At 50.6% G+C, this 62330-nt stretch overlaps 6 protein-coding genes, 1 long non-coding RNA gene and 1 pseudogene across 8 annotated transcripts; 5 read left to right on the forward strand and 3 right to left on the reverse strand.

Moving 5' to 3' along the window:
• Positions 1-8289: 8289 nt before the first annotated feature.
• On the forward strand, positions 8290-12583 carry LOC120680800 (copper chaperone for superoxide dismutase, chloroplastic). The gene is made up of 6 exons (XM_039962345.1): positions 8290-8694; positions 8794-8817; positions 10056-10128; positions 10214-10348; positions 10827-11047; positions 12206-12583. The coding sequence occupies exons 1-6, from the start codon at positions 8458-8460 to the stop codon at positions 12440-12442; spliced, it is 927 nt and encodes a 308-aa protein (XP_039818279.1). The 5' UTR covers positions 8290-8457; the 3' UTR covers positions 12443-12583.
• LOC120680799 (subtilisin-like protease SBT1.3) lies at positions 12446-15339 on the reverse strand. The gene has a single exon (XM_039962344.1). The coding sequence runs from the start codon at positions 15070-15072 to the stop codon at positions 12739-12741; it is 2334 nt and encodes a 777-aa protein (XP_039818278.1). The 5' UTR covers positions 15073-15339; the 3' UTR covers positions 12446-12738.
• A 10105-nt stretch (positions 15340-25444) lies between these two features.
• LOC120681278 lies at positions 25445-27277 on the forward strand (annotated as a pseudogene).
• A 7850-nt stretch (positions 27278-35127) lies between these two features.
• Positions 35128-38102, forward strand: LOC120682835 (cytochrome P450 704C1-like). 2 transcript variants are annotated; one of them, XM_039964865.1, is made up of 4 exons: positions 35128-36032; positions 36112-36450; positions 37379-37585; positions 37714-38102. In XM_039964865.1, exons 1-4 carry the CDS (start codon positions 35229-35231, stop codon positions 37894-37896), a joined length of 1533 nt encoding a protein of 510 aa, XP_039820799.1. In that variant the 5' UTR covers positions 35128-35228; the 3' UTR covers positions 37897-38102. The 2 variants fall into 2 exon arrangements, with proteins under 2 accessions (XP_039820799.1, XP_039820800.1); XM_039964866.1 differs by having other exon boundaries at positions 35132-36032; positions 36115-36450.
• An 8802-nt stretch (positions 38103-46904) lies between these two features.
• Positions 46905-49086, forward strand: LOC120682055 (cytochrome P450 704C1-like). The gene is made up of 4 exons (XM_039963802.1): positions 46905-47817; positions 47903-48241; positions 48343-48546; positions 48688-49086. Exons 1-4 carry the CDS (start codon positions 47017-47019, stop codon positions 48871-48873), a joined length of 1530 nt encoding a protein of 509 aa, XP_039819736.1. The 5' UTR covers positions 46905-47016; the 3' UTR covers positions 48874-49086.
• LOC120682054 (xyloglucan galactosyltransferase XLT2-like) lies at positions 48980-51379 on the reverse strand. Its single transcript, XM_039963801.1, has 2 exons — positions 49859-51379; positions 48980-49731 (listed from the first exon to the last, which is right to left on the reverse strand). The coding sequence occupies exons 1-2, from the start codon at positions 51327-51329 to the stop codon at positions 49583-49585; spliced, it is 1620 nt and encodes a 539-aa protein (XP_039819735.1). The 5' UTR covers positions 51330-51379; the 3' UTR covers positions 48980-49582.
• A 2051-nt stretch (positions 51380-53430) lies between these two features.
• LOC120683989 (xyloglucan galactosyltransferase XLT2-like) lies at positions 53431-55119 on the forward strand. The gene has a single exon (XM_039966074.1). The coding sequence runs from the start codon at positions 53511-53513 to the stop codon at positions 54948-54950; it is 1440 nt and encodes a 479-aa protein (XP_039822008.1). The 5' UTR covers positions 53431-53510; the 3' UTR covers positions 54951-55119.
• A 4002-nt stretch (positions 55120-59121) lies between these two features.
• LOC120680529 lies at positions 59122-60294 on the reverse strand. The gene is made up of 4 exons (XR_005677704.1): positions 60278-60294; positions 59570-59722; positions 59422-59464; positions 59122-59330 (listed from the first exon to the last, which is right to left on the reverse strand). It is a non-coding gene; the product is annotated as an uncharacterized LOC120680529 (long non-coding RNA).
• Positions 60295-62330: the final 2036 nt, after the last annotated feature.

Below are 62330 nucleotides of genomic sequence, written 5' to 3' on the forward strand. Positions count from 1 at the left end.
ATCACCGGGGTGTTCGACCCTAGAGGGAGAGGGGGTGAATAGGGTCGCTAATTCGCTTTCTAACCTAGGGCTCAAACTACTTGCATAAGATAAATCTAACACGTCCTACACATGCTAATTATGACTAAGATTTATCTATACTACTCTCTACTTACCCCAAAAGACTTGCAACCTATAGCCAATCCTAATCAAACTAACTAGGAAAGTGAAGGCACGCAAGATAGAGTAAATGCGGAAACGTAATACGGTAAGTAAAGAGGTAAGGGCAAGAGGGATGCAAACCATAGTCACAGGATTCGGGGTCGATGCCTCCTCCCTCGACCCGGGAACGCCGTTCCGATTCGAGGGTCGGGGTCGAAGAAGGTCAGTGTCCCATTTAAGGTTGGATCGTGTCCCGGTTTGAAAGGGGTCGCAGCCCCATTGCTAGCAGATTTAATTGGGATAAGGAGGTTACAGACAATGGATTGGTGTGGTTTTTGTTAGACAATGAGCTGAGTACGTGTAGCATGGTCTAAATGTACTCTTTTATACGTTTTTTATATGCTTGTGCAGATTAGTTTTTTTATTAGTAGCAAATATATAGTTTTTGTCTTTATCGACCCGAAGATATCGACCCCGATGAATCAGGATTGCGTTCCACATAATAATTTATCGTTCCATAGATGTATACCCCCTTCGTACCACAATTTTATAAAGTGACGACCCTCGACTCTCGACCTCGTTCCTCGATCCGGTCGACCCAGGAACTTTGTGACTATGATGCAAACTCCTGAGTAGACACGGTCATGTAACGTGGTTCGGCTCAAACGCCTACGTCCACGGGACACCGAGGCTCCTCCGATCACCGTCTTGCACTAGGCCATCAAGGCGCACCGGCAAGCAAAGGCAAGTGCCCACAAGACACCGAGTCTCGTGCACTGCCACCGTCTCTCTCGGTCACCCGGCCAAAATCCACTACGGAGCTTCTCCACCAAGGAGGGGGGTCTCCTCTTCCCCCGTACAAAGTGGCGGCACAGCTCCACACCAAGTCGGAGGGTCGTCGACGGGAATGCTTTGCTTGCCTCGGCAAGACTTTTCTTAAGCTAGCTCTCTCAAGAACTAAGCCTATACAAGTGCACAAAGCACTCTCTCAAAGCTTCTCACAAACTAGATATGACACTAAGCTTTGCTTGGATGGTTGGAGATGATGATTTGCTTGGGCAACACTTCCTTCAACCTTTTTGCCATCCAACCATATGCAGCAACCGGCCTTGGAGGGTATATATAGCCCACACACCCCAAAAGAGCCGTTGGGAAAGGCTGACAGAATTCCTGAACGCCGGTTGATCCGACGCTCCAGTTTTGTCATCACCGGTTCAACCGATGAATGCATTTTCCCAGCTACTAGCCGTTATTGCTCCAACGGCTACTTGATCAATTGTACCGACGCTCTTGAAATCATCGTCGGTTTAACCGGTGAGTGCAAGCTCAGAAACCCCCGAAAAATGGAGTCTCTGGACAACTGCACCGATGCTCAATTTGAGCATCGCCGGTCTAACCGGTGCTGAACCCTAGCCTTAGCTTCTGGATCCGTTGCACCGATGATACATCTTTTCCCATCGTCGGTTCATCCGGTGCACTCTGTTGACTTGGTCTCTACTGAGCCCATTGCACCGGTGAGTGTAATTTACCTCACGTTGGTTTAACCGGTGAGTGCAAATTACCTCTGTCTTGGTCCTTTCGACCTAATTTCTTCGGGGTTTTGTATCTTTTCATCCCTTGGACCTATAAGCCTGATAATGATCATCTTAACACATATATTAGTCCAAGTTTTGTGTGTGTCATCAATCACCAAAATATTTGGAGCGAAAATGACCTCTCATGCCATATTTCAATATAATGTTTTGGCGATTGATGACACACACAACACTTGGACTAATATGATTGTTGAGATGACCATTCTCAGGCTTTTAGGTTCAAGTGATGACCAAAGGATTCGAAGATTGAAGAAACCGTGAAGAAACCAAGTCAAAACAATGAAGACAGAGATATTTTAGTATCACCGGTTGAACCGATGCTAAGAAATTTGCATACGTCGGTGCATTGACTTGGAGCGCGTCTGGGAGTTTTCGTAACACCGGTTGAACCGACGCCAGGAAAGTTGAATACGTCGGTGCAATGAACTCAGCAGCTGAGGCAAAATCTATACACCGGTTAAACCGACGCTAGATATTGGTGAATGTCGGTGCAGTTGTCCAGAGAGTTAGTTTTTCAGCAACTACACTCATCGGTTAAACCGACACTGCATCGGTTGATTACGTCGGTCGATTGAGGTAGCCGTTGAAGTATAACGGCTAGTTGGAAAATGCACTCACCGGTTAAACCGGTGATGACAAAAACGGGAGCATCGGTTTAACCGGTGATAGCGCTTTTTGTCAGCCTTTTTCCAACGGCTAGTTTGGGGTGTGTGGTCTATATATATACCACCCCACGGCTCATTTGAGAGTGCTAGAGACCAAGGAAGTATACAAGAGACAAAGATCATCTCCAACCACCTTAGAGCTTTATTGTACATCATATAGACTTAAGCACACTTGTGAGAGTGCTTAGTGCTTGTAATAGGGATTAGTTCTTGCGAGAGCTCCCTTGAGAGAAGTCTTGCTACGGCAAGCAATCCTTGTGATCCGTTGTGTGACCCTCCGACTTGGTGTGGAGTGGCAACGACACTTTGTGCGGGGGAAGAGGAGACCCCCTCCTTGGTGGAGAAGCTCCGTAGTGGATTTCGGCTGGGTGACCGAGAGAGACGGTGGCGGTGCACGAGACTCGGTGTCTTGTGGGCACTTGCCTTTGCTTGCCGGCATCGCCTTGGTGGCGTAGTGCAAGACGGTGATCGGAAGAGCCTAAGTGTCCCGTGGACGTAGGCGTTTGTGCCGAACCACGTTACATGACCGTGTCTACTCGGGAGTTTGCATCCCTCTTGCACTTACCTCTTTACTTACCATATTACGTTTCCGCATTTACTTTATCTTGCGTGCCTTTACTTTCCTAGTTAGTTTATTTAGGATTGGCTATAGGTTGCAAGTATTTTGGGGTAAGTAGAGAGTAGCAAAGATAAACCTTAGTCATAACTAGCTTGTATAGGACGTGTTAGGTTTATCTTATGCAAGTAGTTTGAGCCTTAGGTTAAAAAGCGATTAGCGACCCTATTCACCCCCTCCCCCTCTAGGGTCGGACACCCCGGTGATCCTTACAACATTATATTGAAATATGGCATGAGAGGCCATTTTCGCTACAGTTACCTTCCCTTCATTCAGAGGATCCAAAGACTATATGACCGAGGAAACCGCGAAACAAATGACATGGCACAAAAAAAGGTGTTCGATACAACCCAGATAAGATGGTGCATCCCTCCGACGGTGAGTCATGGACTCATTTTGATGAGATTCATCATGAGAAAGCTAAAGAAGCTCGTAATGTACGTATTGCGCTGGCAACCGATGGGTTCAATCCTTATGGTATGATGGCCGCATCGTACTCATGTTGGCCCGTCTTCGTTATTCCCTTGAATCTCCCCCCCCCCCCCGGCGTTCTCTTTCAACGACAAACCATATTTGTGTCGTTGATTATTCTTGAGCACCCAGGAAATAAAATGAGTGTTTACATGGAGCCTCTAATCGATGAGTTGATTAAAGCATGGGAGGAGGGGGTGTGGACGTACGACCGAGCGACAAAGACAAACTTCAGAATGTATGTGTGGTACCACTACTTCCTGCATGACCTCCCAGCGTATGGCATTTTCTGCGGATGGTGTACTCATGGAAAGTTCACATGCCCAACATGCAAGGCAACTCTGCAGTTCATTTGGTTGAGAAAGGGGGGCAAGTATTCATCGTTTGACAAACATCGACAATTCCTTCCTGCTGACCATCCATTTAGAAGAGACATTAAGAACTTCACGAAAGGTGTCGTAGTTACACAATCTGCACCGCAGATGCTGACGGGTGCCGTGCTTCATGCTCAGATAGATGCTCTCCAGGTCATTGATGCATGTGGTTTTGTGGGATATGGCGAAGAACATTCTTGGACTCAGATCTCTGGCTTGTGGAGGCTTCCCTATATTAATGATCTCCTCCTTCCACACAATATTGATGCCATGCACACTGAAAAGAATTGGGGCGAGCCTCTTTTTGGAACTGTCATGGACATCCCTGATAAGACGAAGGACAACGTCAAGGCTTGTGATATTATCTTGTGACATTATCTTAGCTTGTGACATTATCTTGTTGACATATTTTATGTATTGGACTATATATATGTGATAGACTCGTTCTATGTGATGTATTGTCTATCGGACTTGTGATATATGTGATGGACTCGTTATTTGTATCGATGTTATTCTCGTATTTGTCAATTATATATTTGTTGTTATAACTGCTTGTAATGTCCCTGCATTTATATATATTTTTGTTGTATTTATATCGAAAAATAGAGAAAAAATAAATAAAAAAATTTGGCAACTTTGCCGAGTGCTTATGCAAAAATACTCGACAAAGTGGCCTTCACATGTCAGCAGAACAGCCACTTTGCCGAGTGCTAAAGTCCTGGCACTCGGCAAAGATTTGAAAGTTTGCCGAGTGCCAGGACCCAGCACTCGGCCCACGTGGCGGGACCCTGGGCGGCCGCTTTGCCGAGTGCCAGGTGCCGACACTCGGCAAAGTTAGTACTTTGATGAGTGCCTGCCGTTAGGCACTCGACAAATAGCCCGTCCAGGGTCGCGCCACGTGGCTCCTATGCCGAGGGCCAAGGCTCTCGGCAAAGTCTTTGTCGTGTGCCCGAAATCCGACACTCGGCAAAGACCCCTTTGCCGTGAGAGGCTTTGCCGAGTGGCGTTTGCCGAGTGTTACACTCGGCAAAGCGTTTGCCGAGTGCAAACTGGCCTTTGCCGAGTGTAACCGGCACTCGGCAAAGCCAGTGAATCCGGTAGTGGCTTGTCAATTTAGCATGAATTGAGTATCAAAATTGTACATTCTTGTTGTTACAGTTTTACCTGAACTTGTAACCAGATTGCTCGCTGAAGGAGATGATGCGCCAAGGGAATGAGTTCCTTTTATTTTCAGAGTGACTGAACTGGATTATGTGTAGCTTTGCCATTCAAGTGTCATAACCAACAATGCCGCAATAATCGTGTGATCGTGTCCTGATAATAACCAAAGATAGGAACCACAACGCTAAAATACTATTAAGTGAGATTTGGATAAGGGAGATTTGCAAGTGGCAGTCCACGACCATATCATACCTAAGCTATGGAATTTGAGGCCATCAATCCGCAACATTGAAAACGTCTCGTCAAAGAGGTGCAGCACTAGTAGATATTAATGCCCTATCACTTGAGATGCATCATGCCAGAAACTTGCACTCATATTGCCGCTCCAAGTTAACCCACACGAATTCGCTGTGAAGAATGCAGCAAATTAAATTTACAAACACTTCCCTGAGAAGATCGAATTAGTTGCAGTTGCAGGGCGCCAGTACACAAGCAGAGAACACCATTACTCGATCAGGGGACCCTCCTACGGTCCTACCTAGCCACGCACAGTAGGCGAGGACCGACGAGGCCACGAGGGTGATGTAGGAGGACTGGAGGAGACGTTGGGGAGGCACGGCGTTGGATCGGCGGAGGAGGACGGTGGGGGTGGGGCGGACTGCTGTAGCCTTTAGGCCTTAGCTGCGGTTGCAATCATGGAGGAGGTGTCGTCACAGTAACAGGGGAAGGCAGCTGGGCTGGGCGGGGCGGCGAAGGGACGTGGCGTCGGCGAGGTCGCCGGACTAGACCCAGAGGCGCTTCGCGGCTTCTCAATCTTGCTGAAGCCTATGTATGGTCATGCAGTGGCCATGCAGCCCGAGCCCGTTAGCCCAGCCCAAGACCTGTTTTTTGTCCGGCCCAAGCATGGCCCAGCCTGGTGACCTACAGGCAAGGGCTGACACGGCCCAAGGGTGCAGGCCGTGCCTGGGCCGCACCCAGGCCCGGTCTCAACGGCCGGCCCGGTAGCAGCCCAATGCCCCAACGGCTCTCCCCCGCCATGGGCCTAGCCCACGAAACTCCCCCATATAAAATGCCGAACCCGCCTCCATCGGCGAAATCTATTCATCGCGCGCGCGAAATTCGGACGCCGCATCGCAGAAGCGCTCCCCCTCCCCTGTTCATCTTCTACCTCGCGACAGGGGAGGGGGCGCTGCCCCAACGAGCAAGGGGGGAGGGGCGGAAATGGGTGGTAGGTGGGCGGAGCGACCGCCGGCGAGGTCGCCGGCGGCCGGGGTGGTGGCGGGAGGAGGCGGAGCTTATGGATCCGGGTTGCTGGGGGAGGCGGCGGAGGCGGTTCGGCCGGCGGAGGGCGCGGCCCCCGGTGGGCGGTGCCGGCGGCGGGGGCGAGAAGAGGCGGCGCGGCGGCGGCTGGACGGCGCGACGACGAGCTCGGTTGGCGTTGGCGGCGGTGGAGGGTGGCGGGGGCGGCGCCGGAGCCCGGGAGGTGGGGGAGCAAGGGCGGGGTGGCGGCCGACTCCGCTTCTGCGATGCGATGCGCACTCCTCGCATATGCGGGGAATAGATCCCCCCTCCATCTCCCCCCGTCTCCCAACCCTAACCCTAAAATCCCCCACCCTACCGGCCTACCTCGCCCCGGCACCGCGTCCTCTCGTCCCTCGGCCTGAGATCCAGCCCACCCGGCACGCGCGGTGCCCCCTCCCTCCTCCTCATCCTCCCGCACTGCCATGAACGGCGCTAGTCGCCGCCGCCGCCGCTGCCTGGACCCTCGGGAGTGCCTCCTCCTCGGCCCCGCGGGAGCCACGACCAGCGAGCCCTCAGAGTCTATCGGCGACACGCGCCCTGGCGAGAGGATCCTGCACGGGTGTACGAGGCTCGCAAGCTTGGACGACGGCAAGCTGCGGAACAACGGCGCCAGCAGGGACTTGGGCACCAGCTTCTAAGCGGCGGATGCTGGGAGCGCGCGGTGTCAGGCCTCACGCGCCGCTCGCCTCCAACTCTAGATGGGCTGTGGGCTGGCCTACCGTGCTTTACGGACCGGCACGGCACGAAGGCCAGGCACGAAGCACACAGCGACACAGCCCGTGAGGTCCGACAGCCCATGGCGGCCCGACCACATCCGAGCCGTGCCAGCCCGACATCGTGCCGGGCTGGGCTTGCCCGTTGGACATCTATACTGAAGCGCCTGAAGCAAAATCAACTTTCCCTTTTTTGGATGCCACCCATTCTCCATCCAACGGCTGCCTCAATTTTGCTTATTCAATACAAAACTAATTGGTCCAGCTTCAGTTCCCGGGCCATATAAGACCCAGCCGGCAAAAAAATAGCTGAATTCACCATTATTACATTATTATTCCTATATGTCAAAGCTTATCATTTAAGGGGAAAATAACCCTTTTTTCATTTGCTCTATTGCATGGGTGGAAGAGCAAAAATAAGATTTTGAAAAACGAAAGATGTTGAAAAGAAAATTGACTTCTGAAACTCTTTTTTTTGTATAATGAAAAAAGTTACGATTTCTTCTCATTCCCGTTCTGCAGTAATAAGAGTATGAAATTGTAAATAGCAGAAAAACAAAATTCCTTGCACGATCTAAGTCCAAGGAGAAATTATTTTCTTATTTTGGAGCATGAAACTGTTTAAAATGTTAAAGTGAAATGACTGTTTAATTCTGCACTAATATATGTTTCTCAACTTATTCCTGTTTATAGTCTTCTCTACTGAGTTGAGCTTGTTCCCTCCCAAGTTTTATATATATAAAAAGTTCCCCTCCCAAGCTGGGCTCTTATTTGGGCTAAACTATCATCGCAACGTTGTGCATGAAAAAGTGTGAGAGATTTAGCAGCAGTCGTTGGATGGAGAATGAATAGCATCCGAAAAAGTCACCTGTGATTTTGCTTCAGCAAATTAAGTTAGAGAATCCACGCCGGACACCGAGATCCTCGATTCAGAGCTTGTAACAGTATTAGTAATCGCTTTTAAAGAAACAGTATAAAAGTATAATCCAAAGCGCAGCTGCAGAGTTGCTACAGTAAGAGCGAGCGATCTTGGGTAGGCCTAACGGACCATCTGGGCCACGCCAGCGCGATTTAGGTGGTGCGCGGTCCTGCGTATCTTTGGGCCGACACAAGCTTTGGACCAATGCGAACAAATAGGCCTTCTACTGGGCCGTGGCTGGATAAGCTCTGTCGCCGGTCGATGATGATGTTTCTCGAGGCCGCTCGAGAGAGCAAACAACCGCAATCTGGCAACCTGCGTTTCTCTGAAATCCTGAAACGAAATGAAATCTGGCAGCCAAGTTCAAGTTCAGAACGAAAACCAGCAGCGTTCACTAGTCAACCAACCCGGATTCCCATCCAACCAACCAACCCGCGGGAAGCAGAAGACACCGGAAAGAGGCTACAAAAAGCAAGGGGCGCAGCGCAGCGCAGCGCAGGATGGTGGGCTTCCTCAGGGCCTTCGCCGCCGCCACCGCCGCCGTGCCCGCAGCAGCAGCCGCAGCCTACGCCCTGTCCTCCTCGGGCCCCTCCACCTCCAAGCTCCGCTTCCCTCTGCCTGCCTCCTTCCTCTCCGCCTCCGCCTCCGCCTCCGCCTCCTCGACCTCCGGACGCGCGCCCAACGCCGTGCCTCCGATGGCCACCGCGGCCACGGCCGATCTCTCGGCGCCCGATAAGGTTTGGTCCCTTCCTCGCGTCCTCGCCAGTAATTTTCTCGCCTCCCCTGAGCTATGCGGCTTATCTGACCTTGTTGGTTCTGGCGTGTTGCGGTTGCAGGAGTCGGCGCTTCCGGAGCTCACGGTAGGTGCACCCTGACTTTACTAGGCGGCCCTTTAGTTTTGACCTCCGATGGTACTTGGGCAGGGAGGTGTTCGCGAGAACCCAAATTAGTTTTTCATGATTAGGTACTGGATTGAGTTGGTGCATGAGAAGTGGGCAATTGAATACAGGAATTCTCAATCTAGGTTTAAATAGCTTGCCTCTTGGTCGAGTGGTATGGTGATATACTGATATGTTCAGTTGTCTGATTGATGTAGGTGGCTGACTAGATTGTCCTTCTCACTGTAGTTTGTGGGTATTTTGCACTTTTTTTGGGACTGAGTCATGTTTGTTTTCGTGCCGCATCAAGATATTTGATGCATTGCCGCAGTAATACATCTATCCTTCATTTCATTTTGCTAGAACATACCTTTAAGGGGATAACTAAACCCAGCATATATGGAACCAATGGGAGGATTGGGAGGAACCATAGTCTCATCTTCAGAAACATCCAGATTGTTCCTTAGAGAGGGACAGCCAGTTCTAGTATGAAGTATATTTAGGACAATTAGACCGGATGAGTAGTTTTAGTTTTACACAACTTGGATAGAGGGATACGAAATTTGAGTATGAAGGTCAGATAGTAGCCAGCATAATTCATCCAAATGCTTGTATTTTGCTTGGACATGTGATAAACTATCAAGATGGCACTAGATACCAGTCCTAAGTTGCTTGAGATGCTCTGTCATATTCACAAAGCCATAACTTAGCATCAATCACTAAAAGACACTGTAATTTCCTCCTAGCAACCTAAGCTCTCGCGTGGAAGGGTGATGTAATCATAATATTAGATTAGTTACTCAGGGACTAGGTTCTGTAGTCCTGAAGCCTACCCCCAAAGTGTGTTTGTTCCATTCTGAAAAGACAAACCTAGGTTCTTGACATGGGGGTGCTTCATGAAGTCCATGAGTTAGACCTTTTTCCGGAGTGGATTTTTAGCCTTATCTTAAGTAATCTCGAGTTCTGGTGTACAGTATATTTAACTTGAATGCAATCTAGAAAGACAAGGCTGCAACATTCTGTCTTTATTTTTCTTTTTATGAATTAGGCAATCTGTAGTCTTTTTGGCTCAACAGAGTATAGTGGCTTTTGTTTCTTCGCATGATATTTTAAAACAAACATTAAGTTGTGGTTCACCCTAAGCATTTTCTCGAGATATTTTTAAATTTCTCAATGAAAAGATATATATATAATAATCTTGTGCCTTATATGATCTGAAGACGGAATTCATGGTGGACATGAAATGTGAGGGCTGCGTTACAGCTGCGAAAAACAAGCTGCAAACTCTTGAAGGTGAGTGAATGAAACTTTGAACATACTCTCTCTTTCAAGTTTCAACCATTTCTGTTTGGTTTATGAAGATCGCCTTTTGCTGCAGGAATAAAAAACATTGAAGTGGACTTGCCTAACCAAGTTGTCAGAGTTCTTGGGTCTCTTCCAGTGAAGACAATGTTAGATGCCCTGCATCAAACAGGCCGAGATGCACGTCTGATTGGACAGGGGAACCCAAATGGTTTGTGCTAGTTTATATATTCAGCATGTCTTTTTATCAAAATTATTTCATATTAGCTTGGATATTTGCTGGTATTTGTCCTCAAATCATGTGATATTAAATTAGATGTTCATTATGGTAAATGTAGAGATCGCTGGTGGGTGAATCATGATACTGCCATACTGGCTACTTCTTCAACATGTAGAATTTTGTAGCAGTGGGTTTTAATTGTCTCTTGTGCATGTGTCCTCTCTTTCATATTACGAGATGCATGAAAATTGTGAATACCTTTAAGATGCTACTCTAGTCTTTATGTCTTTGATGATGAAATGCTTCTAAGCCACACCAGGTCTTATTGAGCTTATTTAATTGTTTGATGGAGCACATTTAAATTGGCACATACTTTGAAGACTATCTTCGGATTGCTTGCTTGTTATTTTGCTAATATGCTTCATAGTTTTGTATAATGAGGACTAATTCTGTGCCCCTAACATTGCAGACTTCTTGGTTTCCGCTGCTGTAGCTGAGTTTAAAGGGCCGGCTGTATTTGGTGTTGTTCGTCTGGCCCAAGTCAACATGGAGTTGGCTAGAGTTGAAGCCACCTTTAGTGGTTTATCACCTGGTAAACATGGATGGTCGATAAATGAGTTTGGGGATTTGACAAGAGGAGCAGAAAGCACTGGCAAAGTATATAATCCACCAGATTATGAAGCTGATAAGGTAATATTCCAACACTTGAAACCATCAACGCAGTCATAAAATGATTTACAAATGGTAACATATTGGTGATTGGAAAGGCAAAGGAATTCTCTTATGTAATGGGATAATTTAGCTTCATATAATCATTTTATCTTTTATCATGGTTAACACTACAAAGGCAAGCAACTTCAGAGCGGATGGCTTATCTTTTAGATTTCTTTATACTTTGCCTTACTTGTTCTTCCAGAGTTGCATCCATTGCATGTAATTGCCTATCACAGTTGTCATAGTGACCTTCTACTTTATGCCTGTATCTCGGACAAGTTCTCTTATGTCTGTTTCATTTAAGTCCCTTGTGACCTTCTATAGACATTGGACATTGTTGCATAGATACAAAAGCAAAATTCTGCCCAATTAAATAGGTTAGCTTGCTTATGGTTTGAAGCATATACTTATGGAGACTTCAACATACCCGCGCACTTATGACCATGACCCCATGAGCCATGATATTTTTATGTGGTCACTCTTTATGAAACACCAACCATAGTGATTTGCTGCTGCTAGATTTGTTATTCATGTTCCCTCTGCAGTTCCCCCCTGATCTACCGATCTACTCTACTACAAAGCATTCATTGTGTCTTCAATACACGACCAAATGCACCAAACCAAATAGTTCCTGCAAATATGAGCAAGACACTGGCCTGGCCTTTTTTTTCTCTCTCTCTTTGCTGCATCACATGTGTTGTCCGAAGATAGCAGATTTGGAATGGAGCAACTGTAGGTCACCTCACCGGTGGACCGTCTTTTATTGCTTGCATCTGTTACACTAGATTTGCATAGCATAAATTTTACACAGGGAACATCTTTATGAAAGATAAGCAGTGTCTGCCAACTGAAGGATGGGTATGTTCTGTAGAGGTTTCAAAAAAATAATGCTGAATTTCGCTGAGTGATCAGTCTTTCAAAACGGTAGGAACTGGGGTGGCCGTTTCATTTTCTGTTAGTTTCAACAGTGAAAACATGTCCGTATGAACCCTGATCAAAACGTGATATTCAAGTGTGCTGCTGCTTTACGGAGAAAAACAATTATTTGAAGGAACATGGTTTCAAAGATGAAAGCATTATCCTTTCCTTTCAAATCGAAATGAGAACCTCTGATTTTATGCTTTCGTGACACAGGCTCTTGGTGACCTGGGAACACTAGAAGCTGGAGACAACGGGGAAGCCCATTTCTCAGGATCAAAAGAGAAATTGAGAGTTGTTGACTTGATTGGCCGCTCGGTTGCGTTGTATGCAACTGAGGACAGATCAGACCCTGGCATTGCAGCAGGCGTGATTGCACGAAGTGCCGGTGTAGGAGAGAACTACAAGAAGCTCTGCACCTGTGATGGTGTCACCATCTGGGAATCAAGTTAAATCTGCTGCCAGCGAATTTTCCATAATGTTTGCTCGCATATGTTGTTGTACACACATTAATTTAGAAAAAATTAAACCAGCAACTGAACATCTGGAATAAGCAGAATACAACATCGAGGAATAAAGCCTGTTTTCCCTGGAGCTTGACAGTGTTTGCGTCGGTTAGTGGATTCTGGCATTCTGCTACACAAACACAATCGATATGTCTTGGACTCTTGGTTACCCTGGCCGCGGAGCCGCGGAGGTTCCTTCTCCATTGCTTGACTAGCGGCGCATGCACAGTAGACAAAGCAAGCTCACATTGGTGGCAGCCATGTGAGAACGAGGGGGCTTCGGACGATGTGGATGCCGTCGCTCCAGGACAGCGCTCCGAACTCCGGTGTCTTCTGCGCAGCCTTGGTTGTCATCGTCACCTTGTAGGTCAGCTGCTGGTTCGAGCTTGTGAAGTGCAGGGTGCTCGGTTCGACGACAATGTCGGCGCCTTTGAACTCAGAGACCTTCACATGGTATGTCGAAGACGGAGGGCCGACGTTCGTCACGGTGCGGCGAACCGTCAGCGCTGCAGATGGCTGCTCGGCGAAGACGGCGGAGATGGCCGGGTAGTTCAGGTCACCCGGCGAGCTGAAGGTGTGCTTGCATGTCTTGCTCGAGTTCTTGGTGAAGGCCCTGAGCTGCATCGGCGTTAGGTTCTCCACGCAGAGGAACTCCAGGTAGTCGTCCTGGCCGATGTCGTAGACCAGGCCAGGGTTGAGAGCGCGCAGCGGGTGTATGTGCCCGGCACCGTGATCGAACGGCGTGGACGCCTTGCCGGTGGCCGCGTCCTTGAGCGACCGGTAAGTGTTGTCGTGAACGTAGGCGGTGGTCATCAGCGCGGACTTGATCTTCGCGGGGCTCCAGTCCGGGTGGCTGGCCTTGATCAGCGCGGCCACGCCGGCGACGTGAGGGCACGACATGGACGTCCCCGAGAGGATGTTGAACCCGACGCGGCGGCGGTCGGTGGACAAGCTCGACGGGCTGGCGTCGCCGCTCCATGCCGCCAAGATGTTCACGCCGGGCGCGATGACATCCGGCTTGAGGATCTCCAGGGTCAGGAAGTTCGGTCCCCGGGAGGAGAACGCGGCGACCACCGGCGATGGGCGGATCCCGAGCTTGGTTCCGTCGAAGCTGAGCGTCGCGGTTGGTTTCGGGGCTGTTTTGCTGTACTTCTTGGCGGCGATGCCTTCGGACTCCCCAACGGCAACTGCAGGCAGCAGGTGGCTGTCGGCGACAAGCTCCTCGCCGTTCGCCGGAGTGTTGGCGAGAATCATGCCCATGCCGCCGGCGTTCTTGACAACCTGACCCTTCTGCACCCGTGGACTAATGCCGCGGTCGCAAATCACAATCTTTCCAACGACTTCTTGCGGCTGCAGAGTCCCATCCAGGCACAGAGACCTGGGGTCCGGGATGCTCGAGTTGCCGCCCATGTACACCAACGGGTATTGCTCCTGGGAAGAGAGATTTCGCCGTCCTTTGTAGAGCGAAACGCCGGTGATGTTCGCGCCATTGCCGAGCGTCACCGTGGCCGGGAAGTCTCGGTCCATGGTGCTCGCGCCCACCGTGGTTATCCACGGCGACAGGTTGGTGAGGCTTATGGGGTCCGGGCCGGCGTTGCCGCCCGAGCAGGCGACGAACACGCCCATCTGCATGGCGGCGAACGACGCGATGGCCAGGCTGTCGTGGTAGTAGGGGGAGGAGCCGCCGCCGAGCGAGATGGAGAGCACGTCGACGCCGTCCGCCACGGCGCGGTCGACGGCCGCCAGGATGTCGGAGCTGAAGCAGCCGCCCGCCCAGCACACCTTGTACGCCGCGACGCGTGCGCGGGGCGCCATGCCCCGGGCGACGCCGCGGGCGTAGCCGAAGAGGTTGGCGTCCGGCACGGGCGCGCCCGCGGCGGTGGCCGCGGTGTGGGTGCCGTGGCCGTCCTGGTCCCGCGGGGACTTGAGCTCGGTGGTCTCGTTGATGGGCCCCGACGAGGCCTCGTAGCCGTTGTAGAAGATGCGCGCGCCGATGACCTTGCGGTTGCAGTTGGCCGTGGTGAAGCCGCGCCCCGTCTGGCACAGGCCCTTCCACTTGGCCGGCACGGGGCCGAGGCCCTTGTCGCTGAAGCTGGGGCTCTCGGGCCATATGCCGGTGTCGAGCACGCCCACGACGACGTCGTGGTCGGCGAGCCCCGCCGACCAGATGCTGTCGCTGATCTCCGGGCCGATGCCCAGGAAGTCCGGGCTCCGGGTGGTGTGCAGCTGCAGGACCGTCTCCGGGAGCACGGTCACCACGCCGTCCGCCTCGGCCATCCGCTCGGCCTCGTCCTCGTCCAGCCTCGCCGCGAAGCCGTGGAACGCCGTCTCGTAGTTGTAGACGATCCTCCTCGCGTACGGGTCATCCTCCTCGCCTTGCAGCTGCACAGAACTCACGGATTTCACAGTGGAGGCGTACCATTCGTGGTGGAAATCGAACGAGCTCGGCATCTCAGACGCCGCCATCTGAACGATGTACGTCTTGGGCGCCGCCGCGCACGCCGGGAGGAATGCTTGCAGAGCCACGAGCGCTAGGCACAGCGGCAGAGCCCTCCATCTCGCGCTGCCAAAACCCATGGAGGACGAGCCGAAGCTGACCGAGGTCCGAGATGGATGGATGGAGGCAAATTTCAGGACAGCAATGTGGAGAAGCCTGCGGCCCTGCCGTTATGTACGCCGCTGCTCTAACAGTGCCCTAGCTGTCAGAGCATGCTCTGACAGCGGAGTGAGCGAGCTGCGTCGTGTGGACTGTGGACTGTGGAGGGGAGCAGAGGAATGGCGAGTGAGGAGGAGCTGGAGGTGGTGGTTGCTGGCGCCGGCGTCCGCCTCATTGAAGTGAATTCACTCGGGTGTGCGGTGGGGGCTTGTAAATTCAGAGAGCCGTTGTTAGGTGCGCTCATGACATTCCGCAATTATTACTCCCATCCCGTGGAGAAATTTTGTGTGGGCCATTGACCCTTGCGTTCTTCTTCTTCCTGCACTGCAAGGTTAGATTCGAGAAAGGGGGAAAATGGAAGCGGTGGATCCGATCCGAACGCCGCGCATCGGCACATGGCGCTTAGGCTGTCCACAATGGCAAGAGTAAGAGCAAATTTGCTCTTGCCTCGTTTCCCACGCCCTCTCTGTCTACAGTGCCAAACAATGCATCTACAGTGCCAAACAGTAGATTTACTCCTCCATTTCCTCCTATCGCTGTGGACGGTCTTACCGCTTTACGGGGGGCTGAATCGCATTGATTTCGTCACCGTAGACGGTTGCTCCGGTTCGTGAAAACAATTCATTTGCTAGGCACTGTTAACGTCAGTGACGCAGGGTACGTGGGGAGGGAGAAGATCGCCGTCGAGGCGACGGTGACGCCAGCTAATCAAAGAGAAGAACGTTGCTAATGGCAGCCCGCGGGTACGTTTGCATCAAGTGTGAGCGGCTCGTACGAGGAATACGGAAATCTGGAGCGAAGGCGCTGCTGCTTCGGCTTTTGCTTTGCGCTGCGACGAGGCAAGCCATGGAGTCTGTCGTGGGGGGACCCATGGAACGAACTATCCAAGTTGCATGAAAATGTTGGGTTAATTCTCCTGGTTGGACGCTACGGGGAATGGTTTAAGGGATGAGCTGAGCTGAAGAGAGATGAAGAACCGCATGAACAACAGGGACATATAACAGACGACTTTTTAATCTGATTGGTTGGAGAAATTTCAGAATTTACATTTAGCTGTTGCGGTTGCGGTTGCGGCACCCTGGGGTGTGGGTGTGTCCCCGTTTATGTGGACATAGCCTAGCAGGGGGAATATCACACTCTGATCTTGACAAAACTACGAGCCATCATCTTCAGGGTCTTATTTTTTTTCTCGATAGTGCCGGAGCACGTTTTTCATTAATAAGAAATAAGTTAGAAACACAATCTTGATGCGGCCAAACAAGACTTGACCAACACAAGAGCACAAAGGACTAAAAAACAGAGAAACACTGGAAAAACACACACACAAGCGAGAAAACACAGCGACAACACGTACAACAGCAAACAACACGGGGAGGACAACACGCTCAACCCACAAACCAAAGGAGCCCACACTATCTCCACAACCAAACCTGCAAAAAGAAACCCAACAATACTAAGGTTGCACAGCCTCCGTCGCAGCACCAAGATCCCCAGCGGCAAAGCATCCGCCGAGGGTGAAGACGAACCACAGCGGTAAAGCATCCGCCCAAACCAAGAGAGGTGGCAAAACATCCACCAGAAGGCACGACCAGTTAGAGGTGGCAAAGCATCCACCTAAACGGACTTCGACAAGCAGGGCGGCAAAGCATCCGCCAAACTAAAACGACCTGAGCAACCAAAAGTGATGGCGGGAGATATGAAATGAGGGCCGGATTGGAGGGGCAGGTGATAGGGGCAACCTCTGCGTCGCCCGAACAAGGTGGGTAGAGTAGACACCCTCAGGCCCCAAAGCCAGCCGAGCGCTGACCGCAAAGCCTTCAAGAAGGAAGTGACGCCACTGGCGCCACCGTTGCGGGACCAAAAGGACAAGGTTTTCACCTAGAAAGCTCGCTGGAGAAGAGGGAAAAAGGGGGAACGGATGACGCCTTCAACAAGGTAGACGGCGCCCGAGGGCATCGTCGTCATCGACCCACAAACGGCCATGGCTTTCGCCTTACCCCCCCCCCCCCCCTTCTTCCCCTCAAGGACGCAACGCCAGGGAATCTAGGCGAACCGAGGGAATTGGAGCCAAGGAAGCCCACGGAACCCACCGAGCTGGACGCCAAACAGAGCCACGGTTGCCGAAGGGCCCAGAGCCACGGCCGCCAGCGGCGGCGGCTGGCCACCAGCGACCAGCGCGCCGCGCGAGGCCCAGGACCCACGCCAGCCAGTCTCGCAGCCGGAAAACGCCGCCGCACACGCAAGCACAGGCAGAGGACAGGAGCCACGCCGGTTCCAGCAGCGACCAGCCTTCCGGCCAGGCAGCGCCACCGCGCGAGGGGTCTGGAATGCGGCGCCGGCACCACCGACGAAGGAGGGAGCGACCCCAAGCTGGCCGGAGCCGCGAGACCGGAGCGGAAGGCCACCCAAGCCCCCCAGCTCTAGCAGCGAGGCCACGCGGCCGCGCGGACCGAAGCGAGCGGCGGCGGCCCAGCCCCGCCCCGCCCCGCGGCATGGCCACGCGGACCACCCACCAGAGACGCGCGGCGGTGGCCCGGCGGCACGACCACCCACCAGAGACCCCGCAAGGTGGCCATGGAGGGGGAGCGGTGAGGCGCCCAACCGGCGAAGGCGGCCGCGGAGGAGCGGCGCAGCGCCCAGAGGAGCCCGAAGCGGCAGCGCCCCTTGGCGACAACCAGTGAAGGAGGCCGAGGACGGCTCGATCCGGCCCGAGGGGGCCCAGATCCGGCGAGGGAGAGCCCGGATCTGGCCCCGGTGGCCGGCGGTGACAAGGTTTGGGGCCGGGGGGAAGGAGGCGGGGGAGAGAGAAAGAGGGGAAGGGAGACGGCAAGCTGAGCCGGCTTCGGCTCAGCCGCCGGTCGCCGTCGCCGCACGGACGGTCGCCGGCGACGGCGACGGCCGCCGGAGGCGGCTCGTCGGAGGAGGTTAGGCTGCGACGAGGGTTGCCCCCCCCCCCCCCCCCGAGTCGCCTGGTCGAGCGACGTGGGGGAGGGGGAGGGTTTCACCTTCGGGCCCTTATTAAACCCATGATTTAAAACACATGTTGCTGTTGCATATTTTTGGTTAGACCAACTCCAACAATAGAAGGCAAAATGGGACATGCAATCCTTCATTTGCATCCTCTACAGTAGATACATTGCCTACGCATTTCTGGTCATCTCCAACAGCTAACGCAAATCGGAGGTCCTCTGCTCCGCGCCCGCGCCGACCGCTGACCGCCACCGCTGCCCACGCCGAGAGAGGAGGGAGCTCCATGGATGCCCAGGCTCGCCGTCCTCCACCGCTGCGGCCTCCACCGAGCTGCCAGGAGAGAGGGAGCGGACCGGCGACGAAGCCGAAGCTCATTGGAGCTCGCCCGCCCAAGGCCGCGGCAGCGCGGAGCTCGCCTGCCCGCGGGGCGGCGCTGCTCGCCCGCGGGCCACGGCGACTCCCCACCGGCGGTCTCTGCACGGCGATTCCCTCCCCACCGGCGGCTCCCTCCCCCGATGGCTCCCTCCCCGGTGGCCCTCTGCACAGCGTCGGACGCCCGGGACGGCGGTCCCGGGCCCCTTTGCATGGCGGCGCTCGCGTGCCCCTGCATGGAGGCCGTGCGGGGCCATGGCGGAGCAGAGGCCGCGGCCCCGGAGCTCCCTCCCGGCTGGATCCGCACAGGGTGCGACGCCTCCTCCCTCCGCCTCCGCCTCCGCCTCCGTCCCGCGCGCCAGAGCAGCAGTGTATGCGTTGGAGGAGAGAGGGATTGCAATTTCCGAGGCACTTTGCCTCCCGAGTATGCGTCGTCTGTTGGAGAACATGCCTCGCGTGAACAGTAGGAGAGGGAGAGGCAAAATGTTTTTGACTACCGCTGTTGAAGTCAGTCTTAGTCGTCCATTTTTGCATACTTGCAATGTAGTCCTCCTGTGGGTAGTCGATAATAATTGGCCAAGCTAGATGGACCATTGACCATCGGCCAATGCACATGTTTGTGTCATAGCGACAGATCTCGTTTTCTTGAAGGGGCCAAGCGCATTAGCCAAGTTAGTTCGAACGTAATACTAGTTCGAGTCGCGGGCGTCACTCAACATGTACATGGTCTCCCAAACCTCGCAAGTGGAAATATCACATGTTCTCTAAAAAAAAAATATCACATGGCCACATCAAAACAAACTGCCAGGTTTGGCTAAGCCTAGCTTAGCCTCACACGGTCACACCCCATTCTCCGAGCCCTTTGTTGCCGTCGTTCTTATGTTATCCCTCGAGCAAATCACGGGCCACGCAGGCGGCGCTGTCCCCCCGGACGACGACGGCACCGGCACACCACCCGCCCGTGCCTGGATTGGCGAAAGCATCCGATGATCCGAAGCACCGTTTGGTTCCAGCGTGACCAGCACGTCGTCACGCACTCATGTCACAGGCGGCGGCGACGACGCAGCGGGGCCCGGCGGAGGGCGGACACCGCCACCGCCAAGCGGCCAACGTGCTGGCTCGGAACCCGTGCTCGTGCGCGCTCGCTTTCAACCTCGTCTTTCCGATCGGCGTCGGAGCCGGTGTTCACCGCGTCTGTACGTTGCCGGGAGCGCCGATGATAGGCAGGCGCGCGGCGCTCCTCGCGGCTCGGTGCCATCTGCCATGTCCGCATCGTCGTCTCTGGCTCTCTGCGGTCTTCTGCTGCCACTCTGCACGCCGGGGTGGTCTCGTCTCCAGCTCAGGCGGCACGTGGTGTTGTCTTTGCGTTGTGCCAGTACCAGCAGCAGCACTCGGCAAGCCCACTCCAGCAGCGGAGTCCGGAGCCGGTACGGACGACATGAGCGCCAAAATACGGGTGTGTTTAGTTTGTGAAAAAAATTTGGATTTTGGTATAGTAGTACATTTTATTGTTATTTGACAAATAATATCTAATTATGGACTAATTAGATTTAAAAAATTCAGCTCGTACTAATCAGTTGAACTATGTAATTAGTTTTTTTCAACTATATTTAATGCTCCATGCATATGCATGTGTTCGAAGATTCGATGTGACATGTATTATTAAAAAAATTTGAGAACTATTAAATAGGGCCATAAGTTAGCCCGTGGGGATGCGCTGTGAATTCTTTGGATGCGCTGCTGTCTTGTCATCCATCCTCCGTCTCTGGGAATGATAGGGACCAGAGGATGGCATCCTGCCAGTGACCGTTAGGTCTGCGAGTAGGTTTTTTTTTTTGCCCTTCTTTAGATGCGTAAATGGAATTTGTAAAGTATTATAATATTTTTATTTGTATTTGATAATTATTGTCCGGTTATGAATTAACTAGGCTCAAAAGATTCGTCTCGCAAATTATAAATAAATTATATAATTAATTATTTTATTTAGCTACATTTAATACTTCATACCGACGTTTAAAAATTCGATGTGATATGAAATCTTGTAAAGTTTTGGAATTTTAAAAGAACTAAACAAGCACTTGGTTGGAGTCCTGGTAAACTTGCCTGCGCCAGGCACCTGCCAGGCGCCATCCAAACAGGCCCACTAGCGTGTGAGCGTCCCATGAGGCATGGTCGCATGGAGACATGGAGTTGCTGCGTCCGAGAGAGAGGAGTCTTTTTTTTTTTTTTTTGAGCACGAGAGAGGAGCCTTATCTAGTAGTGACCGTGGGTTTGAAGCTGCGAAATGCAACGTAACCGTGCCAAAAGGGCTCGCACAATTCGCAACTGAAAGGTGAAAGGGTAAATTTGCTGCCGGATAATTTTCAAAGTTGATTTTGACTATGGGACACTACTCAATCTTGTATTTGTGCAATAGATACTCTTCGAGTTCGGATATTTGCTATAAAAAATTATATTTATTAAAATAATGAATTTATTCAGAAGAGAGAAAATAAATGACAATACCAAAATGCTTCTACGTGCTCACGCTGCCTAGACATGCTCATAAACAGTAAAATAAGTATTTTATTACACTAGTTGGATGGTTATGTGATTTTCAGCTACAGTGCAACTAGTCATATATAAACATTTTCTTTATCTATAAATTTATTTTTGGAGCATGCTCCACATGGGTGTTTTGGTTTTATTGCTTACTTTCCCTCTCCTAAGCAAAAAAAATTATTATTTAAATAAATAGTGTCTTGCAGCAAATATACAAAGTTGAAGGGTCTCTATTAGCGAATATAAGATTGAGTAGTATCTAACGACAAAAAATCAATATTGAAGAATCTCCAATAGCAAATTTATCCAAAGTAAAAACTCTTTCGTTCCCCAGCGTACACTCTCCATTGTTTTTGCTTTCTTGAGACACTTTTAACAAGTGCCATGCCCATAACACGACGTCAGAGAAGTGGCATCACATCACTAACACACGCGCCCTGCCGTGGTATGGACAATGGAGGTGGCCAGCCACGCGACGCAACGGCCGGCCATCCAGCGGGGTCCCGCCGCCGTGCATGTGCATCCGTAGCCGCGCACACTGTCTCCTCGGCTCCACCTCGCGCCTCTGACACGGTCGCTGAATCAAGCCACTGCTCATCCGATGGGTGATCCCCGGCTTTAAAGGCGCCACCGGATGGCCGGCCGCGCGCCCTTGAATGCGATCGCCTTGGTCGCTCATGATTGGCCAGGCGCCGCACCACCCCGGAAAATCGCCGGTGCACAGCACAGTGTAGCGGCCGGCCATCACATGTGGGCGCCGGATCCACAGGCTTCGGCCCCGCCGACACGCCGAACGCTGCAGCGACCGAGGAGGACGACGATAGGGGCTTGAATGGCTGAATGCCTGATCGTGTCGCGGCCCCTACTCCGGCACGTCCAGCAGCCGTGTGCGTGTCAGGAACTCTTCGGTCTCCGGGTGGCGTTTTGACTTTTGTTTGAAACGTGCAGAAAGCCTGTTGTTCCATGGGCCGTGTATCTCTCTCTGTCAGCCTGCTCCAGCTAGCTAACTCGTGGATGGGCAATGGAATTCTGATCTATGGGCCGTGAATCTTCTTACATCCAAAGCCCATGAACTTCCCCTCCTATTATTTCCCTCCTTTCTCTGTTTGAATTTCAAATTTCAAGGTTTTTTTAATACTTTGCCATCTCTGGTACATGAATACTTTGCCATCTCTGGTACATGAACGATTTCCACCTTGAAGATTCTTCTCTGCTCACAAATTCGGGCATGTCTCGCGGAAGGGACTCATTGTTCGAATTGCTGGCCGCTGCAGCTGAATGTTCATGTTCACGTAAGAACATTGAAATGGAATTGCTGACCATACATCCAGATTCCAGAGAAGCTATGTTTCGCTAGATCTACTCACATCACCATTCTTTTGTTGAAAAAAAAAGAATAACTCAAATGGGCACAAGAACGTGCACTATTCCTATTTACTATATAGCAGAAGAATACAAGCAAAAGCAAGCAGTCCTGGGAGGCTGCCTACAGGGGGGGGGGGGGGGGGAACGAAAACAAAAACTCAAACACGGGCTATACAGAAACAAAGAACAAAAGCTGTACAAAAGCAAAAACGCGCCTTAGCTTCCACTCAGCAAAGCGCCCAGATGCTTAATTAGCGCCGGCCAAACTCCCTGCCCTTGCCTCATCTTGAACTTAGTGTCTTACCGTGTTCTGCAGTACCCATGGATTGATCCCACATAGTTACATTACCTGACTAGCAATGAAGCCTCTTTTGAAGCGAATTCGTGTGGGTTAACTTGGAGCGGCAATCTTAATGTTACTAATCGGAGGCTTTTTTTAAAGTCTTCACGTGAAGACATCTAGGAACCTAAGTGCATCTAAAATAATAGAGAAATTTTAGAAATTCTCAATTCGACAACTCTAATTATAATAGCCATTAGATCTTTTATCTTTCTTAATAAATTACGAATCTCTACCATTATAAAAATAGACTAAAGTAATCCCTAATCTTTGTGTAAATTACCCACCTATGCTATTATAAAAATAATACAAATAACCCCCTAAATTTTTATATAAATTATCTAATTATGTCATTATTAAAAGTTAAAGTAACCCCAAGTCTGAATCTAAAGTATATAATGATAGTAAAATACTAAAGTACACCAATTATAATTTATACTATTGTTTATATAAAATTCTTCATGTATGGTGATGTATGGTGGAAGATATAAAAATACCAATTCATAAAAAATGTTTCATTTAAATATATATCAGACACACATGGAGGTGTTGTAGAAAATGAAATCTATTACAACTAGATAATAATAAATAAGTATTTCAGAGTATATGTTAGAATATTTAATAGATAAAAGAGGGCACGAGATAGATAATTATAATTATTAACTATGAGCCTTTTTATAATTATTAGAATATTTTAGAGGCTAGTTTCAATCCAATTGGATTCGCACGACTGTAGCATTTATTTCAGTATAATCTTTAATCTTTAATATTTATCTTTAACTATTTATAAAGAGCGGACCGATTCTGCGGTACTTTGACTTTTGGTATGTCATTTCTCATTGACAAGTGGGGCCGGAACATGTTCCTATCTCAGTACGTTCTGGCAGTTTTAGTTCTTTGTCTTTCCGGCCGTTGGTGTCCAAGCCGAACTCGAACTACTTTGCTACCTCGCCTCTATCGAAAGATCGGCCGGATCCCCTCTAGTCTCTTCTTTCTCGCGTTGCCGGTACTCGCCGTGTTTCTGCTCTAGCCGATCCCACCCCGGCTGCGCGGCTGCGCCTCTACGTGAGCCCTGGCAGCCTCACAACTCGATAAGCCTGCTCGTGCCACGACATCCCCGCCTAGACCATAACATCCCTAGCTCACTGCACGCGCCGATGGAGAGCAGGCGAGCAGCGGCGTCCCCTCACCAGGTGCAGAGGCCTGCTGCCTTAGCTGTCATCGGAGAGATGAAGCAGATGTTATTTTCCATCAAATCAGAAGCCGAGCTATGGGTGCTAGCAGGAGCCAAGAGACTAGGTTGTTTATTTCCTGAGTAATAAAGCTTTCTAGTTCTGAACCTTTGCAGCTATCTATTTCTGTAATAGCGGCTGCGTATTTGTTGCTGCACATGTCTTGGCATTGCGCGTTGTAAAACACATCTTTTCCTACCTATTAATACAAAGATACGCAGCTCTCCTGCGTATTCGAGAAAAAAAGCAGCAATTGAAGGCTATGGCTGTGACTGGAGAGAGGGAGCAGCGATTGAGAGAAAGCACGAGCAGAGAGCAGAGCACAAAGGAGAGAAGTAGAGACTAGAGAGCAACGATTTTAGACAAAAGAGAGCGGTGATTTCTCTTTTAATAATTGAGAGTAGCGATTGAGAGAGCAGGAAGATAGGAGTAGATTGTGTGTTTTGTGTATTGCTTTTATTATTTTTGTGTGGTTTTTTAAAAATCTGTAGATTCAATTTTGTGTGTTATATATATGTAACCACTCGATATGACCAATATGGGTGAAGTACAATTACTATATTTGCAACAATTGTTTTAATGGCTCTATAACCATGAAACTTATATGCAATAAAAATACACAATTAAAATTACTACCCGCAAATATAGTAATTAACTTATATGCAATAAAAATACACAATTAAAATTACTACCGCAAATATAGTAATTCAATAAATATTACCAGTTGCATATGAGGCAGTTAGCATGTTAGTTAGAAGATAATATGAAATATAGATGAATGAAAAATAGGGAGGCACAGAGAGATCGGTTGGAGTGGCTGAAATACATATGTTATATATACTGGTTTGGTTTTCATTGTAACATTCGGTACTCACTTATCTTTACTTTTTATATAAAAGTAAAAATAAAATGTAACTTTATATTGTCTTCATCCATCACGCAGATAACCACGCAAACATTTACAGTAGTGAGACTATAATTATTTATTACTCTTTAGTTGTGCAAAAAGTTAAATAAAAATATATAAAATATAAAATATTTCATGTTATTATAATCATATTAGTTGCATCCGTAGCAACACACGGGCATATTTGTTATTCAAAATAAATCTAGATTAGTCGGACAGATTATTTCAAAATGGTCCTAGCCTACGTCTAAATTCAACACCTTTGGGCCTAGGACACCCTTCCTTACCAAAGGAAATCACATGTTTATTGCGTCATGCAGAACAAATCCCATCGTCAACAGTGCACGATTTCAGGAACAGTAAGAGGGTGGAAAAGGACGAAGAATAATGTGACCAAGAATTCCGGTACGGCGCTGGATATCAACGGTGCAACTGTGCAAGACAAAGACGATGGCGATGGTCACAGAAACACACAAGCTCCAGAGTCCAGAGCGCAAAACGCAAACAAGAACGCTTACCGGCCGTGTCTCGCGCCGAGACACCATTGCTCGCCGCTGAGAATGGGAATGGACTCGCCACTGAGCCTCACCGCGCTGCTCGCCCTGTCGCTTGCCCTGCTGCTAGCGCTGCTCTACGCCGTGCGCCGGCGCCGCGGCGGCGCCGGCACGAACCGGAAGTACCCTCCCGTGGCCGGCACCATCCTGCACCAGCTGCTCAACTACGACCGCCTGATGGAGTACCACACCGAGCACTCCCGCAGGCACCGCACCTTCCGCGTGCTCACCCCGGCCTGTAACGACGTCTACACCGTCGACCCCGCCAACGTGGAGTACGTCCTCAAGGCCAACTTCGCCAACTACGGCAAGGGGGCGATGATGCACGACGTGATGGAGGACCTCCTCGGCGACGGCATCTTCAACGTGGACGGCGCCAAGTGGCGGCACCAACGGAATGTCGCCAGCCACGAGTTCTCCACCCGGGTGCTGCGAGACTACAGCAGCGCCGTGTTCCGCGACACGGCCGCCGAGCTCGCCGCCGTCGTGGCCACCGCCGCCGGGGGGGAGAAGATGGACGTGCACGATCTACTGATGCGGTCGACGCTGGAGTCCATCTTCCAGGTCGGGTTCGGGGTCAGCCTGGGCGCCGTGTTCGGGTCCAGCGAGGAGGGCGCGGCGTTCGCCAGGGCGTTCGACGACGCCAGCGAGCAGGTGCTGTACCGCTTCATCGACCCGTTGTGGAAGGAAGGGCAAGAGGCTCCTCAACGTCTTGTCGGAGGCGGACATGAAGCGCTCCGTACGCACCATTAATGATTTCGTCTACGCCGTCATCGACAGGAAGATCGAGCAGATGGGCCGAGACCAGCAAGAATTCGTGAGCTCAAAGACTTCAGGCCCATGGAAGAAGCATATGCAGGTTCTGACAGGACATTGTCTCTCTCCTGCTGCAGGCCAAGAAAGAGGACATCTTGTCGAGGTTTCTGCTCGAGAGGCAGCAAGACCCCGGCTGCTTCGACAACAAGTACCTCCGGGACATCATCCTCAACTTCGTGATCGCCGGCCGCGACACCACGGCGGGGACTCTGGCCTGGTTCCTCTACGTGCTCTGCAGGAACGAGGCCGTCCAGGACCGGATCGCGGAGGAGGTACGCGCCGCCACCATGGGCGGCGACCGCGACGTCGGCGCCCATGAGTTCGCCGCGAGCCTGACGGAGGACGCCATCAGCAAGATGCAGTACCTGCACGCGGCGCTGACGGAGACCCTCAGGCTGTACCCCGCCGTACCCGTCGTAAGTTGGCACGCAGCGTAAGGTTTTAACATCACGCCATGACTAGACACGATTGGCGGGTGACGGATTTCAATTCGTTGGCGGCTACTGAGGTGCTGCTGCGGCAGGATGCCAAGTGCTGCTTGTCGGACGACACGTTGCCGGACGGATACGCTGTGAAGAAAGGGGACATGGTGAACTACCAGCCGTACGCCATGGGAAGGATGGATTTCCTATGGGGCGCGGACGCCGAGGAGTTCAGGCCGGAGAGGTGGCTCGACGACGATGGCGTCTTCGTCCAGGAGAGCCCCTTCAAGTTCACGGCCTTCCAGGTGCGTGTTCTGACACCATTTCGCTATACAAGCTACTGGGACCGAACTGGAAGTTACATGTTTGTCGTCTAGTTCAATTGCTCAATCTACAGGCAGGGCCTCGCATCTGCTTGGGAAAGGAGTTCGCGTACATGCAGATGAAGATCTTCGCGGCCGTGCTTCTCTACCTCTTCAGATTTGAGATGTGGGATGCCAAAGCCACCGTGAGCTACCGGCCTATGCTTCGCCCCGGCGATGAGGTGGGCGTCGTGCGGTCGTGCCTCATACCAGAAGTTCAACCTCTGCGGCTCTTCACCATGTAAAAGGAGAAGTGCGGCCTCTGCCCACGTGGAGGCATGGATAGTTATTAAATACTCCATCCGTTCCAAATTATAAGTCACTAGCCTATCAACTATCATCCATTGCTCCCGCACAGGCTAATTAAAATTAATATAAAAATGAGATCAATAATTATAATTATGTATCTCACACACTTTTTCATCAATTAAATATTCTAACACATACCCTAAAATATATATTTATTATTATTTAGTTACAATAGATTTCATTTTGCATTCTACCTCCACATGTATTCGATATATGTATTTAGTTGAACTATTTATTTGTGAATTGGTAGTCTTATCTCTTCCATCATACATAAATACATTGTGACACATCGTGGGTAGTATTGTTATATAAACAATAATATTATTAATGATAGAAATTGTAATTTAGATTTTTATACTGATACTTTAATATTTTATTATAATTATATAATTTAAATTCAGATTTAGGAGTAATTTAACTTCTAATAATGATATAATTAGATAATTTATATGCAAATTTAGGGGGGCTATTTGTATTATAATGACATAGGTGGGTAATTTACACGAAGATTAGGGGGTTACTTTAATTTTTTTATAATGGCATAGGTGGGTAATTTAGATACATGTTTAGAGGGTTAATTTAGTCTATCTTCATAATGGCAGATGTGGGTAATTTATAAGAAAAGATAACAGATCCAATGTCTATTATAATTAGAGTTGTTAGATTGATGGTATAGTTTGCTTGTAAATTGCGAGACGAATCTAATGAGCCTAATTAGACTATGATTAGACACTAAATTACTACAGTAATTGCTACAGTACACATGCTCTAATGATGAATTACTTAGCCTCATTAGATTCGTCTCGTAGTTTACAAACAAGTTATGTAATTAGTTTTATAATTAGTCTATGTTCAATACTTCAAATGTGTAAAGATTTCATTTTAAAAAGTTTGCAGGCGCAACTAAATGAGACCTGAGTTGTTTTGAACAAGTTTTGTAAACAACAATCTTGTAAAAATTATGCTGAAAAATTATCACGCAGATGTGTGGACGTGGTCCTAAGGGCACATACAACAGGTCGTCTGCTGCCGTAAACATGCAGAAAACTTTTGCAAAGACCCCCCCTCGCGACCCGCATTCACTGCAGACTCGGCTCGCCTACGACTCGGGCGCATGCTCCCAGGCTTCTCGCCGGCTGCCGACGCGCGCTGTAGAAGCAGCTGCGAGTTACCGACGGCGCCTCCGATCCGATGCGGGCACGCCTCCGTGCGGGAGTTCTCGGCGCAGTGGCGGAGGACCAGCATGGCAAGGTATGGCAATGGCCATACCTTGCTTTTTGATAAACTAGGAAGGTGACCCGCGCAAATTGCGCGGGTAGCTAGTATTTTTTATGTTGATATTTAAGTTTTATTACTTGAAGAAACGGGTGTATAGTTTCATTTAATTCTGTTATGGAAGTCCTAATGATCTAGACTGAAGATATCACCTATGTTTTCTTCACCATCATATTTTGTGCCTTATTCTTTTGGTAATATGGGTAAGAAGAAAAAGGGAACAGTTTATGTAGAGATATTTTTTAACTCAATATACACTTTAAAATTTCTTAACATGAGTATAATTTTTAATTATTAGCTGGTTATGTAAATTTTTGTTTCAGAGTCTTTGCTATGTGATAAATTCCTTAAACCATTAAAAGACGATCGAGATGAGTATCGATTAGAGATAATATTATTAATTTAATTGAGTTTGAATTTTGAAATGATACCTTAATGCACATAAGTTAGATCATCTTTTTCTTACGGTGATTGTACCTTTTTCCACCATTAATCATGCACCAGGATTAGCAACCTCATCGTTGTATTGGTAAGATACAACCCTTTCCTAACTAATTAATATAAGACTGTTCCACTCTAGATATTTCAGCTTCAAGTTGTGGAGTCGCTCCCAATTCAAACACCATTACTCCACAAAACTTAGAGTAGCTGTCTTCATAAATATGAAGGCCTCCCCTGCTAGTTCATGCATTTTTGTGGATTTGAAGGCCACGTAAAGTGGTGCTTCAGAAATTTGTGGAGATACACCTACCATGGAGATTCTGGAGTGGACCTGAAAAACTGGAGTGAAGCTGTCTCAAACAGGTCATGTGCTCACTTCGTCTCTCATCATTGCCTGTGGTCATCACAATGCCTCAGCTCGGTGATGACATTGATGCTCTGCTATGTTAGGGTGATACACGACCTCCTGACTCGATAGGGATTGTGTTGCGACGTGCGCTCTCCAAGTCGAGCACTAACTCTCATCACTTTCTAGATTGAGATTGCTTCTTAGCCCTACTGCCCTTCCTCTTCGATCTATCTTCTGATCGTGGAGGCTTCTCCAAATTTGTTGTCCAACTGCGCTTCTTCATGGCTAACACATTGCTTTCACCACGGTTGTCGTCATCGTCAGCCTCTTGAAATCTTGCCCTCTTTCATCATCATGTAGATTGCAATCGTGTCAAATCTCTACCATGGCCACACCATCCTCACATTTTTTTCTCATTTCTTAATTTTGATAGTAGTTGTTCCCCATGTGCTACCATCAATTTGTGCCTCTCCAAGTCTCCATGATCGCTCCAAAAAAAAAATTTAGCCCCTCTCAAAATTGTGCATAATCCCATTGCCTTCAAGTTTGAAACCACATCGCATCTACATAATACCTACACCAAACCATTGTTGTTTTCGAGAAAAAATGGTGTACCTCTTTATGCAAACTGTCTTCAAGAGATTTTTTGGCTTTGATTTTGATCCTTGCTACAGCGTGAGGATTTAAGGGGAAATATCCATTCGGCAAACAAAGCGTTGGAGGTAGTCGCTATGTATATATTTCCCAATAACAAATGGAGAAACAATAATATATTCTTCTTTTGTATTCTTTGTTTTGTGTATACCTTTACCTTTCATTCGTGATCAATTGAGCTGAGAATGATCGATGTAACAACTTAGCTTCTCTAAAAAAAATGCCACAATTGTTCTCTCGTTTTTAGCAAATTGAATCGTTGTATCTGGAGCAAAACATAACATGTTTTTGCTCTTATTCTCTGTTAAAGGGCTACACAATTGAACTTTTTCCCATGTTGCTCATAGCTAGGCTGCTTCCTCGTGCCTCGGATGCTTGGGAACAATGCTACATGGATCTCTACTGTGGGTATGCGTGCTCCTCGATTGAGGAAGCTAAAAATGTACCCGCAAAAAAGAGCTAAAATGTATTTTAGTTTCATATTTTTTGCAAGTAAAGAGAAAAGTTTATTAATTATTCAAACACTTCAGAAGGGGATTATACTATCCAAGCAATTAAAGATATTTATTGCTTTTAACGCTTCGGAGAGCGATCGTGCCATACTACGCTATGGTTTAGCAGCTTCATGGTCTAAACTAGATCATTTGTGATATTGTTCTGCTCTCTTTCACATGACTCGATACTAATTTTGAAGCATTCTTGCAATATGTAGCCTCTTGGTTGGTGAATAACAGAATAAGGATGGCGGCCCCTTATTTCGATAGTAGTGAATGACGGCCATACAGTCGGACTAAAAAATCTATGTAGGCTGAAAGTATGACTTTACATGTGTGATCCCCACTCACAAGGCCAATACCAGCTTGTGATTCTGCATAGAGACAACATCATCAACATTGATTTTGATATGTCCAGTATCAGTGTCAGGAGGCTCCCACAACAGCAATCTCCTCTCATCATGTCCCGGCCCTCAGGTGCAAGTGACGTTTGTTCTACTCTCCTGTCATGACTCATGTCCGGGCCTAAATTTTGTTGGACGGAACACAATCAAAGAATTTCAATGGGCCGCCAATAGTTACCTTAGAGCCTGATATTTCCTAATTGACTAATTGGATTTGGATACTATATTACAAAATATATTCATGTATAATGACAAAATAAGGACAACATACGCGTTGCTACAGCTGCCGGTCTACCTCTCCCTTATTTGGGTTGTTGTTAATCCAGGCTAAATCAGCTAACAGCTTCCTTCTCCCTATCACAGGATTGGACGGGCAAGTACACGTGCAGCGACCAGACCATGTGCCTGCCGTGATGCACGGCCTAGTGCTACCCGGCCGTTTGCTTTCTTGTCCGGCTAGAGCAGGGATGTTGCTGTTGTTTTGTCTCGCAGTTTACGCCGTGGCTCAATGCCTTGCAATCGTAGTAGCTAGGGCAAATGGAGTCGCCAGCCTTGCCTTTGCAAATGGAGTCGCCACTGTGTCCTGCATGAGCTTTGAGCGCACAAAAAATGGCCTAGCAGCGTGCAAGCTGATGAGGACCTTTTGAGATGCTGGCCGGCAGGCTTCTCAGTTCTCATCTCATCTACTCCTCCGTATCGTATACATCTTCGTGTCTCATCTCATCTACTCCTCCGTATTATATACATCTTCGTGGGGGAAAGAGATAGAAAAGAAAAAGGAAACATATATAAAAACAGTATGTATCACGTTGATGAATTGCTTATTTTTAGATTCCTAATCTAGTTATATTTATAATTTGTATTTGGCTTGGACTCTTTAGGTTACTATAGACCCTTAGATCTTCATAAAATCTGATGATGCAAATCCTTTTCTTTTTAGATTAACACGGGAATTTCTATACTCTCTCGGCGAACGTGGTGTCTTTTTTTTTAGCTTCTTCTAGTATTTGGCTTGGACTCTTTAGGTTAATATAGACCATTAGATTTTCATAAAATCCGATGGTGCAAATTCTTCTTCTTTTTAGATTAATGTGGGAATTTCTTGACCCTCTCGGCGAACGTGATGACTTCTTTTAGCTTCTTCTAACACTCCCTTATTAATATAATAGATACACTATATATGTAATTCGTCCTACCTTATTTTCTTGTACTCTAATGGATAATAAGTGCTCAAATTTGTTGTCTACCATACCTGAAATTTAATTCGTCCTCCGCTACTGTCTCGGCGTGCAGCAACCTCTGCTGCTTCTTCCGCCAAGGCTGAAGGCTCTTGCAAGGCATGTGGGAAGCGGCGTAGCGGCAAATCTCCAGAGGCTACGGGACCGCGCCGGGGAAGACGATGGCGGGGCCGCGATGGAGGACGACGGCAGTATTGCCGGCAGCGCGCCACTTTCCTCCACCAACGGAAGCACGGCGGCGGCGCAGATGCGGATGCCCAAAGTGGGTGCTGCAGCGGTGCTGTACCAGAGCAACTCCATCCACTCGTCGCGCTGCGAGGAGGATTCAAGTGCCGCCAAAGGTCGGACCTGCGGCTGGAGGTGCCCAGCAAGTTCCGGTGCCGCCATGGCCGTCCTTCCGCCCCACAACTGAGCTCCCATCATCTCTCGACAGCCAAAATCAAACTTCGGAGGGGGAGAGGTGGGAGAGATGGTGCGCGGGGAGGAGGGCTTTCCCCTGGGCTAGTCCGCCTGTGCCGGGAGGGGTTCGCCGGCGCTGCTCCAGGCCCGATTTGGCGTTGGCGTCGTTGTTGTCCGGAGGAAGAATAAGGGGAGTTGGTTGGTGAAGGAGAAAGAAGTGTAGGGGGTGTTTGATAAAATATTTGGGTTTAAGTGTGAAGGTGGAAAAGTTCTGGGGGTTTCGATGATAGGTTTGAGGACCTATTCGTGAGAAAAGGTTCTGCTCATGAATGTTGAAAAGTTTTAGGGTTCCAGTTGTGAAAGTGTTTTTTCTTTTTCGTTATTGTTTTAGAATTAATTGACGTGAACTCTGAAAAATCATAACAAATCATAGAAAAATACTAAAATAACAAATCCAACTGTTCTGGACTCTACGAGAATAGCTTTACACATTCATGCCATTTGTTCACATAGTTAGTGTATGTTTTGGCTGGGAATAAAATAAAAAATAAAAGGTTGCCATCATGAAACGCTAATTCTCAGGATAGACGTTAATTAGCCTAATTCTATTTGTTTAACACTAGAGGTGTTATAGAGAAAATCGGCCATCAGAAATATTTGAATATGTGTATATTATACATGGTTATTTTAAGTCATACAAAATATTTGAATGTATTCATGTATGCAACAAAATAGCTACAAAGATCAATATGCACTAGATCACTATGAATTTGCGTGTCAAAGAATAAATTAATCACCTTGCAGAGAGCTAAAAGCTATCTGTTTAGCTGTCTGTTTGTGATAAAAAGACAGCAGCCGTCTGCACCGTTGTACATGCCCTAATTGGTTGGCTGAAGAAGTTAAGCATACCAATTGTGTGAGAGCGTGAACTTTCACACAAATATTTCCGGACAAAATGTCCTGATGACTATTATGATTAGAAATTAGGCAAAGTTACACATAACAAGTAGTAGAAATTAAGTTTATAATATTTCGTAGAAAAAACTTGGGAAAAAGGATTTTCACAAATAAGAAACTTGCTAGTTTTAGAAGGATACGAGATGTGCGATAAAATTCACCAACTGCGTCCTGACGGAGTGATTGTAGTTCCAGGGCAGGGTTTTGAATTTTGTTTGTCAAAAAATTTTGGACATGGCCGAAATCACCGAATTTCGCGAAATTTTTGCCGAAATTCATTTTTAGACTATTTTTAAAAATACTGTCGGTACCCTGTAGCAGGGATACCCACTCCCACTGCAGCAAATCAGGGCCTGTGTAGTTATTCGTAACTACTCCCAAAGGACGGAGCAGCCAGGCCCCACGGATCAGGCTCTTACCTCACCGGGCAAACGGCCCCGGACCCGTTCCCCGCGAGGGATAGGTCCGGAGACGCCACGTGTCCCTGAGGAAGGGAAGCTCCGAGCTGGCAGCCGGGGCCTCGGACCCCCATAGGGGTCCGGGACCTCCTGCACCCGTCCGGACCCTCATGTGCAGTAGAACCAACATACCGCCGGGGGGGGGTCCGGAGCCGCCACACGTCCTAGTGGCACGGGCACGGGTTCAAGCGCGAGCCTTCTGCTGGAAGACTCGCCCTCTCATCGCATTCAATGCTGGTGGTTGAGGCGTGCTCTGCCACCACGGCACGCGGGGCAGCCTTTGTCAGGCCTCACTGTGTATCGCGTATTACCGAGATACACAGTGCAGCCGCACTTGCACAGAGCCCGTCTGCCGCATTAATGGGATACGACGGCACGGCACTTTTCCATCATGCCACCTACGCCGCAAGCTACACAGCCCGTTCAGCTACGTGGCAGGCGACACCACTAGCTACATCTGGCACCGTTTCGACAAGACAGCGCCTGGACATGCTGAACGGGGGACTCCAGGAGCAGGCAAGGGAATCCAGGAGAGAGATCTCCTTTGCCTGCGACGCCATAATGTATGAACAGTACGTTATTTTATACTACATCATTGGGCCCACCTGTCGGGGACCCAGCAGCCATGTACGCGCCTCCCTTGAGATATAAAAAGGAGGCGCTCGCTGTACACTACAAGCGGAACAGACACACGACACACAGGCTCTCTCGAACTCTCTCGGAGCAAGTCAATACAACACACAGTGGATGTAGGGTATTACGCTCCGGCGGCCCGAACCACTCTAAATCTTGTTGTGTTCATCGTGTTTTTGAGCGAGATCGAACTAGAACTAGCTAATCCCCGAGTACACACCCTCTGGGCTTAGGCGGGTGCCTTCCGCCACCCGACTGTGGTTTGCAGCACCACGACAAATACTTTTAAATATATTTAAATTATTATTTCCGAAATTTTCAAATTTCGGAGAGGGGGCGAAATCACCGAATTTCGCGAAATTTCGTCAAAGAATGATGGGCAAGTGTGTGAAGACAAAGCCACGAAGTGTCATGTTTCGTGAGTGCTCGCTTCAAGACCGTCTCTCCCCAACTCCAATCCAAGGACAAAATTCAGACACCGTGCTTGGCTATCTTACCTGATCTGATATTTGTGGAGTCCGACAGTCCGTCAACGCAAGTGATTTTTTAATCGAGCCGCTCAGGCGCTCACCGTCACCGCCGGGCATGGACTCGCCACCGATCCAACCCGCTCTGCTCGCCCTGACCCTTGTTCTCCTCTTAGCAGCGCTCTACATCGCGCGCCGGCGCCGCGCCCGCGGCGATAACCGGAAGTACCCGCCGGTGGCCGGCACCGTTCTGCACCAGCTGCTCAACTTCGGCCGCCTGGTGGAGTACCAAACCGAGCTCTCCCGCAGGTACCGCACCTTCCGCATGCTCACCCCCGCCTGCAACTACGTCTACACCGTCGAGCCCGCAAACGTGGAGTACATCCTCAAGACCAACTTCGCCAACTACGGCAAGGGGAGCACGCTGCACGACCTCGCCGAGGACCTCCTCGGCGACGGCATCTTCAACGTGGACGGCGCCAAGTGGCGGCACCAGCGGAAGGTGGCCAGCCACGAGTTCTCCACGCGGGTGCTGCGCGACTACAGCAGCGCCGTGTTCCGCGACACGGCCGCGGAGCTCGCGGGCATCGTGGCCGCCGCGGCGCGGGGCGCCGGGGAGAGGCTGGACATTTCGGACCTGCTGATGCGCTCGACGCTGGACTCCATCTTCAAGGTCGGGTTCGGGGTCAGCCTGGGCGTGCTGTCCGGATCCAGCGAAGAGGGCGCGGCGTTCGCCAGGGCGTTCGACGACGCCAGCGAGCAGGTGCTTCACCGCTTCTTGGACCCGTTCTGGAAGGCCAAGAGGTTCCTCAACCTCTCGTCGGAAGCGGCCATGAAGCGCTCGCTCCGCACTTTCAATGACTTTGTCTACGCCGTCATCGACAGGAAGATCGAGCAGATGGGAAGAGACCAGCAAGAATTTGTGAGCTCTGTGCAGCCCTGCCATGCTGGATCGCGCGCGCGCTCCTACGATTTTCTGACATGGTGAGGTTTCTCTCCGGCAGGCCAAGAAAGAGGACATCTTGTCGAGGTTTCTGCTCGAGAGGGAGCGAGACCCCGGATGCTTCGACAACAAGTACCTCCGGGACATCATCCTCAACTTCGTGATCGCCGGCCGCGACAGCACGGCGGGGACTCTGGTGTGGTTCCTCTATGTGCTCTGCAGTAACGAGGCTGTCCAGGACCGGATCGCGGAGGAGGTACGCGCCGCCGCCACGGGCGACCGCGACGTCGGCGCCCAGGAGCTCGCCGCGAGCCTGACCGAGGACGCCATCGGCAAGATGCAGTACCTGCACGCCGCGCTGACGGAGACCCTCCGGCTCTACCCCGCCGTGCCCGTCGTGAGTTGATCCTGAACTCGGCAACTTCCTGGATTGCAGGTTTCACACCTCATGGCAGGACCGCAGGGCCTATGTTGCACCGATACGGGATACGGATACGCCGATACGGATACGGCATCTTCAAAAAATAAGGATACGCCGATACGGCGAGTATATATAGAAGCTGAAAAATAAATATGACAATGGATATACCTTGAGAAAACATAGTTCCATAACACATTTAAGATAGCATAATAATTTGTTCTTACAATAAAATTCTAAAGAGCAATAACTAATATGAGATAGCAAATCGCATTTAGCCACATTGACAACTTCCACCAGCACTAGCCATCTAGAAAATGGACCAAAAACGCTAGAACAGATTGAAAAACAATATAGATTTCAGCCATAAAGATGGAGAGATGGACTGATGGAGTCACGAAGGTTACAGTCCAATCCTAGATGCAATTTTGGACATACCTGAAGAACAGATGCAGTGATCGTCGGATGGAAGCGGCGGCCAGCTGGCCAGGCGTCTTTGAGACTCCGACTGTTTCCTGCTACAGTGCTACATGATATGAATAGATTAGGGTTAAGGATCGGCTGCTCTCCCTAAATGACTACTTAAGGACTTCACGTATACACAAATGGGCTGAATAAATGGGCTGTTGAGACGATGGGCTACAAACTGAGTGGTTATGGGCTACGAAGTATCGGTAGAGGTATCGAAGTGTATCGAAGAAGTATCGGAATTAATTTTATTTATTTTTTTCCTCGTATTTTCCGATACTTTGCCGATACGGTATCGAAGGAGCATCGGGGTATCGAAGTATCGGATACGTATCGGGATACGGGTACGGCATGTCAGTGAAGTATCGGTGCAACCTAGCCGCAGGCAGGACTCATCGAGTGGGTGATGATTTCGTTGCGGGGGCTGCTCCTGTTGTAGGATGTGAAGTGTTGCTTCTCGGACGACACGTTGCCGGACGGCTACGCTGTCAACGAAGGGGACATGGTGCACTACCAGCCGTTCCCCATGGGCAGGATGGAGTTCCTGTGGGGCGCGGACGCCGAGGAGTTCAGGCCGGAGAGGTGGCTCGACGGCGACGGCGGTGTCTTCGTCCCCGAGAGCTCCTTCAAATTCACGGCTTTCCAGGTGAAACCTTTCATTCAGAATGCCCGTGATCTTTTTCATTGCCAACTACGACCATCTTCAGACTTCAGTGTCTTCACCAACCATAAGCATGTGACATGTTTAACCTGTGATCTGTTGCGCTTGCGCAGGCGGGGCCTCGCGTCTGTCTGGGAAAGGAGTTCGCGTACAGGCAGATGAAGGTCTTCGCGGCTGTTCTTCTCTACCTCTTCAGGTTTGAGATGTGGGATGCCAACGCCACCATTGGTTACCGGGCTATGCTCACTCTCAAAATGGACCGCCCGCTGTACGTTCGCGCGTCGCTCCGGCGATGATGTGCCTGATGCGAAGAGGCCAGGCACGTTTGTGACTTTGAGCATGTCCCCATGCATCCTCTTTACGTTGAAACGCAGGATACCATATTTTTACTTCTTTATGACATCAATAACATGGAGCTCATTACATTATTATATTGAAGTATCTTATGAGAAGTTTAGCAAGCTTATCTACGCAAATAAAATTGTCAGCGTTAATTGTTGTACTATCATTGGTGATAAGTGGGGAAAAAGATCTCAAATGTGAGCATTTCTTCCTTTTCGGTTATGATATTTTCTTAGAGAAAAGATTGCGTTCGTTCCAAAGAAGCAAAACGATTCAAATTCAGTAATGACATTCTTAAACTTTTAAATTAAGGAGGTGTCTATATCAAACGTGAGTGTTTCGGAGCATCCGGTCACCTGAGTGTTTTGTTATGTCAAATCACACGATTAATGCAGCTGAGAAAATTGAGTGTTCCAAAGCAAACCAACACTCGAATTTGCATACATAGGAATAAAACCCAACCGCTCAGATATGAAAGCAAGCTAATTATTTGCACTAATACACATACAGTATCTTGTACAAAAATACAACACGCAAGCACAAATATCATGACAAAGCGCTGCTGCTGCCCTCAACGCCGAAACACGAGCAGACGTCCTCAGTGATGGGTACATGAGTTCCTGATAGTATTATTGCCTGACAGTTCAACAGTTACATCTTTTTTACATACAAATGACAGTAGAATAAGCACTGGAATTTTAGCGTGTGTTTGGTTCAAGGGCCGAAGAGGGTTAGAGAGGAATATACCTGCCAGATGCAGGTTGCTCTCGTCCCTCCAAAACGAGCGGACGAGGTTGACCCACTTCGACGCAGTCTCGTGTCCGTTTGCGTGGGGCTGGCTGTGGTCGGAGCTCGGGTTGCACGGAGCTCGGGCAGCATGGCGTCAGGCCCGGTCGTGTGTTTTTGGTGGCCTGGGGCGGAACTAAAAAGAGGGGCCCATAACAATACTAGGGCAGATGCTAACAGAGTAACAATTGAATTTTGATTCAACAAAGGAGGATTAATGAAGGGGCTTACGAGTGCAGGGAGATTGGAATTCAATTTGCCTCCAATCCGGGCGAATAGATGAACAGCCAGCAAACGAGTAGGAGATGGCCGGTGGCCGGCGGCGCTGAATACAAATCGTCAGATGGACGGGAGGCGTCATTAGCTTGTAGCATTTAGCGCTGCCTCTCTCTATATATATATGTATTGGGATTTGGGAGGCCCCAACGTTTTGGGGGCCCGGGGCGGGGGCACAGCTCGACCCCCCTCAGGGCCGGGCCTGCATGGCGTGGAGATGGGCCGGAGTCGGGCGGCGCGGCGTGGAGGTCGGGCGGCACGTGGGCGGCTGAGCCAAGCAGCGACACGGACAGCGGGGTGAGCCGAGGCGCGTGGGCGAGTGGAGGATGGGCAGCAGCGCAGCGTCAGGCCATGGGAGCGGCGGCGCGGGCGGCGGCCTCAGGCGCGACCGGCCGATCCGAGCAGCAACGCGGCCGCGACGGCCCGAGGCGCGGCCGGCCGGCCATGGGAGCGGCGGCGCGAATGGCGGGTGCCGCCATGGCAGCGACGGCGCGGAATCCAAGATCTGTCATTCAGGATTGCCCCGTGAAATTTTTTTCATAAAAAGACGAATACATGCATGAAGTACTAAATAAAGCTTATTTGCGAAATCTTTTCACGGGTGAGTGTAACTTTTTGAGACGAATCTAATGAGCCAAGTAACACCATGATTGCTACAGTAATGCTACAGTAAATACTTCTGATCATCCGCTGATCATACGGTCAAATGCCTCATTAGTTACAATAACTACTACAGTACCATAGTTGTGGATGTGGTTTTGCAATTAGGTTTTATTTAATACCCCTAACTAGTGGTCAAAAGGCCGAAAATTTTTCATGAAAACTTTTTCACGGCCAACCAATTCATATTGGCAACGGGTTGAAACCCGGGCAAGCGTGATGCTCAACGGTATGTCGGTGTCCTGTACCAACCAAAAATGTGTTTGATCCCTACATAAGGATTCTTATTTCTCCTCTTGGTAGTCTGGCGGCGAACAATAATACTTAGAGCAATACTCCTTTGCTTCACGACTAAATAACAGAGTCTTTGTTTGCGAAAGGAGGGACATATATTAAAACAAAGGAGTACAGTACATCCCCAACCTTTCAGAGAAAAGGCCCTGGCAAAGCGGAACAGAGGCTTTGTTCGCGACTGAGGGTGAGTTTAGATATCAAAATTTTACGTCCAAAAATATGTTTGGACACATGCATGAAGTATTAAATAAAATTTATTTATAAAACTTTTTGCACGGATGGGTTGTAAATCGCGAGATTAATTTAATGAGTCTATTTAATTCATGATTTGCAACAGTAATGCTACATTAACCATATGCTAATTATGAATTAATTATGAATTAATTAGACTCATTAGATTCATCTCGCAATTTACAACCCATCCGTGCAGAAAGTTTTGTAAATAGACTTTATTTAATACTCTAAATTAGCAAGATTCCCTTTCAAAATTTTTTTGGCAAAATGATCTAAATACACCCTAAACAGTTAAGAAGGTGTGTGCTTCCCTATGGTCCAAATTATAGTCTAGCATTATTTTTAAAAGTTAATTTCTATAATTTTGATCAAGTTTATGAAAATATACCAGTACACATCGAATTAGCATATTATATTTTTTATTAACTTAGCTGTACAACCTTGACTTAGAATAAAGCTTAATTGAAATGTACTTTTTTGTATTATACAATGCAACTCAGGTACTTACAACACACGCACACTCACCTCTATGAACGCACGTACGCAAATCCTACCCCTATGAGCGTTATTGAAGACTAAGCCGATAAATCCTCAATATGGACGACGTCACCACAAGCGTCTCGCTGTCAACTGAAACATCACATACCACTGAAAGCACAATCTCGTAAAATTCTAGAATACTCGGAGTCTCAGATCCTAGAATTAAGCCTCGGTAGCACCTCAGATTACAAAGTGCACCTCCGATCACAGAACAAAACTACTGTGTTGCACATGTGGTACCTCAGATCCTAGATTGAACAAAGCTTAATTGAAATGTAATCAGATGTGCTACCGAGGTTCTTCTAACCATTAGGATGGATGTATTATTTTGGCTTTTCTTTAGATATATAGTAGCAATTCAACCCGCCTTGGCAAAGGTCGAGCTTTGATGCACAGATGGAGAGAGTGAGAGGATGCACAGATGGAGGATGCGACGCGACGGCGACGGCATGCGGTGAATATCAAGCGAAAGTTTATGGCGATGGACTAAGGGTGGTGACTAGTGAAGGACGAACGTGAGTAGACCTGAACTGGGGATCCGAAGAATCTGGACGGAGTCATGGATTATCGACAAGGTGCACAGAAGAGATATGGATGGACAAAGACGGCCTTGATCAAGTCAAGGAGGAAGGCGATGGCAAGTTCGAGTAGGCTGCCTATAAGCGGGAGTGAAGAAGACTTGGCGTCATGGCACTTGGCGGAGACCGTACATGCGTCAATATCGGGAGTGTGTTTGGTACAGCCGGATGGTAGTGATCGTGGACACATGGCGTCATCGTGAAGCTTGCGTCAAGAGAAAGTAAAGCCGTGAAGGTGGCATGGCCATCCGATGCTCTGAGAAAAATGTTAGATAATTTTATCCCTAAGAGGTATGTGTGTGGTATTCTGGTTGTTTGTCACATGCTTGTATATATGTGGATGTGGTGTCGGCCTGTCGGGGCAGCCATCTCTTTTGATGGAGGTATTCTCATTGTTTGTAAGAGTGTTTTGTTAGGGTTTGAGAGAGTGAGAGAGAAGTGACTCTTTGTTTGAGCTTTTTATCATTCATACTTTGAGTGATGCTAGAAGTAGCTTGTAACCGGATCTTTTGAAGTAATCCGAAAAATCAATCTCGTGTTCCATCTAGTGAATCAGAGCGTTTTTCTTTTTTTGTTTTTCAGGTTATTTTTGGATGATTTTTCATTCGTAGCATATGACTATCATTTTGTTTGGATTTCTTAAGAAGTTTTGTGCCTATGATTTTTGTGAGCAATTTTGATTCAAATCCATTCAAATTCCTCATGAAACCGATATCGATACGGAATTTGAGCTTTTCCAAGAATGAGCTTTTTGTATGACATTCACTTTTTCCATTGATTCGTGATTGTTACTTGACCTTTTCGGGATTTTTTTCCCTAGATCTGTCCGATTTTGTTGTTGCATATCTATGATCAAAGTTTCATCTTAATGTATTGAGGGAGTAATTTGCGTTTGAAGTTCCTGATTGTTCCCTTGCTCTTCCCCTTTGTTACTATCTGCTTGTGCTCATCCAGGAGCAGCGCGGGCAACTCAGACAAGGAGAGGGCACACAGCCCAACGCGTTCGGTGGTTCTCACTTGTCAGCGGGGTGGGGAGCAGCAGGCACACGGCGGCCAGAGCCGCGCACGCGGTGCTCGAGGATGGCCAGCAAGGCAGCAACGTGTTCGCGGCTAGCGGCAGCTCGAGCAAGCGCTAATGTTCGGCGTTAAGCATGCAGGTGCAATCCATTCTGTCGTAGAAGCTCCATGCGTATTGCTGCAAGTGGATCTAGTGGGGAAGGGAACCCTAGAGGTAATGGCGGGTTGAGGGAGCGTGGGAGCCGGCGATCAGTTAGATAACTGGTTGGCCAGAATTAGAATGAGAACGTAGGAGGCCGAGCGTGGTAGAGAAAGACAGCGCCGGTGGTGGTGGTGGTGGAGCCGACGATGTTTGGTGCTAGAGACGATGAGCGATGGCGGGGGTGAGCTCGTGATGGTCTGATGGATCTTATAGGTCCTCCACAATGTTTTTTTTATGGAAACGGGGGGAGAGGATCCCCACCATGTTATATTTTAAGGAGCTTTTGGGAGCTCATAAAAACCATAGTTTGAGCAAGATTACAAAGTTTTTCGGGGAGAGGTGAGGGACTACATATTTAAACAAAAAACTTGACACCAGGCCTCTGTGATTCCTTGGAGAGCATGTGGCAGATGGCAACGCCACAGGCGTGCGTCCTCCTTACAGGCGAGCATCAGTCGGAGGAGGGATGGTTCCATGTTTCTGAAGACGACATAGTGTCGGTGCTTCCACAGCTGCCAGGCACACAACAACAGGAAGGTGTGGTAGGAAGGCGCCGGGATGTGATCTGGCCGTGGCAGCTCCCACATACAAGAGACCGAAGCAGTAGGGGGGATAGTGATCCCTAGGACCGTCCAGAATTGTGTGGCAGTAGGGCAGTGGAGAATCAAGTGGTCAGGGGACTCGACATCCATGTGGCATAGCTCACATTCTGCATCGTCAACAATGTTTTTGAGCAGCAGATTGGTCTTGCACTGGATCTTCCCTTGGACGAGCAGCCAGGCAAAAAAACGAACTCTGGGTGGTGTGTGGTTGATCCAAACGAACTTGTAGAAGGGGCAGTCAGCGTCAGCACGGGCATGCATCGTTGTGGCGTAGACAGGTCCAGCTCTGAGAATGTTATCCTTGGCAGCTAGAGGGCAGAGGCGATTGTCCGGATCGGCCGAGAGGTGTACATCATCGAGCAGCTCCTCAAGCGCTGCTAGTTCCGCAGCAGCAGCACGTGACAGGCGCGTAACAAAGTGGGCTCGTATGGGTTGAGCTAGGACATCCGCGACCGAGGCAATTGCACAGGTGGCATGGCTGTGTAGCGCTGGTAAGATCTGAGCAAGCTGCCCAGCCAACAGCCAATTGTCAAACCAAAAGGATGTGGAAATGCCATTTCCAACTTGTGTTGTTGTGATGGCCCTGTATGCTGGCAGCAATTCTTTCAAACTGTCCCAGTGTGCACCTTCAATGTTACCAGCAAGCGAGGCAACTGTAATCTGATTTTTCACCCACTTTGCCCATGCTGAGTCACCTGGGTGGTGTAGCCGATGCAAAAAGCTTGAGCAGGAGGCATTGGTTGAAGGTTTTCAAGTCCTTGACGCCGAGGCCACCATGTTCCTTTGGGAGGCAGGCTCGCTCCCATGCTACCAGACACTGAGCACCACTTGTTGACGACTCACCAGACCGGAGGAAGGTGCGGCGGTGTTTGTCCAGCTCCTCAATTGTGCCTTGTGGTAGCATCATGGCAGAGAGGATATAAATTAGTGAGCTGTCCAAGACGGCATTCACCAGGACTGTGCGGCCCATGGTGTTCAACAAGGACGCCAGCCAGCCACTGAGGTATTTGTCCACTCGAGCGATTAGTGGGGTGAAAGCGCTCAAGTTGAGCTTGACATTGGATAGCGGCATACCAAGATACGTCTGAGGGAAACTATCTTGGCGGCAGCCGAGGATGTCGAGGAGGCCAGGCAGATCAGCAGCGTCCACTTTCATTGGGACAATCGTACTCTTGTGAAAGTTTATCCTGAGACCTGTTGCTGTGGCAAACTGATCGAGCAAATTTTTCAGCCTGATGACATCTCCCGGAGCCGCCTTAAGTACAATCAGCATGTCATCTGCGAACTGTAAGACCGGGCAACTGGTGATGCTTGAAAAAAAGAAGAAAAGTGAGTGAGTAAATAGGCATCAACCTTTTAGAGCTCCAGCGTTCAAAAGAATGGGAATTAATTGAAGCTATCTAAGCTGTTTAGGACCCATGTCAAATAAAATAGTATTGCTCCTGCTGTTTCTCTTCTCAAGTATCGAGATGAGCTACGAGTGAAAGTTGCCAATTAGAGCAGACAAGGGCCAGCAAGATAATTTTTAATAAACTTGGTATCGATGCATGTTCTTGGCTAGCTCCGGATTTTTCTGGTATCGCTTGAAATAGGCATTGTCTGCTACGGCGGGCGGAGTGATGCTTTAATTTTCTCGATCCTTTCTAAGCATCACTCAAGGTACACATTGTGTAGGGCCTTATACAACTCCAATCGAACTCTCAAATTTAAGCCCCTATTCCTCTAAATGAGGAGCTCTCATTCAAATTCAAGACCCTTACTTTTCTTCGCACTTCAACCAAACTCTCGTATATGTCTCTATATCTTGTCTACCTCTTTTTATTGATATCATATACCTCGTTGAAATTCTTTGTCCTCTTCTCTAAGGAACGAAACCTGCACCATTCCCTGTGACACCTCATTCGTCAATGTCGTCCCTTAATTTGAGCCTTTGGATGAATCCTTGGAGTGATCTGAACCGTCAGCTCATTAGTGTGGCCCCATCGTTGGCTCTAGATACGTGTGGAGTTGTCACGCAAGCTCAGCTGCCTCACGACACGGGGACGCTCTGCTTCGTCAATGTGGCTAACGCCTCTTCTGCTTCCTCATCATCTGTTCATCTCTGCACTGCCCTGATACTGCCGAACGACGAATCCTATAACCTGTTCATCTGCTAATCACTGGCCAGCCAATGCTAGCTTCTGCGGCCTCATCCACCTGATCATCCCTGGGCTCTGTATGTCCGCGTCTGTTTTACAGATCCAGCCTGTCGTCGACACGACGACACCAACACCTCTATTAGTGGTCAGTTGGTTGCCGAGAGATCAAAAAAGAAAAATTCCATTGACAAACAGTTAACTAATGATAGTAATTGGTATTATTTTTATATTATCGATTTTTATAATTTTTGCTATTCATAGTCAATTTAAAAGATTCGATTTTGGAAAAAAAATCTAAATGTAGCTATATTTTGAAATAGAGGAAGTAATACAATATAATTAATTAATTTAATTAATTAATTACAAACTCTAGAATTAGGTCAATTCAATGAATTTATACTTGCGTGAGTACGTTAAGTTTGAGTTGTATTGTGTAATCTAAAAAAATGAACTCATATATGTAGGCGCGGATCCAAAGTTTGGATTGAGAGGGGGCTCATTTTCTTTTTTTCCTTCTCTTTTCTCTCTTTCTCTTCTTCTTCCTCCTCTCTTGGGATAGCTCTGTGCGGCAGATGGCATGCACGCCGTGGGGGCTGGGCCGCACCTTTCCCATCGCGATTGCTGCTTCTCTGCTAGGGCCTATGGGCAAGCTGAGATCGGGTAGATTGTAGCCCAGAGATGAAAACGGTTGGAAACTCAAAATCCGTATCATAATACGGAAAACTGTGGCGGTCAGTGCGGAAACGGTCGGGATTCGTATCGTAATGCAGAAAACGGTGGCAGTCGATATGAAATTTTCCCGTATTTATGAAACTAACAAAATCAAATATAGTGAAAAACAATTATAAATTAATTGAAAATGATAACTTTTATATTTTTCTAAAAATGGGAATGGTTGGAAATGATATCATAAAATAGAAAACAGTGTCGGTACTGGAATTTTCCATCCCACTTTCATCCCTAGTTGTAGAGGAGGAGCCAAGGCTGTGGTAGGAAGCACCGGTGGTCATGTTGCAATAGATATCACATGATGTTACAGTAGAGATTTTGGAATGTTGCAAGTGTTTCATGCGGATATTGCAAAAATAGATCTGGATGTTTCCGATGTTGCACGTGCTTCACATGTATGTTGCAAGTGTTTTATCTGGATATTGCATTTTCATCGAGAAATTTAGATTGTTCAATGGTACATGAAACATATGTTGCTGCGGATTTTTTCTCATCACCGATGGATGGATAATAAATTTTTTTGACTTTTTTTGACGTTGCAAATGCTGATTTTCGATGTTGCATATGTTAAGTTTTTTATGTTGCAGATGCTACTTTTAGATATTACATGGGAGCTGTTCCCATCGAACATCCGGGCTAGCAGCGCCGTTTCTTAGTCTAGAAAAAATATTTTTGCAAGACCTTTTATCGTTTTTGAGGGACATGAAACCGAGAATTCTTTTTCACGATAATATCCTTCAAATTCCAGAGCCTTGAAATGTGATAGCGATAGGTTAAGGATAGAGACGAGAAATGAGTTGGCGGATCGCTTCGCAATACATGCGTTGGTGATCTTTGCACTCTCAAGTCTCAAGTCCTGAGCCCACCATAGAAAAATCCAAAGGTGATATCATTTTTTAACCCAAAGGTACAACCACCTTCTTCCGCTGGAGGCCAGCCACAAGCCCACGACACACGCAACCAAAGCACGGTTGCTACCCACCTCGCACCGAGACAACAGCAGTGCTCACCGCCGGGCATGGACTCGCCGCTGGGCCGGCCTGCGCTGCTCGCGCTATCCGTGCTCCTCCTCGTCGCGCTCTACCTCGCGCGCCGGCGCCGCGCCCGCGGCAAGAACCGGAAGTACCCGCCGGTGGCCGGCACCGTGCTGCACCAGCTGCTCAACTTCGACCGCCTGGTGGAGTACCAAACCGAGCTCGCCCGCAGGTACGGCACCTTCCGCATGCTCACCCCGACCTGCAACTACGTCTACACCGTCGAGCCCGCCAACGTGGAGTACATCCTCAAGACCAACTTCGCCAACTACGGCAAGGGGGTGATGACGCACGACGTGCTGGAGGACCTCCTCGGCGACGGCATCTTCAACGTGGACGGCGCCAAGTGGCGGCACCAGCGGAAGGTGGCCAGCCACGAGTTCTCCACGCGGGTGCTTCGCGACTACAGCAGCGCCGTGTTCCGCGACACGGCCGCGGAGCTCACGGGCATCGTGGCCGCCGCGGCGCGGGGCGACGGGGAGAGGGTGGATATCGCCGACCTGCTGATGCGCTCGACGCTGGACTCCATCTTCAAGATCGGGTTCGGGGTCAACCTTGGCTCCCTGTCCGGGTGCAGCAAGGAGGGCGCGGCGTTCGCCAGGGCGTTCGACGACGCCAGCGAGCAGGTGCTGTACCGGTTCTTCGACCTGTTCTGGAAGGTCAAGAGGTTCTTCAGCATCTCGTCGGAGGCGGCCATGAAGCGCTCGGTCCGCACCATCAACGATTTCGTGTACGCCGTCATCGACAGGAAGATCGAGCAGATGGGCAGAAACCATCAGGAATTCGTGAGCTCCTCTGCAGCGCCTTTGCTCGACTCACGGTCGCTCCAACCATTTCCTGACCCGGTCACGTTTGTCTTCTCTGTGGCAGGCCAAGAAAGAGGACATCCTGTCGAGGTTCCTGCTCGAGCGGGAGCGAGATCCTGGCTGCTTCGACAACAAGTACCTGCGGGACATCATCCTCAACTTCGTCATCGCCGGCCGCGACACCACGGCGGGGACCCTGGCCTGGTTCCTCTACGAGCTCTGCAGGAACCAGCGCATCCAGGAAAAGATCGCGGAGGAGGTGCGCGCCGCCACCGTCACGGGCGACGGCGGCGTCGGCGCGCAGGAGCTCGTGGCGTGCCTGACCGAGGACGCCATCGGCAAGATGCAGTACCTGCACGCCGCGCTGACGGAGACGCTCCGGCTCTATCCGGCCGTGCCCATCGTAAGCTGGACCCGAACGATCGGCACCGCACGTCGTGACCCAATTTTTTGCCTGACGATTGCTGATTTTATTTGGAGTCTGCTTTGCTGTCGACTACACAGGATGTGAAGTACTGCTTCTCGGACGACACGTTGCCGGACGGCTACGCGGTGAACCAAGGGGACATGGTGAACTACCAGCCGTACCCCATGGGCAGGATGAAGTTCCTGTGGGGCGCGGACGCCGAGGAGTTCAGGCCGGAGAGGTGGCTCGGCGACGACGGCGTGTTCGTCCCCGAGAGCCCCTTCAAGCTCACGGCTTTCCAGGTGATGAGCTGAGCTGCCACAGTCAATCTGATCTCCTGAATCCTTCTCGTTCTCGACAAACAATCGGGGCCACTCGTGGCGTCCTCGAGTAACCGCCGCATGTGACGTGTTCTTGGCCTCTTGCTTGTTGCGAGTTCACAGGCGGGGCCTCGCATCTGCTTGGGGAAGGAGTTCGCGTACAGGCAGATGAAGATCTTCGCGGCCGTGCTGGTCTACCTCTTCCGATTCGAGATGTGGGATGCCGACGCCACGGTGGGCTACCGGCCTATGCTGACGCTCAAAATGGACGGCCCGCTCTACGTGCGCGCGTCGCTCCGGCGGCGATGAGATGGGCCTTGTGCAAAAAGGAAAAGGTCAACCGCGCGTCTGGTTGTCAAGTCGGATTTGAAAAAATACGATGTCTCCATCTAGTAGTGTCATACTAGTAGTACTGCATCGGATTATTTCAAGCTGATCGACGCAAATAAAAGTTCTCAGATTAACTCTTGTACAGTCAAGTGCTCACTCAAAAAACTAAATGCAAGGGTTTCTTCTGATCCAGCTATGATCCTATGTCTCTCTTTTTTTTTGCGTTTTCCCCCCTTTTTTGTTGAGGTAATGCCACAAGCTTAGTTCAGGCACCAGGTTTGAGCCATGCCAGCGGGTACAAATCTCCGTTCAATCCGGCCATGACCCACCTTCTAGATCCTGCAGCGAATCCTCCCCCTCTGGTCAACTGCAATTAACACCGGCGCATCTACCACGGCAGTGTAGCAGTAAACAACATGCTACTGACCATTATCCTATCTTAAACCCTGGGCTAACAGCAAGCGGCGCTCCCGTGTTCCACAGGAACCAGCTCCCCATTTCTCGATTTAACTCTCTGCGATTGTTGACCCCGGCCCATGCTTGTTCAGCTCTCCGTGATCCGAGATGCCGCAGAATCAATCGGTGCTTCGAGCCATCTTTAAAATAGACGCTTCAATGTCTTCGGTTTTAGTTCAGGATTTCAGCAAGGTCTTGCTTATCGATGCCGATGCTTCGGGTAGGACGGTTTTCATGTACGACGAAGCTGGCGGCCCTTGGTTTTTGCCGGCGCGCCACGACCGATCGCCGCCGCCGATCCATTTTGGCCGTCAGAATGAGGCGCCGCCGCCGTCGATTTGACGTCGACACGCCGGGCGACGAATGGGCCTTCCGGACGCGCTGCGAAAACGTTTGGAAATGGTTAGATCACAATGCTGCCATTGATCGGAATGCTGGCGCGCATAGTATCAGGGACAGGGAGAGGGAGGAACACAAGGCAGCGAGAACCGATGCAACTGCGACAGACCTTCACGCGCGATGCTCCCCCGGCGCCGTCGGATCCGCTCCAGCACGCCGCCCAGCGCCACATCCAGCGCGTCCTCCATGCCGTCGCCGAGCCCGTCGGACGACGACGAGTACACGAGCCGCGGGATCATATCCACCACGCGCTCCTGCATCCGCCGCGCCCGCCGCTCGCTGATCCCCTCCAGCACGTCGCGCACGCTCACGTTGCCCACGCGCAGCGCCTGCCGGTCGATGAACACGGACCACTCCCCCTTGTCGCCGCGCGGCCCCGGCGGCAGGTACCACCGGTACTGGTCGTACGCGGTCCGCCGCCAGAAGAGCACCGGCACGGCGCCGGCCACCATGCAGTCGAACATGGACCCCCGCGTGAAGCTGTCCCCGCGCGGCTGCAGGCAGAACCGCGAGTCCAGGAACAGCTCCAGCACCGCCGCGCCGTTGTCGGTGCACCGCGTGCCGCGGCAGTCCACGGCGCGGCAGCGCTCGCTCCCGGCGTCCTCGCACTCCTCCAGCAGCACCCCCCTGAAGTCGCTCCGGAACCCGGAGCGCGGCGCGCCGGCGAACCCGAAGAGCTTGCTGCGCTTGCGGGAGAGCACGTGGCGCTGCCACGCGCGCACGTCCGCGGCGGCGTGGGGATGGAAGCCCGTCGGGTACGGGACGCCGACGTCCATGGGGTCCAGCGTGTCGGCCTCGATGGCGAGGCGGGTGACGTTGGCCATCCCCGGCAGGACCACGAAGTTGGTGCCCCACCCGTCGTCGCCGTAGCGGCGGAAGTCCCACGTGATGCGCCCCAGCGTGATGAAGTGATCCCACCCGCCGGACCTCTGGAACGACGTCTGGTTCTTGAGCCACCGTAGCAGCCGAAACCCCGCCCTGTCGCGGTCGGCGGCGGTGGAGTTATCCCCCCACAGGTGGCTGCCGACGTCGAGGCCGACGTAGAACGGCACGTAGAACGCGGAGGCCTGCGACGGGTCGGTGGTGCGGCACTGGTGGGATAGGAGGCGCCGGTGGATGATGACCTCGAGCTGGAACTGGTCAGTGTTGTACCAGCTGTGCAACGACACGTTCCGCGTGACGTTGAAGAAGACGGGCAGCGTGGCCGCCGCCTCGCCGAAGCCACCGTTGGTTAGGTAGGGGCAGAACGAGTACCAGGGCCACAGGCTCTCGCAGTCGTCGACGAGGTCGTGGTTGAACTCCGGTGGGAGGTCGTAGACGTAGACGAGCCCCGCCTCGCACGCGCCGGCGTCGACCGCGCCGTTGGGCCAGGTGGTGTTCCTCCGTCCCGGCGCCGGGAGGAAGCGGAAGCTGACGGGGGAGTCGAGGAGGGACCAGAAGAGCACGAGCTCGAGGACGAGGAAGGCCAGGAGCAGCACGGACCCTCGCAGCAGTGCCGGCACCGGGGATGGAGCGGCGCCATCGAGCGGCGATCCCGGCTGCGAGGGTGGCTGGGCCGGCGATGCTGGTGACTCGGGCATTGGGGGATGGGGGGCCTCGTGTGTGAAAGGACTGTGAAAGTGCAGTGCTGGAGAAACGGACTGTACAGAGTATAGACAGTGCTTCAGATCCACTCCGAGGGGAAGGCAGAAGAATGCAAAGGATGCCATATGGAGGCAACCCCGTAAGAGTGGATCTGAAGCAACGTGTGAGCTGCTGTCAGCTGATTACCGTGGATAGAATAGATTATAGATGCAAGATTACTAAGTAGTCAATGATCAAAGCCGGCAAGAAGTGCAGGGTTTTGTTTTCGCACTCCAATCGGATAAACAACTTGTTTAACCATGTGTCCATGTCAGATACAGTTTTTCCGATGTCATGTGGTGCTGTGAGATTTTTTTTTTAATCACGAAGCTCATACCAAATCAGCACCAGCTATCAGAGTGGATGTTATGCAAATTATTACAGTAGTGCACAGCAATGGAACTTCTGCATCCATTCAGTCCATTCAGTAAATGGGATTGCTGCACTGTCACAAGTTGGATGTCCAATGCAATTTTCAAGTTTGTAACGAAAGAGCAACCAGTGTCACGCTGACCTGGGACGAACAATCGCACGCACTCATGCCCGCAGACGGAGATGCCCCAAGCGGCCGATCAGTGACCTTGGCCTGCTGACGTCAAAGCCGGCGGGTTTTTTTTATAAAAAAAGCCGGCGGGGTTGTGGGTACTGGAGTACCACGAAACCATAACCGGCCAGCCGAGATGTCGCGCGAAGAAAATAGAGGAGCGGGTCATTGCCGTCCCTCAGGGTGTTTTGGAATAGAGATTTAAAAAAGTCCCAGAAATTTTTTAGTATTTAAAAATATTAAATAAATATTAATTATAAAACTAATTGCAGAATCCTGGGGTTAAACTGCGAGATGAATTTAATGAGGTATCTTAATCTATGATTAGAGAATGGTTACTGTAGCATCAATGTAGCAAATTATGAATTAATTAGCCTCATTAGATTCGTCTCGCGAAAAAACACTCAGCTGTCAAAAAATATTTATAAACAAATTTTATTTAATACTATAAAATAGTAAGATTTTTTTTTGATGTGATAGGGACTTCTGAAAAAAATTTAGAACCAAACACAGCCAGTCAAGAGTTCTTTCATCGGCAATTCTTTACTCTCCCACCTCTCCGCACCCGACGCTGAGATGGATGTGGTGAAACGCGTTGAAACCATGCAGTTGTTTTGCTGGTTTCCCCCCCTGGCGCTCGATGCAAAACAAGACCAAAACTCACAACACATGTTGTAGTCTTCATATGACCTCGTAATTAGCTTTTTTTAGTAGGATGACCTCGTAATTAGCTCCTCGCATAAAATTGACTCCGAGCAGGAAGCTTAAAGAGCGTATCCGCTTGTTTCGCACAGGCTAAGCTGAAATTGGCCCATTTGGAAAAAGTTGGCCCATTTGAGGAAAACTGGCTCTGGGCGGCCCAGGCTAGCTTGTAGTCTATGCATATTGGCCCATAATTACCAGTTAGCCAAATACCTAAGGAGCCGCTAAGGTTGATCAACCCCAATCTCAAGACCAAGCGGATAATTACACGGCAACACATGGCATCTTTGTTGCATTCGTAGCTTTAGGGGTGCAAATCGGTGATTTATAGATGCATCTACAATCCTTTTTAGTTCAAATATTTGTGTTACTCTTCCAATATGAGATTTAATTTTGAAGAAGTCTCACAAATATTTGAAGTAAAGAAGGTTGAACCTGCACATAGAGATCACCAATTTGCAACCCTAGTACTCAATCACAGAGGGGGCCAGTGTGCTGGAGGCCTGGAGTGTTCCTGAAGTCTCTTGGGCGCAAGCAGCGCAACCCCCCCCCACCCCCCCCCCCCCCCCCCGTCCACGGCATGGGGCCGCCGCGCCAACCGTAACCAAAAGCCGCCGCTGTTCTTTCCCGTTTCCGCCCTTGTTTACTGCCAAAAGACAACAGTCCCTAAGGCCCCAGCATCACGATCTACAGTCCATCCTCCCCCAATCCCCCGCCTCCGCCCTACTGCGCCGCACGTTCTGGTCCCCGCGCCGCCGTGCCGCCAGGCACGCGGATCGCCCCCCCCCCCCCCCCCCCCCCCCCAAATCGCCGCCCCCCACACCGACGCGCGATCCCCCTTCACTCTAGCTACGTTCCGGATCGGCTCGCCCCCGCCGCGGCCGCCGCCCTCATGGCGTCGTACCGCCCCGAGCATCCAAATCCGGCCGCCCGACGCCCGCGGCCCGTCGTGCTCCTCATGCTCGCCTTCTTCGCCCTCCAGCTCCTCTCCTTCCGCGCCGTGCGGCCCCCTCCCACCCCGGCCTCCGCCGCCGACACTGCGGCCGCCGTGCCGGTGCTGGCGTCGGCACCCGCGCGCCGGGACGGGAATGCTTCGAGCTGCGGCGGCGGGCTGGTGTACGCCTACGACCTCCCGGCGGCCTTCAACGAGGACCTCCTGCGGATGTGCGACAAGCTCGCGCCGATGTACTCGCTGTGCCCCTACCTCGCCAACGACGGGCTCGGGCTCCCCGCGGGGGGTACCAACCTGTCGTCGCTCCTGCCGCGGGAGCTGCTCGGGTTGTGGTACGCGTCCGACCAGTTCGCGCTGGAGCACATCGTCCACCGCCGCCTGCTCTCGCACCGCTGCCGCACGGCGGACCCGGCGCGCGCCGCCGCCTTCTTCGTGCCCTTCTACGCCGGGCTCGCCGTGGGGCGCCACCTGTGGGCGGCCAACGCCACGGGCGCCGACAGGGACAGGGACTGCGCCGCGCTGCTGTCGTGGCTCCACGCGCAGCCGTGGTACCGGCGCTCCCGCGGCTGGGACCACTTCATCGCGCTGGGCCGGATCACGTGGGACTTCCGCCGCACGTCGGACGACGCCTGGGGCGGCAGCTTCCTCACCATGCCCGGGGTGGCCAACATCACCCGCCTCGTCATCGAGCGCGACCCCTGGGACGACATGGACGTCGGCGTCCCGTACCCGACCGGGTTCCACCCGCGCGCCGCCGCCGACGTGCGCGCGTGGCAGCGGCACGTCGCGCGGCGCCCGCGGCCCATGCTCTTCGCCTTCGCCGGCGCGCCGCGGTCGGCCATCAGGGGCGACTTCCGCGCGCTGCTGCTGGGGGAGTGCCAGGCGGCCGGCCCCGCCGCGTGCGGCGCGCTGGACTGCGCCGAGGGCAGGTGCATCAGGAACAACGCGCTCGTCATGGAGCTCTTCATGGGCGCCAGGTTCTGCCTGCAGCCGCGCGGGGACAGCTTCACGCGCCGCTCCCTGTTCGACTGCATTGTGGCCGGCGCCGTCCCCGTGCTGTTCTGGCGGCGGAGCGCGTACCGGCAGTACGGGTGGTACCTGCCCGTGGGCGACGGGCGCGAGGCGGAGTGGTCCGTGTTCATCGACCGCGAGAAGCTCCGCGCGGGGAACCTCACGGTGCGCGCCGTGCTGGCGGCTATCCCGGAGCCGCGGGTGCGGCTGATGCGGGAGCGCGTGGTGGAGATGATCCCGAGGCTGGTGTACGCCGCGGCCGACCGGGGGAAGGGGCTCGGCGGCGGCATGGAGGACGCCGTGGACGTCATGGTCGACGGCATGCTGCGGCGGGTCGCCGAGCAGCGCCCGAGATGGCGGCCGACGTGATCTCAGCTGCTGCAGTGGGACCAAACTGATCATACGTTTTCACAGTTTTTTTCGTTTTCCATTCTGAATTCTTTCGTGTGAAGAATTTCACTCGCGCGAAAAAAGATTACCGCGCGTAGCCTCCATGAAGTTTAGTTAAAGCGGCTCTAGCTGTAAATTTACACGCGCAGTACAACGGAATCAGAGACGTGCGAAGAAAATCGTGTATGAAGACTCGGTGCACCGTAAATGTTGAAGTTTGCGAACAGTTGACTGGCTGCGCCAGATTAGATTCTTGTAATAGTAGCAAATTTGACCCCGGGAATGTATAGTTGTGCTCAATGTTTCAGAAAAATATACTATATTTCTGCCCAGACTGATTGGCTCCTCGATCTGATCTCGGCATGTTAGACTGACTTCAACAACAATATAGTGCAAAATGGGAAGGCAATCGCGAGTTTGCCTCGCGTGAACAGTAGACTTGGGAGAGGCAAAAACTTCGTCTCTCCAACAGCGAATGCAAAAACCGCGGGAGAGGCAAAAACTTAGGCACGCACGCATGCACGCCGCGCGGTCGCCGGGATCCGCCGTCGGAGCTCGCTCGCGGGCCACGGCGATGCGGACCTCGCCCGCCCAAGGCGGCGTTGCCCGCGCGCGTCCTCTGCTCCTGCGCGGCGGCGCAGAGCTCGCCTGCCCGCGGCGCGGCGGTGCTCGCGCGCGGAGTGCGCCCGCCCAAGGCTGCGGCGGCGCGGAGCTCGTCTGCCCGCAGGGTGGTGCTGCTCGCGCGCGGAGCTCGCTCGCGGGCCACAGCGACGCGGACCTCGCCTGCCCAAGGCGGCGCTGCCCGCGCGCGGAGCTTGCCCGCAGACCGCGGCGGCGCGGAGCTCTCCCGCCGGGGAGGGACGGAGCCGTGTAGGGAGCGCCGGCGGAGAGGAGGGAGAGAAGGGGAAGGAGGCTCATGGTCGCCAGGATCCACCGTCGGAGTTCGCTCGCGGGCCACGGCGACGCGGACCTCGCCCGCCCAAGGCGGCGCTGCCCGCGCGCAGAGCTCGCCCGCGGACAACGGCGGCGCGGAGCTCGCCCGCCGGGGAGGGAGGGAGCCGCGTAGGGAGCGCCAGCGGAGGGCACGCCGTCGGAGCGGAGGGAGAGAAGGGGGAGGAGGCTCGCGGTCGCCGGGATCCGCCGGAGAGGAGGAAGACCCAGCCTCCCCTGCTCCTCGGCGTCCTCTGCTCCTGCGCGGCGGCGCAGAGCTCGCCTGCCCGCGAGGCGGCGCTGCTCGCGCGCAGACCTCGCTCGATGGGCCACGGCGACGCGGAGTGCGCCCGCCCAAGACAACGGCCGGGGAGGGAGGGAGCCGCGTAGGGAGGGCGCCGGCGATGGAGGGGTGGAGGAGCGCCGGCGGAGGGCGGATCTGGCCGCCGTGGACCCGGCCAGGGGCCGGATCTGGAGAGGCAGAGGAGGTCTGGGAGGGAGGAGGGGTGCCGGCGAGGGAGGGAGGGTGGAGGGCCGCGGCGAGGCGACGAGAGGCGGAGAGAACGAGGGAGAGAGCGAGGAGGCGTGCGCGATTTGCATTGGAGGAGAGAGGAGGAGCATATTTGCATCGCGATACGCCTCGAAGGCAAAATGCCTCTCCTGTGTTGCGATGGCTGTTGGAGGAGCTGCCTAGCGCACATAGTGCCGAGCGCGAGGCAAAAAAGCGTTTGCCTCGCGCTGTTGGCCTCAGTCTTACCATGGAGCCCAACAATCTCTGAGGCTCGTTTTATTTCTTGCAGCTGGCAACCTGGCACGAAATGGAACAGGGAGAGGAAATCAATTGGTGCAGATCAATAAAAATTATCCTGTATCCAACGTGGTAAGACGGTGGTTTGGAACACTTTACCATGGAGGCGTGGACTGTATCCAGCTGAGAATCTTCAACGGTTCGAAACAGTATGCAGACAACTGAATGTGCCTACTTCTTCTTCTTCTTTTTTTCTTTTTTTTTGCGGGTAAATGTGCCTACTTCTTCAGTACATGCCTTTTTTTTCCTTTTGAAAAAGTCTGCGCATGTAATGTAACATGCGACATGCAATGGAAGAAGAGATGCCTTATATTCTTTCAAGAAAAAAAAAAAGAGATGCCTTACGTGCTGCTACTAGCAGTTTGCATTGGAGGATCATTGGCTCATTGCAGCACAAATCGTATCGGCGATTGCCACAAGCTTTCCCCTTCTTTCGCAAGAGAGCTTCCTAATAAAGCTCGGCACATCTTTGTGTAAAAAAAAACTGGTATAATCATGCATCTAATCACTTCATTGTTGACACACATAAACACATAGAGTGTGTATGTTATGGACGTTAACAGTATAGTATAGCTGTAGCCTGTAGAAGGTCCCGTTTGTGAAAGCTCAGGGTCCGGGTCTCTGCTAAAAAGCTCGAGCAGTCGAGCTGACTGATTTGGAGGACATAAATGGTCAACAGCGTTTTCTTAAAGATCAACAACGAAGATAAATTGCCATTAAGCGTGGAATTTCTGCTAAACATGCACATTGCATTTTTATAGTGTCTTTCATTTTTTTTCATTTGTGATGTGTTTCATTTATTTTCTTGTTAACGAGAAACGCACTCTCGTTATTTTTTCCCATTCTCTTTGACAGGACTTCCGAGATCCCAGTTATTTCTTGGACGTATAGTGCTCGCAGAAGAGAAGTCTAGCACATCAATTTGGGCCCTAAAATTCTGCTTTTCAGGGCACTTTGAGCCTTGTAAGGAGACAACTTTCACAGCTAACTAAACTAGACATCTGCACGGGCCCTTGACCTCTTAATGGGTTGCATACTGGGCCTGCCTTATTACCTGTAAGCAGCAAAAGTGCAAAATCATCAGGCCACGATTGGGTTCAACTACAACAAAAGAAAAGGCACCACCAGCAGTGCAGCAGCAGCGCACTGGCTTTCAGCAGTTGCACTACCAGTAGAAACTGGAAAGGGCTCCCCATTCCCTCGCAAAGTCTCTCACCTGCAAGGCAACAACAACGTCCATAACGCGACCTTTCCGTCCGAGCCGGCAATGATCTTCCCTCTCGCACGCTCTAAGGGCACGTACAACGCATTGTTGATTGCCGTAGACATGCAGCGCAATTTTGCAAAATTCACCTCCGCGAGCTGCAGTTAAGGTGGCTTCGTCGACTCGTTCATCTACGACGTGAGCTCGTGCTCCCAGATGTTTCGTTCGACGAGGCTGCCGCCCGCTGTACGACCTGATGCGTGGAGACAGGGGCACCAGAGGATTTGCTGCGCGCAGTGGCCGGTGGGGATGCCTGTTTATGCTTGCTCCCTGCTCTGACTTGCTTCTCATTTTGCCCCGTCGTACCTGCACAAGAGCAAGGAGATGGAGTGGCTTCAGGAGGAGGAGATGAGAATGTTGCCGGCCAGCAAGGTAAGAGGATTTCTTGGCTGTCTGCATGCACTTCTCTTTGTTTTCAGAAAGATTGAAATTACAGAGCATCACCCTTTGCTTCTTAGACGATGCAAATGAGCAAGATGTGGCTGGACCTGTGGGACATGGAGGACTCGGATGGCTTGAAGATCGTCATTTCATATTATATATATTTGAATGTATTATGCATTATTTCATGTATGCAACAAAATAGCTACAAAGATCAATCATGCACTAGATCACCACAATTTGTGTTAAAAGATTAATTAAACACCCTGCAGACAGCTAAACAGACAATACATTGTACAAGCTGTCTGTTTAACCTGTCTGTTTGTCTCAAAAAGACAGCAGTTGTCTGTACCGTTGTACTTGCCCTAAGGGGTGTTTAGTTGTTGAAAAAGTTTGGGTTTGGTTATTGTAGCACATTTCGTTATTATTTGATAATTAATGTCTAATTGTGAATTAATTAGCATCAATAGATTCATCTCGTAGGAATCAATTAGACTATGTAATTAGTTATTTTTTCAACTGCATTTAATGCTCCATACATGTGTCCGAAAATTCGATGTGACAGGTACTGCGCAAACTTTTTTGGGAACTAAACGCAGCCTAAAGTGAGACGAGTACTTTGCGCGCGCCCTTGGTGCGCTATCGTTGTGTGTGTTTTTTTATTTTATATGTGACATAATAAGTTCATCTGTGGTAGGTATTATTGCATGTTGGTATGGTTTGTGCAGAGCAGTCTGTGTTTTGTGTAGATAATAGGCTAATGATAGGGTAGTATAATTTAATAATATGCATAATATTTTCATAGGCTCGCGAGTTCAGATGTAGATATTCAGTTATATACAAGCTCATAGTTTTATAAACATACATAATTAGAGACATAGAAATAGGAGATAAGTTGGGTTTTTGGAAATGGTTTTGCTTTTTCCACTTGCTTCAGATGGGAAGGTCTCGATGTCTTATCGTGCTTTTGGAGGGGCTGCGAATTAGGAAGTGAGTATTAGTTTCCTTTTTTTTAAGAAAAAAGATAACAAGAAAAAGGGACTCAACATTGTAGGATGAGTATGCACCTGGTATCTTAGATTACCAATTTTTTTGGTTCACGATCTGAGTCTGCAATTTTGGGAAAAAAACATATAATTACGAATCGATATGTGTAGTTCATGTGTTACAAAGTAGTTTTGTTATTTCAGGCTAGTAAAAGAAATGTATGCTAACCTGCATAATAGTAGGCGTCATTGGGGTCGTCCTCATCTGAAGTTTCTCCAGAGTATGCAAAGCCATGAATATAGCACCAACCTGCTTTTGTAAGCACCTGATTTTTGTCGATTGGGATGCAGGTTCGTGGTAATTTGCAGTGAGGATAACAACCTGCGAAGTTGAAGCACATAAGTACTGAAGGTCGGATGCAGTATATTGTAGGTAACCACAATAGGTTAATCGATTTCTGTGTACAATGGGAAAGATACGCAAGTAGGTCTGAGAGCATTGTCAATGGAGTAAAAAAAGTGATGGTAAAAGGCGTGCGGGCAGTTTGGGTAATGTGAAGAAAATTGAGCTTTGTAAAATAGCCCCAGGAAGCACACATCTGCGTGGGAGGGAGCAACCCCTTTTTCGTGTTGCCAGGCCGATGGCCACGGCGAGCTGCCCTGCTGCTAGCCGGCCCGAGAGGCAACAACTCCACCGGTTGCTCGGTGGGCAGCGGCTATGACCCGCGGCGGGAACGACGGCACGGTGCCGTCCGGCCGCGCAGAGCACCACGACCACCGCTGTGGGCGCTGAGCGGCCGCCGTGCATGACCAGTGGTGCGGCGCAGAGCAAGGGCGAAGGAGCAAGACCACGCGCGCGGCGGAGAGCAAGGTTACGGCGCCGCCGCGGCGGAGCAGCAAATACTAATCTGTATAGGGTTGTGAACAGGGAACATACCTGTAATGGAGTAGAACCATAGTCACAGGATTCGGGGTCGATGCCCCGTCCCACGACCCGGGAACGCCGTTCCGATTCGAGGGTCGGGGTCAAAGAGGGTCAGTGTCCCATTTAGGATTGGATCGCGTCCCGGTTTGAGAGGGGTCACAGCCCCATTACTAGCAGATTTAATTGGGATAAGAAGGTTAAGGGTGTGGTTTTTATTAGATAATGAGCCGAGTACGTGTACTATGGTCTAAATGTACTCTTTTTATACATTTTTATATGTTTGTGCAAATTAGTTTCTTCATTAGTAGTACATATATAGTTTTTGTCTTTTTAAAGACGCATCGACCCGAAAATATCGACCCGGATGAATCAGGGTCATGTTCCACATAATAATTTATCGTTCCACAGAGGTATACCCCCTTCGTACCACAATTTTATAAAGTGACGACCCTCGACCCTCGACCCCGTTCCTCGACTCGGTCGACCTAGGAACTTTGTGACTATGAGTAGAACACACGGAGCAGCAGAAGCAACAAATGACCATTAGTGGAGCCACATTGTTGGATCTGGTGCAGAACGGAACAAACAGGTTTGAAGCCAGATTTATCGAGGTGCCTATAGGGCAAGAGGCATAAACTGAATCGTATAGATTTGTGAAGTTACAGTGAAGAAGCGTACGGAATGGAGGGGCTCCGACGAGCGGCGTAGTTGGTGGGGATTCCGGTTGGAAATGATGGCAATGGGGCGGGCGGAACTCGATGGCAATGTGAGCGCGACGGAAGCGCATCAGCTCGTTCGGCGGGTGGAGAGCAGGAAGGAAATGAAAGGAAGATGAAGGAGACAGGCAGGTCAGAGACGATAAGGCCAAGAGTCACAGGCGACGGTGCAGGCCGATAAACTTCCGGCGAATAGAAGAGCGACATGTAGTGTGAAATGAGTTGTCGGAAACAGGAGAGCTGAGTGCCGTTGGATGAGAATCGTGCGGTGAATGTAATTTTTGCTATCGTGACCACCCTGAAATCGCACGGAGCGGTGCGCGAATGACATATAGAAATGCTGCCTTTGTCCAATACGGTTTGTCATCAGTCCCACCACGATGGTCAGTGACCGTGGTGAAAAGCCCAACGGCACTGCAGAGTGACAGTGGCGCACTGGCACCGGCGCCTCTCTGTGTTTGTGTTTCCCCTGTTCTCCAACGCTGGGTGCCCTGGGCCTCCCTTTCTACAAACGCATCATTGCGTGCAGGCCGAGTCACCTACCGTTGCACACTTGCAGGCCGCAAACCACGAAATTAGGACTGCACCTGTATGATGAGATTACCCTAAAAAAAACCTGTATGATGAGATGAGATTGCATGTTGAGCTTCCAATTTCAGTTACGACTGTCGTATGTTAGTGTGCATGTTCAGATAAAATTGTGAGGGATAATACAGATACAGCGATCTTTCACGAATCATGAGGTAACTTTGCGATGAACTGCGAGAACTGGACCTTCAACTATATACCCAAGTTTTGATCAGTCATTTAGGGCCTGTTTGGATGGCGCCTGGCAGGCAGGTCCCCTGCCCAGGCAACGATCCTGGGATCGCTGCCTGGCGCAGGCAAGTTTGCCAGGCTCCAACCAAAGAAGCCCTCAGTTGAAGCGATGCAACTCACACTATTCGCCTGCCTGCTTATTGGGCCATGGGGCTCAAGTGGCGAGTTGAAGTGGGCTATTCGTGTAGGCTTTACTAATGGGGACGGGTCCCAATCTTTCGTCGGGTTATGGATAACTCTCGTTGTAGGCGGAGTGCAACAGACCGATCCGGCTTCAGATCCTAAAACCTGAATCCAGCAATCCTAGCACCATAACTCCTCTGGTTATCAACCGTGTCACAACCCGGTTGACCTCGCCAAGAAGGCTAATCCCTGCAAGCGCAACGAAGAACACAAGAAAGAACTCGAAAGAACGCAGCTCAATTGAAGTGACTCTGTAGATGAATGATTAATCTCACAAGTTAGGGTCTCACAAACCGATGAACGACGACAACTGTTCTTGACAGAATGAATCTAAGCAAAACCCAAAC

This window comes from Panicum virgatum, chromosome 7N (genome assembly GCF_016808335.1).
Source record: "Panicum virgatum strain AP13 chromosome 7N, P.virgatum_v5, whole genome shotgun sequence".
Lineage (NCBI taxonomy): Eukaryota > Viridiplantae > Streptophyta > Magnoliopsida > Poales > Poaceae > Panicum > Panicum virgatum.

Coding starts and splice junctions, on each gene's coding strand:
- LOC120680800 (XM_039962345.1), top strand. CDS start 8,458: ATGGTGGGCTTCCTCAGGGCCTTCGCCGCCGCCACCGCCGCCGTGCCC. Junction 8,695..8,793: donor ATCTCTCGGCGCCCGATAAG/GTTTGGTCCCTT, acceptor TTGCGGTTGCAG/GAGTCGGCGCTTCCGGAGCT. Junction 10,349..10,826: donor TGGACAGGGGAACCCAAATG/GTTTGTGCTAGT, acceptor CTAACATTGCAG/ACTTCTTGGTTTCCGCTGCT.
- LOC120680799 (XM_039962344.1), bottom strand. CDS start 15,072: ATGGGTTTTGGCAGCGCGAGATGGAGGGCTCTGCCGCTGTGCCTAGCG.
- LOC120682835 (XM_039964865.1), top strand. CDS start 35,229: ATGGACTCGCCACCGATCCAACCCGCTCTGCTCGCCCTGACCCTTGTT. Junction 36,033..36,111: donor GAAGAGACCAGCAAGAATTT/GTGAGCTCTGTG, acceptor GTTTCTCTCCGG/CAGGCCAAGAAAGAGGACAT. Junction 36,451..37,378: donor TCTACCCCGCCGTGCCCGTC/GTGAGTTGATCC, acceptor CTCCTGTTGTAG/GATGTGAAGTGTTGCTTCTC.
- LOC120682055 (XM_039963802.1), top strand. CDS start 47,017: ATGGACTCGCCGCTGGGCCGGCCTGCGCTGCTCGCGCTATCCGTGCTC. Junction 48,242..48,342: donor TCTATCCGGCCGTGCCCATC/GTAAGCTGGACC, acceptor TCGACTACACAG/GATGTGAAGTACTGCTTCTC. Junction 48,547..48,687: donor TCAAGCTCACGGCTTTCCAG/GTGATGAGCTGA, acceptor GCGAGTTCACAG/GCGGGGCCTCGCATCTGCTT.
- LOC120682054 (XM_039963801.1), bottom strand. CDS start 51,329: ATGCCCGAGTCACCAGCATCGCCGGCCCAGCCACCCTCGCAGCCGGGA. Junction 49,732..49,858: donor GGGGAGCATCGCGCGTGAAG/GTCTGTCGCAGT, acceptor ACGTTTTCGCAG/CGCGTCCGGAAGGCCCATTC.
- LOC120683989 (XM_039966074.1), top strand. CDS start 53,511: ATGGCGTCGTACCGCCCCGAGCATCCAAATCCGGCCGCCCGACGCCCG.